This window comes from Ahaetulla prasina, chromosome 2 (genome assembly GCF_028640845.1).
Source record: "Ahaetulla prasina isolate Xishuangbanna chromosome 2, ASM2864084v1, whole genome shotgun sequence".
Lineage (NCBI taxonomy): Eukaryota > Metazoa > Chordata > Lepidosauria > Squamata > Colubridae > Ahaetulla > Ahaetulla prasina.
Genome location: NC_080540.1, coordinates 27395201 through 27453451, shown reverse-complemented (window position 1 = coordinate 27453451; position 58251 = coordinate 27395201). Strand labels below are relative to the sequence as shown.

The window sequence follows — 58251 nt, the reverse complement described above, 5'->3', positions numbered from 1 at the left end:
AGAGATTCCCCAGGTTTTTTTCTCCAATGGACTCACCTGTCCTCTGAAGAGCTTCCTTCCCATAGGACAGGTATCTCTTCATCAAGACAATGCAGGTCTCCTCCAGGAAGTGTTTATTTTCCTGGCACCACCTTGGATCATCCTCCCACTTCTCTTTGATCTTCTGGGCCTGGGGCTGAGCTGTCACCCATCTGAGGGTCACCTTGTCGAAGCTGATGAAGTCCATCCCATCGTAGCCATAGTGGAAATAGCCTTCTTGGCTCCCGTCTTCCCTGAGTTCGCAGCCCAATACCGCCTGCCAGGTGTGAAGCCCTGAAGTAGAAACTCAATGAGATTGGAAAAGGTGGGGATGCCTCCCCCCCTTCCCCCATGCACTCCCTTCTCGCCCCCCTCCTCGCCAGGAGCTTAGATTTCTTTCTAGATGAAGCAGACACGAATTTCACTGTTAGGAGCTACAAAAATGTTTCACAAATAAATAGAGGCAGAAATGCCCTTTAAAGGAGGGGGGGGAGAAAAAGAATGGGTTTTTTTCTTTCTCTATTCCCCCCCTCCCCAAGAAGGGGGGGCTCTGGTGGCTCAGACTGCTAAGACAGTCTGTTATTAACACAGCTGCTTGCAATTACTGCAGGTTCAAGTCCCACCAGGCCCAAGGTTGACTCAGCCTTCCATCCTTTATACGGTAGGTAAAATGAGGACCCAGATTGTTGGGGGCAATAAGTTGACTTTGTATATAATATACAAATAGGATGAAGACTATTGCTAACATAGTGTAAGCCACCCTGAGTCTTTGGAGAAGGGCGGGATATAAATGCAAAAAAAAAAAAATCACATTGCTATCTCTGCATCCTCGCCGACCAAAAGAGACAAAGAATTCCTGGCATTTGGATTTGGTTCCTGCAATGCATGTGTGGTTGGTTTCATAGTTGCTTTGCCCAGTCTTTGTGAGGTGTGTGTGTGTGTGTGTGTGTGTTTGAGGGGTCATTCTGCTTCCATTCCACGATCTCTGAGAAATTGTTCCTTTGCTTGATAGTTGAAATGACAGGATGTGGAAGGCGAGAATTGAGAGTGAATTCGTGGCTGAAGGGAAGAATCTGCCTGCTCACCTTCATTTTGGGGGTGGAGCTTTTGCACACTCTCCAGGTCAAGCCTGAACACCCACTCAGGGTCCAGAAAGGTCTTCACTTCCACCCTCTTCATCCAGGGCACCAGAGGCTCTAACATCCTGGTGTGGTTGTCATAGCGAGCGATGGGCTCCTCATCCAGGTGAACCATGGAGAGACACTGGGGGAGCTCCTGGCTGGGCTTTGACACTTGCAGGTAGGAATAAGATAGGGAGTGTTTGGAAGAACCTGGAAAGAGGAAGAGTCTCTTGATGCGGGTGAAGGAGGAGAGTGCAAAAGTTGGCTTGAAACTCAACATTAAGAAAACTAAAATCATGGCATCCGGCCCTCTCAATTCCTGGCAGATAGATGGTGAAGAAATGGAAGTAGTGACAGATTTTATTTTCCTGGGCTCCAAGATCACCGCAGATGGGGACTGCAGCCAAGAAATTAAAAGACGCTTGCTCCTGGGGAGGAAAGCTATGGCAAATCTAGACAGCGTACTAAAAAGCAGAGACATCACCCTGCCAACAAAAGTGCGTATAGTCAAAGCTATGGTTTTCCCAGTTGCAATGTATGGCTGTGAAGGTTGGACCATAAGAAAGGCTGAGCGCCAAAGAATTGAGGCCTTTGAACTCTGGTGCTGGAGAAGACTCCTGCAGTCCTCCCTTGGACTGCAAGGCAAACAAACAGGTCAGTCCTAGAGGAGATCAACCCTGACTGCTCTTTAGAAGGCCAGATCCTGAAGATGAAACTCAAATACTTTGGCCACCTAATGAGAAGGAAGGACTCATTGGAGAAGAGCCTAATGCTGGGAAAGATTGAGGGCAAAAGAAGAAGGGGACGACAGAGAACGGAGGTGGCTGGATGGAGTCACTGAAGCAGTATGCATGAATTTAAATGGACTCCAGAGGATGGTAGAGGACAGGAAGGCCTGGAGGAATGTTGTCCATGGGGTCGCGATGGGTCGGACAAGACTTTGCAACTAACAACAACAACAACAAAGGGTCAGAATTAGGAGTTCTACAATTGAGGACTTTCTCTGAATCTCACTGTCTTATATTCAAAAAGTTTTTATTAGTCAAAAAAAAGGTTTATACAAATACATATCAGGTATGGTAAATTTTCATTTTTCTTATCTAAAATAAGAATTTTACTCAAATTTTTTAACACATACAACAGCCATATGGCAAGCAGGTAACACGAAGTAGCTAAGTTTACAAATTTTAAATACGTAATAAAGAAGGGTCAAGAATAAACAGAATATCGTACTAAAGAGAATAAGGAAAACCAACACAATCCCAAATATCTTTATCACTTCCTAGTTTTAGACCTCAGAACTCTGGGTTCAGCCTGACCCAACTCCAGGGCCGCAACAGCGGCAGCCGCTTCCGCCCCATGATCTATAACCTCCCCTTCTTCAATTCCTGGGTCATCTGATTCCAGGAGGGCTTTGTGTTCCTCCACATAGGCCGTAGCCTCCGCAGTTGTACTGATTTTTTCGTAATGCCCTCCCGAAAATCATCAATCCTCTGGCATCAGCCATCTGAAGCCCACTCCTTCTGGTACAATTTGCTTGACAAAAATAATATTTCCTTCTTTTTTCACGTACCTGTCTGGGAATCTGCCTCAGAATGGCTATCTCCCTGCCCCTGTAAATCAGTGCCCCACTCCTATGTTTTCTAAGAATTTCATCTCTCGTCTCTCTTCTCACAAATTTGACATGAACCTCTCTGGGAACTGCATGCGTGCGTGCATATTGCGAATTAACTCTATAAACTCGATCCACATCCCAATTCATGAAATCAACACCTCTCCCAAGAAATTCTCCCAACAATTTAGTCACAACATCTCTCAAGTCTTCTTGGTCCACTTCTTCCAAATTTTGAAACCTAAGGAAATAAGACATTTTATCCATCTGTAGTCTCTGAATCTCACTGTCATCACTAATCCCTCTTTTCGATTTATGGTATCAATAAAGGAGAATGTCATGGTTCCAAGTAATGAACTGTGGGAACAGAGGTGGGTTTCAGCAGGTTCTGACCAGTTCTGGAGAACCGGTAGTGGAAATTTTGAGTAGTTCAGAGAACCGGTAGTAAAAATTCTGACTGGCCCTGCCCCCATCTATTCTCTGGCTCCCGAGTCCCAGCTGAACGGGAGGAAATGGGGATTTTGCAGTATCCTTCCCCTGGATTGGGGTGGGAATGGAGATTTTACAGTATCCTTCCCCTGCCACACCCACCAAGCCGCGCCCACCAAGCCATGCCATGCCGACCAAGCCACACCCACAGAACCGGTAGTAAAAAAAATTTGAAACCCACCACTGACCCCCTTGGGTTTCCAAGGGCGCCCGACTTCTGGGAAATGCAACTTCTCGCAAGAGATGAACGAAGATTTATCTCTAGCAAAGATCAAAGCGGGACAACGAGAAAAAGTGAAAGTGGGGAAAACCCAGATAACTCGTTCGGTGCCCAACGGCAGGAAAGCCAAAATTCCACACGTGCAACAATGAAAGTCAAAATTCCACACGTGCAACAACGAAAGCCAAGATTCTACGCGTGCAAAATGAACCTTAAGGCAGAGGGAGCTCCGGGGCTGGAACATGTTGGACGATCGAAGCTCCGGGAAGGAAGGACTACTGGATAGACGGCTGAAAAAGAGGGCGCTTAATAGAATAGAATAGAATAGATTTTTTTTTTAAAAGAGGGCGCTTAACTGAGAAGGCGGAAAACGGCAGAGCAAGAGGACAAATAACGGCGCTCCGAGTGCTTTTTCTCCCACTCAGAAGCCCCCCCCCACATCTTAACAGGTCCGCGCAGTCCTTCTGGGCATCGGCGGAGCTCCAGAAAAGGATCCCTAGCGGGTAAAGAACCGGGAAAGGTAGATAAGGCAGCTGCAGCCCGCGTTTCGTCCCTTCCCCGAGATACTCACCGCAGCAGCCCCGCAGAAGGATAACCTCCAAAGTCACCCCCAGGAGCCAAAGGGGTGCAAAATGGAACAGCATCCATGCAGCCCGGGGTCGATTTGCGCGCAAATTCGGCTCCAGCGCCGGATGTTGCCTTTGCCCGCCCCTTTATCACCAATCTCTTTCCACTTATGACTGTATGACTGTGACTTTTTGTTGCTATCATTAAGGGTTAAATTGCAACCTATGACCATCATTTGTGTTGTAAATGTTGTACCTTTGATGTATTTTTTTTCCTTTTTCTTTTATGTACACTGAGAGCATATGCACCAAAACAAATTCCTTGTGTGTCCAATCACACTTGGCCAATAAAATTCTATTCTATTCTATTCTATTCTATTCTATTCTATTCTATTCTATTCTATTCTATTCTTAGAATTCTTGATGAAGATATCTTTTCTTTTATGTACACTGAGAGCATATGCACCAAGACAAATTCCTTGTGTGTCCAATCATACTTGGCCAATAAAATTCTATTCTATTCTATTCTATTCTATTCTATTCTATTCTATTCTATTCTATTCTATTCTTAGAATTCTTGATGAAGGTATCTTTTCTTTTATGTACACTGAGAGCATATGCACCAAAACAAATTCCTTGTGTGTCCAATCACACTTGGCCAATAAAGAATTCTATTCTATTCTATTCTATTCTATTCTATTCTATTCTATTCTATTCTATTCTATTCTATTCTATTCTTTATTATGCCTATTTCCGCGGGAAAACCATTTAAGATAGCTACGATCCGGCATGGGGGTGGGGGACTCTAAATAACATGCGGGAAATCTAATCCAACGTTTCTTTTTCTTTTCCTGCAGAAGTAAAGAATGTGCATCCAAGTGTTTTTAAGATAGGGAGCACGCTCACTGCCTGTCATATTATTCATTAATTTGTATCCTACTTTTTTAAAATTCTTTTATTTATTTTGTCGAGTACATATTAAATAATATATATAAGTATAAGCATCAATTGAAAACATAAAATGAATACAATTAAAGGGAACATTAGGACAGGGACGGTAGGCACGCGGGTGCACTTATGCACGCCCCTTACAGACCTCTTAGGAATGGGGTGAGGTCAATAGTCTGTGGTTAAAGCTTTGGGGATTTTGGGAAGAGACCACAGAGTCTGGTAGTGCATTCCAGGCATTAACAACTCTGTTACTGAAGTCATATTTTCTGCAATCAAGATTGGAGCGGATCACTTTAAGTTTGTCTCTATTGTATGTGGTTGAAGCTGAAGTAGTCATTGAGAGGAAGGACATTGTAGCAGATGATTTTATGAGCTATGCTCATGAGTCATATCGAAGGCGGCATAGTTCTAAATTTTCTAAACCCAGAATTACAAGTCTGGTGGCATAGGGCATTTTGTTGCGAACAGAGGAGTGGAGGACTCTTCTTGTGAAATAGTTCTGGATGCGCTCAATTGTATTAATGTCTGATATGAAGTGCGGGTTCCGGACTGATGAGCTGTATTGGAGGCTTTTTTTTTAGCCTCTGAAACCTCCCTTTGAGAGGCTGGACGGGGCTACATTCAGCATATACAACGCACCCAGATTTTCATCTTATACTTCGGAAGTCATATTTTCTGCAATCAAGTTTGGAGAGGTTAACATTAAGCTTAAATCTATTATGTGCTCATGTATTGTTGTAATTGAAGCTGAAGTAGTCTTTGACAGGAAGGACATTGTAATATGTTGCAATATTAAGCCATATGAACTCCTTTGAGAAATTACTTATGTGCAAAAAATCAGCATAAATAACTTTGGCTAATTTTATCATGTACAAAAGAAATAAGCAGAAACTTGTTTTGTGTCAGTCACGTCAAGGCTGCAAAGATGTTTGCTTCTAACGATGGTGTCAACACTTTTGTGATTAGCCACAGGACATTCCTTTTCTGATAAGGTTTCCCTTCACAAAGCTTCTTAGAAGTTTCTGCTACATACAATTATATGAGATTTGTTAACGTGCAGAGTCAGGATGTTTCAAGATGTATTTCTGTTTGCTACATGTAGCATGAATAGTGTAACTGTAGAACGCCTTAGACACGTGTGGGTGTGATGTCCTTGTAGCCCGTGTAGGTTGCTATGCAGCTGTACCACGTAGGCAAAAAGCAGAGAACAAAGAGCAGCCACCTCATGCCGGAGAACAAAGAGCCACCTCATGGCAAAACTCCTCCCAAAGAATCACGAGCTTTCTTCCAAAATCGTAGGCTTGTGGATGTGCTTGTAGTCACGTGTTCACATGTTGAATATATGCTAATATGTAACCTCCCCTGCTTACCTTCTGTAACCACCTATTTTTACCTATACACAATAAAAGGGGGCTCTGGAATTTGCTCTGGGCCTTCTCATCCCAGACTTTCTCTAGGCTCTCACCCCAAGAAGTCCATGAGTCTGTCGTTCGTTAGCAGCCTTCATGAGAAGCCCACCAGATGCTTCGACAGTAATAGATGATTCTATGAGTTAAACTCAGGTCATGTCGAAGGCGGCAGAGTTCAAAGTTTTCTAAACCCAGGATTTCAAGTCTGGTGGCATAAGGTATTTTGTTGTATTCAGAGGAGCGGAGAACTCTTCTTGTAAAATCTTGTAAAATATGTAAAATATTTCCTGTGAGAGTCCACAAAATATTCATCAATTTGTTAACCAGACTTATAGTCTGCAATTGTAGGACTCTCAATGACATGCAGAACAAGAATATATATATATATATAAAATATGCATTGTTTTAAATGTTTATGCCACCTGACTCCCAACAACTCTGAATGTTTTACAAATGGTTAAAATGCTTTACAAATGGTTAAAAATATTAAAACAAAAGAACACAGAACAAAAACAAGGGGGAAAAAAGAGATAAACATCGAGGAGGAGGAGGGGGAGAAGGAGAAGGAGGGGGAGGAAGACAAAGGGGAGGAGAGGAGGGGGGAAGAGGAGGGACAGGAGGGAGGGAAGCACTAGCAGCTATCACACTTGCCAAAAGCCTGAGTGAAAAACCAGGTCTTCAGTGTCCTTCAAAGCAGGGTCTCCAAACTTGACAACTTTACGACTTGTGGACTTCAACTCCCAGAATCCCTCAGCCAGCATGCGCATGCGCCGGCTGAGGAATTCTGGGAGTTGAAGTCCACAAGCCTTCAAGTTGCCAAGGTTGGAGACCCCTGTGATAGACGACAGGGTTGTTTAATTGAGGGGAGCCCGGAGTGCCCCAAACCTGCCAGTCGGATCAAATCAATTGAATACCTATGGAACAGGGGTCTCCAACCTTGGTCCCTTTAAGACTTGTGGACTTTTGTAGAATTCTATTCTATTCTATTCTATTCTATTCTATTCTATTCTATTCTATTCTATTCTATTCTATTCTTTATTATGCCTATTTTACATCGTTTTACAGCTGCTGAAACCCACCTCTGCTTCTAACCATTGCAACATCCCCATGGTCAAGGGGTCAAAATTTGGATGCCTGGCAACGGGTTCATATTTATAACGGTTATAGTGTCCCGGGCTCATGTGATCCCCTTGTGCGACCTTGTGACAAGCAAAGTCAACAGGGAAGGCAGATTCAACAACTGTGCTACTAACATAGCAACTGCAGTGATCCACTGAACATTCTGGGCAAGAAAAGTTGTAAAAGTGGGGAAAACTCATTCATTCATTTATTTATTTATTTAATGTATAGGCCACCCATCTTATCTCAAGGTAACTCCAGGCAACTGTCTTCCTTAGCAACGGAAATGTTGGGCTCAGTTGCGGTTGTAAGTTGAGGATTGCCTGGACGTACAGATAATAGAACTGATCTCTCTTCTCCATTTCTAAAACCCCTTTTGCAGCTTATTAATTTTTAGTAAAAAAGATACTTTAGTAAAAGAGATACTCCAAGAAAGAGTAGTCTTCTAGTCCAGCTTCCTGCTCAAGTAGGACACACCCGGTGGTGAGATTCAGCTGGTTCGCAACACTTCAGGAGAACCGGTTGTTACCTTGCTGAGCAGTGTCGTGTCCCACTCCCCCTCCAACGGCCGGGTCTGGGAAGTCTGTATCAAGTGTGGCCATGAAGCCTCTGCAGCTTTGCCAAATTCCTTTCAGATTTCTCAGGCAGACAGGAATCCAAGGTCTGACTTCAGCAAACTGGATGAGACTTTGCATGACTCAAATTGCTTGACTCAAGCTGGTCTTTTATATAGGCCATGGGGTGTGGCTCCATGACTCAGCACTTATCCAGGCCTGCCCCTCCCTTCCTTTTGCTGACGTCACCTCTCACCTCTTGCATTTTTTACCTGCTTTCAAACTGCTAGGTTGGCAGAAGCTGGGACAAGTCACTGGAGATCTGCGTTAAGCTATACTAGGGATTTGAACCACTGAACTGCTGACCTGTCGATTGACAAGCTCAGCGTCTTAGCCACTGAGTCACCACATCCTTTTGGATCTCTACACATGACCATTAGGAAAACCCAGGGTTGATCTAAGCCAGAATCTCCAAACGACTAGCTGAGGAATTCTGGGAGTTGAAGTCCACAAATCTTCAAGTTGTCAAATTTGAAGATCTTGGTCTAGGCTAGGGCAGTTCCTGCAACTTTGACATCTCTGGATGTCAGCTCCCTGAATTCCCCGCTCCACACATCTTAAAGGTGCTGTCTAGTGATACTGAGAGTTGACATCTACAAACCCGAAAGTTTTCAAAGTTAAGAATCACTGATCTAGGGGAGAAATAGTTTTTCCATTAATAATAATAATAATAATAATAAAAAATTTATTTGCATTTATATCCCGCCCTTCTCCGGAGACTCAGGGCGGCTTACACTATGTCAAGCAATAGTCTTCATCCATTTGTATATTATATACAAAGTCAACTTATTGCCCCCAACAATCTGGGTCCTCATTTTACTTACCTTATAAAGGATGGAAGGCTGAGTCAACCTTGGGCCTGGTGGGACTTGAACCTGCAGTAATTGCAAGCAGCTGCTGTTAATAACAGAGTGCATTAGCAGTCTGAGCCACAGAGGCCCCAATAATAATAATAATAATAATAATAATAATAATAATAATAATAATAATAATAATAATAATAATAATTGTTTGACTAGTCATCTGTGATACAAAATCCAGCATAGTTATCTCGTTTGCTGTGTATACTGTCATTTTGTGTAAATAAAATAATAATGATAATAATTTGTGAACACAGCAAATGTCTGGAGATTTTCAATCATCCAGATCATGGTTGTTCCAAAAGTGCTTTTTTCCAAAAGCAACTAGATTTTCTTCCTTTTTTTTTTCTTTGAAAATGTTTTGCTTCTCATCCAAGAAGCATCTTCAGTTCTAACTGACTGGTGGGGGAATGGAAGGATTTGGTGGTCTGAAGAAACGTCTTGAATAAGAAATGAAATAATAGAATAGAATAGAATTTTTTATTGGCCAAGTGTGATTGGACACTCAAGGAATTTGTCTTGGTGCATATGCTCTCAGTGTACATAAAAGAAAAGATACCTTCATCAAGGTACAACATTTACAACACAAATGATGGTCAATATATCAATATAAATCATAAGGATTGCCAGCAATCCTTATAATAATAACAGAACAGACTAACAGAATAACAGAGTTGGAAGGGACCTTGGAGGTTTTCTAGTCCAACCTCCTGCCCAGGCAAGAAATCTTATACCATTTCAGACAAATGGTTTCCAGTTTCTTGAAACACTTCCAGTGTTGGAGCACTCACAACTTTTGGAGGCAAGTTGTTCCAGCGGTTGTTTTAACTATTAGGAAGTTTTTCCTTAGTTCCAAGTTGCTTCTCTCCTTGAGTAGTTTCCATCCATTGTTTCTTGTTCTGGCTTCAGGTGCTTTGGAAAATAAATTGACCCCCCTCTTCTTTGTGGCAGCCTCTCAAATACTGGAAGACTGCTATCATGTCCCCCCCAGTTTTCATTAAACTTACACACAACCAATTCCAGCAATCTTTCTTCATATGTTTTATGCTCCAGTCCCCTAATCATCTTCGTTGCTCTTCTCTGCATTCTTTCTAGAGTCTCAACATTTTTTATACTGTGGCGACCAGTCCAGTTGCCTTTTGGAAAAAAGTTTGTGTGTGTGTGTGTGTGTACCTGCAACAAAACTAACTTCCTGCTTCTTCTTGGAACCACATGGAATCCTTTATCCTTCAAACTCAGCAAAATATCTCTTGGAGTTGCGTTTCAAAGGATTCATTTGTAGCTCTCCCTGTGTCATCCAAATGAAGAGACCTACACATTCAATAAATAAAAAAAAAACACACCAAATAAAAAAAATGTAAGGTAGGAATCGGTGGGTTTCAAAAAATTTTACTACCAGTTTTGTGCGTGTGGCTTGGTGGGCGTGGCAGGGGAAGGATACTGCAAAATCCCCATTTCCCCCCCCCCATCAGCTGGGACTTGGGAGGCAGAGAATAGATGGGGGCTGGGCCAGTCAGAATTTTTACTACCGGTTCTCCGAACTACTCAGAATTTTTGCTACCGGTTCTCCAGAACTGGTCAGAACCTGCTGAAACCCACCTCTGGTAGGAATCCTTCTGATGGGAAAGGTCTCAATCAGTAACAGTAACAGAGTTGGAAGGGACCTTGGAGGTCATCTACTATAGTCCAACCTGCTCACGCAGGAGACCTTTAGTAAGGCTTCGAACCCCCGAAATGCTGACTGTTCTGATAGACAAGCTTTTAGCCACTGAGCCACCTATTCAGGGTCAGTCAAAGTGCTTCACAAACAGTATTGGCCAATTGGGGGTGGGTGGGTCTGTTTCATGCTGTCCTGTGTCAGCTCCTCCCTCTTAAAGGCTGCTTGTTCAGCATTGGTCAAGCTTCCTCTCAGTCTTTCTTTACTGTTTCCAACGTGTGAGTCTATCAACATTAGAGGGAGGCGGGCTCAGTTTGCTCCTTTGAAGGCTGATTCACCCTTCCCTGGATACGAAGGGTCAGCTATGCTGACCGGCAGCTGTGCAACCTAACATCATCAGCCAGAGGATGAAGGTTAATCAGCTAGTCGTTGCAGACTCTAGGGGGCGCTGCTCATCTCTGTTTCAAAGCCGAAGAGCCAGCGCTGTCCGAAGACGTCTCCGTGGTCATGTGGCCGGCATGACTCAACACAGAACGCTGCTATTTTCACACCAAAGGTGGTCCCTATTTTTTTTACTTGCATTTTTATGTGCTTTCGAAACTGCTGGCTCGAACTGCTCAGCTGCCGACCTTTCGAACGACATCCTAGCCCCCGAGCCACCGGGTCTTCTAGCCAGAGGATAGCACAACTTAAAGAAGTATACAAGATCGGAAGATGCGGAGAGACCTGGTCCATAAATCACCTGTGTGCCTTATGGGGTGATGATGATGTTATCCATCATCATTAGCCTATAAGACAAGGGGTCCCCAAACTTGGCAGCTTTAAGACTTATGGACTTCAGTTCCTAGAATTCTCCAGCCATGTTCAGTTGGGAGCAAGGAAAGCGTCAGCTAGAGCAAGGGCCTCCAACCTTGGTCCCTTTAAGACTTGTGGACTTCAACTCCCAGAGTCCCTCAGCCAGCAAAGCCCCTCCCCACCGGGGAGCTGAGCCCAGTCAGCTTCTGAGTGGAGTGGAGGCGGGCAGGTGGAGATTTTGCCCCTCCCTCTTTTTTTGGGGGGGAGGGTGGGCTAGGCAAATGTTTGATTTCCCTACAGTATAAACACTGCACTGTCTGGCATCTGTGACTCTGGGCACACGGAGCCTGATGGGCTTCAGGAGAGTGGGTACCTTGTTCATCCTGCTGGGGTACTGTGGGGTACTCTGACTGAGATGGTATAGGGTTTCCTGCCTGGGCAGGGGGTTGGACTAGAAGGCCTCCAAGGTCCCTTTCAACTCTGTTGTTATATTATATTAACTTTAAGGTTTGTGGACTTCAACTCCCGGAGTTCATCAGCCACCAAAGCAGGCAGATTGAGTTGCTCACTGAGGAGATGGATTTTAGGCAGGCAGATTCAGATGCTAGCTGATGCAATTGATTACAGTAGCTGAGTAATTAGGTAAGTGGGGAGGGGGATTGGGTGGGCAGGGGCAGGGGCTGTTGTAAGAGGTTGTTAAAAATGATTTTAAAAGCCTGTGATGATCAGGCAACTCAGCTGGGATTGCCAGAGGGGAAAAAGATTTTAAAAGGCTCCTCTGATGATCCCAGCTGAAGTTGCCTCATCGCAGCCCAGAACCTCTTAAAAGGAGGTTTTCTACAAGATCTTCGGCTGAAGAGCTTGTAGAAAACATGTTTTTTAAAGGTTCTGGTGATCAGGCAACTCAGCTGGGATCGCCAGAGGAGCCTTTTAAAACCTTTTTATTTACAACCACTTCGGCCGAAGAGGTTGTTAAAAAAAAGAGTTTAAAGTTTCTGATGATCCCAGCCAAGCTGTGGGATCATCAAAGGCTTTTTTTTTTAACTTTTAAAGGCATGTTTTCGGCTGAAGAAAAAATACTTTTAAAAGTTTAAAAAAACCCTCTGATGATGCGGCTCAGCAGGGACAGGGGGTGAGGCCAGAGATTTTTGCTACCAGTTCTCCGAACCACCAGCTGCCATTGCTACTGGATCGGGCGAGCCGGTCCAAACCCGGAGCATTTCACCCCTGTTTGGCTCCCTCTCCCCACCCTGCCCTGGCAATATCATCATAGAGAAAGGTGGCAGGATGGAACCAGGGATGGTACAGCCCTGCCTCTCTAAACCAGGCATCCATCTTAATCCATCTTAATCCTACAAAACTAGGATCAACCTATTCTCCAAGGCACCAGAAGGCAGGACAAGAAACAACGGATGGAAACTCATCAAGGAGAGAAGCAGCCTGGAATTGAGGGGAAACATCCCAGCAGTGAGGACAATGAATCAGTGGAACCATTTGACTTCAGAAGTTGTGGGTGCTCCATCACTGGAGGTTTTGAAGAAGAGACTGGACAGCCACTTGTCTGAAATGGTATAGGTGTGTCCAGTGGTGGGATTCAAGTAATTTAACAACTGGTTTTCTGCCCTAACGATTTCTTCCAACAACCAGTTTTGTGCCTCGCCCGCCCTCCTCTCCTCAGCTGGGCCCCTCCCATCTCCTGCTATTCGATTCAGAGTCTGATAATGAAGAGGAATGGCCTGGCTTGCCTCCAGCCCCCAGCCCTGGCACCAAGCCTGGACAGAATGTCAGGAATGAACAAACAAACCTCATTCCCACAGCGTGTGAGCACGAAGCCAGCCACGTGCTGGAATTGCCAGCAGCAGATCAGGACGAAGGGAGTTCACAGTGGACGGATCCCCGCTTCCAGAGAATTGAGAGGTGACGTCAGCAAAAGGAAGGGAGGGGCAGGCCTGGATAAGTGCTGAGTCATGGAGCCACACCCCATGGCCTATATAAAAGACCAGCTTGAGTCAAGCAATTTGAGTCATGCAAAGTCTCATCCAGTTTGCTGAAGTCAGACCTTGGATTCCTGTCTGCCTGAGAAATCTGAAAGGAATTTGGCAAAGCTGCAGAGGCTTCATGGCCACACTTGATACAGACTTCCCAGACCCGGCCGTTGGAGGGGGAGTGGGACACGACACTGCTCAGCAAGGTAACAACCGGTTCTCCTGAAGTGTTGCGAACCAGCTGAATCTCACCACCGGGTGTGTCCTACTTGAGCAGGAAGCTGGACTAGAAGACTACTCTTTCTTGGAGTATCTCTTTACTAAAGTATCTTTTTTACTAAAAATTAATAAGCTGCAAAAGGGGTTTTAGAAATGGAGAAGAGAGATCAGTTCTATTATCTGTACGTCCAGGCAATCCTCAACTTACAACCGCAACTGAGCCCAACATTTCCGTTGCTAAGGAAGACAGTTGCCTGGAGTTACCTTGAGATAAGATGGGTGGCCTATACATTAAATAAATAAATAAATGAATGAATGAGTTTTCCCCACTTTTACAACTTTTCTTGCCCAGAATGTTCAGTGGATCACTGCAGTTGCTATGTTAGTAGCACAGTTGTTGAATCTGCCTTCCCTGTTGACTTTGCTTGTCACAAGATCGCACAAGGGGATCACATGAGCCCGGGACACTATAACCGTTATAAATATGAACCCGTTGCCAGGCATCCAAATTTTGACCCCTTGACCATGGGGATGTTGCAATGGTTAGAAGCAGAGGTGGGTTTCAGCAGGTGTAAAACGATGTAAAATAGATGCTGAGACTCTAGAAAGAGTGCAAAGAAGAGCAACAAAGATGATTAGGGGACTGGAGGCTAAAACATATGAAGAACGAACTCCCCCCTGATTTACGTCAAATTCCTGACCTTCGGACTTTTCGCCGCGAACTGAAAACATATTTGTTTGTTCGTGCGGGGCTTTCTTAAATTGTTTAATTTTAAATTTTAAATTTTTTCTCTGGTTTTAATTGGGGTTTTTAGATTCTTAATTCTTAATTATTTCGGCCATACTGTATAATAAGTTTTTTAATTGTATTTTAACTGTATATTGTTCTTTTTATCCTGGCTGTACACCGCCCTGAGTCCTTCGGGAGAAGGGCGGTTTATAAATCCAATAAATAATAATAATAATAATAATATGCCTAGTTTAATGAAAAGAAGGACTAGGGGAGACATGATAGCAGTGTTCCAATATCTCAGGGGTTGCCACAAAGAAGAGGGAGTCAAACTATTCTCCAAAACACCTGAGGGTAGAACAAGAAGCAATGGGTGGAAACTGATCAAGAAGAGAAGCAACCTAGAACTAAGGAGAAATTTCCTGACAGTTAGAACAATTAACCAGTGGAACTGCTTGCCTGCAGAAGTTGTGAATGCTCCAACACTGGAAATTTTTAAGAAAATGTTGGATAGCCATTTGTCTGAAATGGTGTAGGGTTTCCTGCCTGGGCAGGGGGTTGGACTAGAAGACCTCCAAGGTCCCTTCCAACTCTGATATTATTATTATATAGGTTCTGACCAGTTCTGGAGAACCGGTAGCGGAAATTTTGAGTAGTTCAGAGAACCGGTAGTAAAAATTCTGACTGGCCCCACCCACATCTATTCTCTGCCTCCCGAGTCCCAGCTGATCGGGAAGAAATGGGGATTTTGCAGTAACCTTCCCCTGGAGTGGGGAGCGAGCAGGGGTGGGATCCTATTTTTTTTACTACCAGTTCTGTGGGCGTGGCTTGTTTGGTGGGCGTGGCTTGGTGGTCATGTGACTGGGTGGGTCTAGCTTGGTGGTCATGTGATCGTGTGGGCGTGGCTTGGTGGTCATGACTGTGGGCGTGGCTTGGTGGTCATGTGACTGGGTGGGCTTGGCCAACGACGTCACTCACTTCAGGGTCTAGGGTTAGGGTGCCTGGCCTCTCCTCATCTCAAAGGCCTCAATGAGATACAATTTCCCCGTCTATTTATTTACTACTACTGAACATCCAAAATATACTATTTAATCCTATGTATATATGCCATATGTGTACATACCTATTACATAGAATAGTGTGTATATAGGCACACAAAAAGATACATTATCTACTATATATACTGTATACACACATTCACTGCTCTTTTAAAACTACAGTATACACATTCAACCTCACTCACTACATTTGGAAAAACACACCTAGAGTCCACTTTCTGCCACACGTTTAACAATAACCTCTGTACATTTAGAACACTACAAACACCTTCAGATGTTCTTCCCTAACTTGCACATGACTGTCAGAGCCAGGAGAGGTCATGGATTGAGTAAAATGTGGTGAAACTCACTTAGCAACGCTCTTGCTTAGCAACCAAAATTTTGGGCTCAATTCTGGTCATAAATCAAGGACTATCTCTGACTTCCTCTACATGGCAGCCTTGTCCTACTAAACTCCTTTTCCTTTCTGGCAATTTTCCTCTCCGTTAGAGGCACCAAAACAATCCAGACGATAGAAGGTTATAAGTTATAAGTCCAACCCCCCCCTTCCAGCCCTAGATTGCTGTTCTGTTTCAAAGCGTCTTCTGAAGCCACGTCTAATGCCAGGGTTTGTGGTCCTTCCTTCCTGTTCTTTCTGTCTCTCTCCCCCTTCCTTCCTTACTTCCTTCCTTCTTCCTTCCTTCCTTCCTTCCTTCCTTCCTTCCTTTCTTTCCTTTTTCTCTCTCTCTTTTTTCTCTCTCCCTCTCTCCCTCCCTTCCCTCCCTCCTGAAATGCCAGCAAACCCCAGCACTTTCCTCCTAAAGTGGTCTAGGGCACAGGTTTACAATCTTGGCAACTTTTAGACTTGTGGACTTCGACTCCCAGAGTTCCCCAGCCAGCAAAGCAAAGCTGGCTGAGGAACTCTGGGAGTTGGAAGTCCACAAATCTTAAAGTTGCCAAGGTTGGAGACCCCTGCCCTAGGGAAACAATCCACATTGCTGAAAGAAACAAACAACCCATGTTGCATCTGTGGTAGGGGAGGAGCTTCAATTCATCGCCCAGTTAAAGACTTAAATGAAATGCTCCAGGCTGACAGCATTGTTTCTAATGCTCCAGATCAGATCGGGCTTTTTTTTTTTTTTGCATGAAGGAGGAACATGGAGCAAATGAAAATAAAAGAGCCTCCAGTCTCTGACAGATGCTGAAGTGGCCATCTCCGGTGCTGGATGCTGGGTATGACTCTTATTTTCATCGGACTGCTACCTCTTTGGGGCAAAGGTTGCTTTTTACAAGGCAAGGCGAGGAACAACAAACAGCGCTCGTTGCCTTGGCGGCGGCTGCTGCTGCCCTTACCCTGCAGAGGACCAGCAAAGGCTTGCTCCGCTGAAATGCCAAGTTCGCTCAGGGATGCTTTCTCTTTCCCATCCTCAGGCCTGTGGAGGAAAAGGCTTCCATGCTGCAAAGCCCTCGAGGCAGAGGCAGGAGGGGGAAAAGGAGGGGGGGGAAATGGCTCGGCCTCTGAAGCCTCCAAGGGAGACGTCCTTTTAGAATAGAATAGAATAGAATAGAATAGAATAGAATAGAATAGAATAGAATAGAATAGAATAGAATAGAATTTTTATTGGCCAAGTGCGATTGGACACACAAGGAATTTGTCTTGGTGCATATGTTCTCAGTGTACATAAAAGAAAAGATACCTTCATCAAGGTACAACATTTACAACACAATTGATGGTCAATATATCAATATAAATCATAAGGATTGCCAGCAACAAAGTTACAGTCATACAGTCATAAGTGGAAAGAGATTGGTGATGGGAACGATGAGAAGATTAATAGTAGTGCAGATTTAGTAAATAGTTTGACAGTGTTGAGGGAATTATTTGTTTAGCAGAGTGATGGCCTTCGGGAAAAAACTGTTCTTGTGTCTAGTTGTTCTGGTGTGCAGTGCTCTATAGCGTTGTTTTGAGGGTAGGAGTTGAAACAGTTTATGTCCTGGATGTGAGGGATCTGTCATGTCCCCCTCCCCCTCCGACGACCGGGTCTAGGAAGTCCGTATCAATCGTGGCCACAAGGCCTCTGCATCTTTACCAAATTTCTTTCAGATTTCTCAGGGCAGGCAGGAATCTAAGTTGTGACTTCAGCAAACTAGATGAGACTTTGCTTGACTCAAGGTTGGAATGCCAAAAGCAGGTCCTTTATATAGGCTGTGGGGTATGGCTCCATGACTCAGCATTTATCCAGGCCTGCCCCTCCCTTCCTTCTGCTGGCATCGCCTCTCACATCTCCGGAAGTGAGGATCCTCCCACTTTGAATTGTCTTCTGCTGTTTGGAAAAGGGAGGGGTCAGAAGGAGTAGGCCCGAGTAATTCCAATCCGTGGCTGACTTCCTCTGATGGCTGAGCCAAAGGAACACACGCTGTATGAGTGAGGTTTGTTTGTTCATTCCTGACATCCTGTCCGGGCATGGGGCCAGGGCCGGGGGCTGGAGGCATGACAGGCCGTTCATCTTCATTATCAGACTCAGAGTCTGATAGCAGACCCGGGACGAGACGGGAGGGGCCCGGCTGAGGAGAGGAAGGAGGACGAGGCACAACAGGATCTGTAAATATTTTCACGGCCCTCTTCTTGATTCGTGCAGTATACAGGTCCTCAATGGAAGGCAGGTTGGTAGCAATTATTTTTTCTGCAGTTCTAATTATCCTCTGAAGTCTGTGTCTTTCTTGTTGGGTTACAGAACCGAACCAGACAGTTATAGAGATGCAAATGCCAGACTCAATCATTCCTCTGTAGAACTGAATCATCAGCTCCTTGGGCGGTTTGAGCTTACTGATTTTTGTTTTGTTTGTGTCTGTGTCTGTGTGTGTGTGTCCAACAGCTCCAGGTGTTGGCAGGCGGGGATGGGGGTGGGGCGGCCCTCGGCAGCCTGGGAAAGTGCAGGCTTTCGGGATGGGACTTAAAGGAGTCTGACTAAAGACTTTCTCTCCCAGGGCCAGAAGCAGCAGCTGCTAACCTGGAGATCACATGACGGAGCCCTCCAAGTGTTCTCCGGAAATCTGTTTTCTCTCCCCTGCTCTCTTGCTGGGGGAGAGAGAGAGAGTTTTTTGCAGCACTGTGCTTTAGGGACCTGTTGTGCCTCGTCCTCCCTCCTCTCCTCAGCCGGGCCCCTCCTGTCTCCTCCAGGGCCTGCTATCAGATTCGGAGTCTGATAATGAAGATGAACGGCCTGTCATGCCTTCAGCCCCCGGCCCAGGCCCCATGCCCGGAGAGGATGTCAGAAATGAACAAACAAACCTCGCTGATGCGGCGTGTGTTCCTTTGGCTCAGCCATCAGAGGAAGACAGCCACGATTGGAATTACTCAAGCCTACACCTTCTGACCCCTCCCTTTCTCAAACAGCAGAAAACAATTCAAAGTGGGAGGCTCCTCGCTTCTGGAGATCTGAGAGGAGACATCAGCAGAAGGAAGGGAGGGGCAGGCCTGGATAAGTGCTGAGTCATGGAGCCACACCCCACAGCCTATATAAAGGACCTGCTTGAGTCAAGCAACTTTGAGTCAAGCAAAGTCTCATCTAGTTTGCTGAAGTCACAACTTGGATTCCTGCCTGCCCTGAGAAATCTGAAAGAAATTTGGTAAAGATGCAGAGGCTTCGTGGCCACGATTGATACGGACTTCCTAGACCCGGTCGTCGGAGTGGGAGTGGGACATGACAGGACCCATCCGGAAAGCCTGGCACAGAGCAACAGCCAGGTTGAAAGCCGATATTTTCAGCGCCCACGAGGAACTGCTCCTTGGCCCCAGCCATGTGTTTTCGAGCTCAGGCTGCTTGGAATGAAACGCTATTGCATGAAAACACATGGCTGGGGCTGAGGAGCGCTTCCTCATAGGCACTGACTTGCCTTCCCTTCCTTTAACCACAAGTCATGGGAAGAAAAAGATAAGGTCGTGAGCCCAGCAGGGATTGGGGGGGCGTGGCAGGCTAGGCCACAGTCAGCACAGCCTGGAATGGAGCCAGGCTGGGCCGTGGCAGCTTAGCCAGCCATGCGAGTCCAGTGGGGATGGTGGGGGGAGCTGGGGTAACCAACGAGGATGGGGGTGGGGGCTAGCATGACTTGCTTGCTTACCTGTAGGTAGGAGGAGGCAGCTCAGGTGGGGCACAGGGCAGGCACCGCATGGGAAAGCAGCTTAGGCGGGGAAGCTGCAGAGCAGACTTTGTGCACGCACAAGTGCCACACAGTGTGCTCTGCCACCCAGGAGGTGAGGAGTGACTGGGTGAGGCTAGCGGGATGAGCAAGCGGCGACTGGGTCACTGGTTCGGGGGCGTGGCCAGCCAGCCAGCTTTACCGATTTGGCGACCGATGGCAAATTATCGCTATCGGATCGGGCGAACCTGTGTGAACTGGCAGAAACCCACTACTGGTGGGGAAGGAACGGAGATTTTACAGTATCCTTCCCCTGGATTGGGGAGGGAATGGGGATTTTACAGTATTCTTCTCCTGCTCTGCCCACCAAGCCACACCCACAGAACCAGTAATTAAAAATTTTGATACCCACCATTGGTTATAAGGGTGAAAAATGGCCATAAGACATACTTTTTCAATGCTGTTGTAACTTCGAACTTTATTAAATGAGTGGATGTGAGTTGGGCACTACCTGTACTGCTACTCCAGAGCTTCAAACTTAGATGTAAGGATCGCCTTTCATCAGCTTGACTCACTAGCCAACTGCAAAAATCCTTGTTTTGTTGCCTTCTTACAAAGAGTGGCTGTTCAGTGGATAAAGCGAGTCAATTTCCAAAATTCTCCTTAAATCCAGAGAATTATTTTGCTTAGAAAGGTTTCTCTCTGAGACCCAAATCAGTTGTAGAGTGTCAAGGAATTACACAGCAGCTGTTCAGATGAAGTTGGAGACATTAACACAAACTTGTAGCGTTTTTATTATATATATATATGAGGACCCAGATTGTTGAGGAAAATTGAGAAAAAGGAAAGTTGAGAAAAAGGGCCTCTGGTGGCTCAGACTGCTAAGACAGTCTGTTATTAACAGCAGCTGTTTGCAATTACTGCAGGTTCAAGTCCCACCAGGCCCAAGGTTGACTCAGCCTTCCATCCTTTATAAGGTAGGTAAAATGAGGACCCAGATTGTTGGGGGGCAATAAGTTGACTTTGTATATAATATACAAATGGATGAAGACTATTGCTTAACATAGTGTAAGCTGCCCTGAGTCTTCGGAGAAGGGCGGGATATAAATGCAAATAAAAAAAAATATGCTGACTCTGTAAACTGCTTAGAGAGGGCTGTAAAAGCACTGTGAAGCGGTATATAAATCTAAGTGCTATTGATATCTATCATCTATCTGTGGTTGCGCAGTGGTTAGAATGCAGTACTGCAGGCTAATTCTGCCGAGTTCCAGAGTTTGATCCTGACCGAAGTTAGTAAAATGTGAATCTAGGTCGCTGAGGGCAATATGCTGTCACTGTAAACCCCTTAAAAGGTAAAGGTTCCCCTCACACATATGTGGTAGTTGTTCCTGACTCTAGGGGGCGGTGCTCATTTCTGTTTCGAAGCCGAAGAGCCAGCACTGTCCAAAGACATCTTCATGGTCATATGGCCAGCATGACTCAACGTCAAAGGCGCACGGAGTGCTGTTACCTTCCCACCAAAGGTGGCCCCTATTTTTCTACTTGCATTTTTTACGTGCTTTCGAACTGCTAGGTTGGCAGAAGCTGGGACAAGTAATGAGAGCTCACCCTGTTACACGGCACTAGGGATTTGAACTGCTGAACTGCTGACCTTCTGATTGACAAACTCAATGTCTTAGCCACTGAGCCACTGCGTCCTGTAAACCCCTTAGAGAGGGCTATTTTCAAAGCTTTCAAGTTGCCAGCCATAAAGCACTATGAAGCAGTATATAAATCTAAGTGCTATTGCTATCTATCTATCATCTATCAGTGGTTGCACAATGGTTAGAATGAAGTATTGCAGGCTAATTCTGCCGACTGCAGGAGTTCGACCCTGATCGGCTCAAGGTTGACTCTGCCTTCCATCCTTCCAAGGTTGGTAAAATGAAGACCCCAATTGTGGGTCAATATGTTGACTCTGTAAACCACTTAAAAGGTAAAGGTTCCCCTCGCACATACGTGCTAGTCGTTGCTGACTCTAGGGGGCAGTGCTCATCTCCGTTTCAAAGTTGAAGAGCCAGTGCTGTCCGAAGACGTCTCCGTGGTCATGTGGCCGGCATGACTCAACGCCAAAGGCGCACGGAACGCTGTTACCTTCCCACCAAAGGTGTTCCCTATTTTTCTACTTGCATTTTTTACGTGCTTTCGAACTGCTAGGTTGACAGAAGCTGGGACAATAATGGGAGCTCACCCTGTTACACGGCACTAGGGTTTCGAACTGCTGAATTGCTGACCTTCTGATCGACAAACTCTGTGTCTTAGCCACTGAGCCACTGCGTCCTGTAAACCCCTTAGAGAGGGCTATTTTCAAAGCTTTCAAGTTGCCAGCCATAAAGCACTATGAAGCAGTATATAAATCTAAGTGCTATTGCTATCATCTATCTGTGGTTGCACAATGGTTAGAATGAAGTATTGCAGGCTAATTCTGCCGACTGCAAGAGTTCGACCCTGATCGGCTCAAGGTTGACTCTGCCTTCCATCCTTCCAAGGTTGGTAAAATGCAGACCCCAATTGTGGGTCAATATGTTGACTCTGTAAACCACTTAAAAGGTAAAGGTTCCCCTCGCACATACGTGCTAGTTGTTGCCGACTCTAGGGGGCAGTGCTCATCTCTGTTTCAAAGCTGAAGAGTGGAGCGCTGTCCGAAGATGTCTCCGTGGCCATGTGGCTGGCATGACTCAACACCAAAGGTGCACGGAACGCTGTTACCTTCCCACCAAAGGTGATCCCTATTTTTTCTACTTGCATTTTTACACGCTTTCGAAACTGCTAGGTTGGCAGAAGCTGGGACAAGGAACAGGAGCTCACCCCGTTGCACGGCAGCACTAGGGATTCGAACCGCCGAGCTGCCGACCTTTTGATCGACAAGTTCAACGTCCTAGCCCCTGAGCCACTTAGAGAGGGCTGTAAAGCTCTGTGAAGCGGTATATATACATGCTATTGCTATATAAATATATTTAACATCTACAGCAGTCTTTGTCATCATCCAGAAAGGAAAAAAAAGAAACAAACCACAAGATAGTCAGGAACACAGGAACATCATGAAATAAATTAAAGTGTATACAAAACACACAGAAGAAAAAAGGCGGGGGGAAAAGGGAAACTCCCCCTTTAGACTTACATCAACCAATCATAGCCTCATGCATGAGTCAGCACTTTCTAACTAATCAGATACAGCTGTGTGTGAAGGCCTATTGTACACTTTGCTGTTCCAGCTACTAAATTCAATAGCTCAACATAGAGTCAATTCACAATTTACCCCCACCACTGGAAGTCTCCCACCCAATAGGAACAGTTTGAAGGGCTTCTCTTGGGGGTTTTCTGTGTGATGATGCAATGAAGATGGGCTGGATCTGCACACCTCTAATTAAACCCTTCTCTCTTTTTCCTTCCCAGGCTCCCTTGCAGTAGGAATATCCTGTGGTATTCCTACCTGCAAGTGTCGAAGCCCAACCAGGGGCTGCCCCGATTCTTCTCCAAGGCCTACCTGGATGACCAACCCATCGCTCGCTATGACAGCCACACCAGGAAGGTGGAGCCTCTGGTGTCCTGGATGGAGAAGGTGGAGAAGGAGGATCCCAATCACGGGAAAGAAGGGAATGAGATGTTGCTGGCCACCGGGCAGGTCTTCCAAGATGAATTGAGGAGCGTGTGGCAAAATGGAGGTTTCTTTGTCTTTGTTTCTTCCTCCAGTTGACTCTTATTATTTTATTTATTTAGTTTGTTGATCACGTACAAGATCAGGGGTCTCCAACCTTGGCAACTTTTAAGACTTGTGGACTTCAACTCCCAGAATTCCTCAGCCGGCAAAGCTAAAAAAAAGCTGGCTGAGGAATTCTGGGAGTTGAAGTCCACAAGTCTTAAAGTTGCCAATGTTGGGGACCCCTGTACTAGATAACAGGTATAAGTATAAACATGGACATGAACGAGGAATGGGTAAAAATAAATGGGGACAGTAGGACAGGGATGGTAGGTACGCTGGTGTGCTTATGCACGCCCCCTTTATGGACCTCTTAGGAAAGGGGTGAGGTCGACAGTCAACAGTTTAAGGTTGAAGCTAAGGTGGCATACTAAAACTATTCAGACCACCGGTACACATAGCAGGCCTCAAGCCCTGGGAAAAGAAACTTTGGTCCACTTTGGCCGGTTTAGCTCTGCCTGGTAAGGCCTGTTATTAAGAACACAAAGCCTGCAATTACTGCAGGTTCGAGCCCGGCCCAAGGTTGACTCAGCCTTCCATCCTTTATAAGGTAGGTAAAATGAGGACCCAGATTGTTGGGGGGGCAATAAGTTGACTTTGTAAATATATACAAATAGAATGAGACTATTGCCCTATACATTGTAAGCCGCCCTGAGTCTTCGGAGAAGGGCGGGGTATAAATGTAAACAACAACAAAAAAAAAATGTATAAGGAAATGCCTTGTCAGCTATATTAAAGGAACTGCTTTCTCAGCTTGATGGACGACCACAGCCTTGCCAATATATACCCATAAATAAATATGCTGAGCTTATATAACTGTGTCTTCCTGTCATGCACCACTGGAACTCTGGTATCAGCACAAACATATTATACTACCTCCCCACATGTGTGGTATCAGTTCCTTATATTCATTTCTTGGAATTATGACCATATATGGATTGTAACATGCTGAGCAATGTAAACGCTATTAACACGTAACGGAAAAGTATATATATCTCTGCTGGAAAGTCCCTTTTTCTGTTCAGACCAACAGCTTTGTTCTGTACTTGAACCTGCGCATATATAATAAACCCTTCCTTCCCAGAGGAGCTGGCTTGTGTCTCTTCATTCTACAACAGCTTCGCTGGCACCCCAGATGGGACACTAAGCGAGACGACATCTCGTTGAGGGTGGCTTGACCCCTCGGACCCTCCCAGGGGCCACCCCTGAACATTCTCCAGGCGCCACGGGGGTACGTCCTCCGGGAGACGGGTGTGACACCTCGGCGGGGGCGACAGTGCTGATAGCCAGTCCAAGAACTCTTGCGGGAAGGAACGGCGGTCTGAACCGAATCCTGGCCAGGACGTGTGTGTGAAGATGCCGCAGGCGAGTATCTGTAAACTGTTTGTGTACCTATCTCGCTTGAAGATAGAAGAGGGGGCCTGATCATCCCCCTGGACTCGGGACGGCTGTCCTAACGAAGTCCGGTTAGGCTGTGTGGGAGGTTAGGCCATCGCAGTTCCCGTTTAGCGACCGTTGGAACGTCCGGCGCTACGGGTCGTTGGCAGTGTGGTTAGGATGGGTGGAGGTAGCAGCACGCCAAGCACCCCTCTGGCTTGCATGCTGAAAGGATTTGAGAACTATTTCAACAAAACACAGTACAAGGCTCCCTACCCCCCAGTAACCAGAGAACGCCTGAAGTACCTATGTCAACAACAATGGCCACACCTGGGAACGGGGTGGCCACCAGAGGGCTCTTTTAAGTGCCAGACCATCAGTGACCTTTGGGACCTTATAGCTGCAAGTGAGGAAAAATACCCGAACCAGTTCCCATACATAGACCAATGGTCTAATGCAGTAGACGAACAGGCCGATGATTTGTTGCAATGTCAGGCTGAGATGGTCCGTTTATGTGTAGCCCGCCCGAGGGGAAAGGGGAAAGGGAAAAGGTTGGATGTAGTCACTAAACGAGTGAAGGATGTGAAAGTATCTGAGACCTTGGGTGCTAGAATGAGGGCCTTGGGTGCTAGAATTAAAGTAACTAGGCCGAAACAGCTTAAAACACACAATGCCTTGTGCCCCCCGGCACCTACGGTATGTAGCGCTTACCCTTAGGCCATAGATATAGCGGGGCAGGTTTGAGGATGTAACAACAGAGTCAGGTAGAGCATTCCAGGCATTGACCACTCTGTTGCTGAAGTCGTATTTTCTGCAATCGAGTTTGGAGCAGTTTAGTTTGAATTTGTATCTATTGTTTGCCCATGTATTGTTGAGGTTGAAGCTGAAGTAGTCATTGACAGGTAGGACGTTGTAGCAGACAATTTTGTGTACTATGCTTAGGTCAGACCATAGGCAGCATAGTTCCACGTCCAAGCCCAAAATTTTGAGTCTGGTGGCATAATGGATTCTATTGTGAGCAGTGGAGTGGAGTACTATTCTCATGAAATATCTCTGGACACACTCAATTGTATTAATGTCCGATATACAGTGTGGATTCCAGGCAGATGAGCTGTATTCAAGAATTGGTCTGGCAAAGGTTTTGTATGCTCTGGTTAGCAGTACAATGTTACCGGAGAAGAAGCTTTGCAAGATTAACTTAACAACTCTTAATGCCTTTTTGGCAATGCTGTTACAGTGAGCTCTGGGGCTTAGATCATTTGAGATGAGTACTACTAGGTCCTTGACAAAGTGAGGGTCGTCTGCGAGGTCGTCTCCACCCAGCTTGTATTTGGTGTTCTGATTTTTGTTGCCAGTGTGTAGGACAGAGCATTTGTTAGTTGAGATTTGGAGTTGCCAATTGCACGACCATTCTTACACATAGTCGAGATCGCTTTGTAGGGTAGCAGCATTGTCAGTGGTTGTTCTGTCTCCTTCCCCACTTAGGATCAACGAGCTGGCCTTCAGCCAGTGGATTCATGGCTCTTATCAGTCCTGGCAGAGAAATCGCAGCTGCCTGCCAAAGTTCAAACAAGTGACTCATGGAGCAAGACTTTTCAGCTCTTTTTGAAAAGGTTCAGCTAGCTTTTGCTTCCCGTGAAGTGAGAGCAGTCCCAAAGCTCCTTATATATCCTGTGGGGTGGGGTTCCTGCCCCACCCTTTCTTTTGATGATGCCGCCTCTCTAATCTTCTGAAGCACGGGTCAATCCATGCTTGATTATTATTATCAGCTGGGTCTGAAGGCGTAGCCTGGGGAAGGGAGGAATCAGGGGATGATGGCCTCATTACGTCCTCCGACTGGTCTGGTTCTGGCTCCTGGAGCCTGGCCAAAGGAATCGGTGCTCCCGAGATAAGCCTTACTGGCCCTTCCCCCTCATTCTCGGAGTCACTTTCGGGCATGGGGCCAGGTTCAGGGGCTGGAGTCACAACAGTGGTGTTAAATACTTTTATTCCAAGGGAGAAATGAATGTAGTGGGGAGGGAGGGAGATAAATACCCCCATCTCACAAGGAAGGAAGAAGTGACCATATAGCCCAACTACAGGCTGCAAAATGCTGTATTTTTGTTTTTTTCCTTTTTGGCTTCCAGCGCTGAAAGGAGATGGTGGTGAGGTGGTTTTCCTCTGAAGGAAAGAAAAACTCCAGATTATTTTCCTTCATCCAAAATACTGACTATTGCACGATATGTGAAAAGTTTGGTGTAGGCCCAGGGTGCTATTCAGCAGGTTCTGACAGGTTCTGGAGAACTGGAAGCGGAAATTTTGAGTAGTTTGGAGAACCAGCAAATATCACCTCTGATTGGCCCCAGAGTGAGGTGGGAACGGAGATTTTGCAATGTCCTTCCCCCAGGAGTGGGGAGGGAATGGGGATTTTGCAGTATCCTTCCCCTGCCACGCCCACCAAGCCACACCATGCCCACCAAGCCATGCCCACAGAACTGGTAGTAAAAAAAAAATGAATTCCACCAGTGGTGTAGGCAACCTTCACTTTTCTCCCTGTTGTAGAGCCTATCTTCTGGAGTGTTGGCTATTCCTGCCAGCTTGGTGTCATCTGCAGATTTGATGAGTTCCCCATCTATCCTCTTGTCCAAGTCATTGATGAAGATGTTGAAGAGTACTGGGCCTAAAACAGAGCCTTGGGGTACTCCACTGCATACTTCCCTCCATGTGGATGTAGTTCCGTTGAGGACTACACGTTGAATGCGGTTGGTCAGCCAGTTACGAATCCACCTAGTGGTGGTGCTGTCTAACCCACATTTTTTTACTCTATCTAGTAGTAGGTTACGGTCTACTTTATCAAATGCTTTACTGAAGTCCAAGTAAATTATATCGACAGCATTCCTCTGGTCCACTAATTCTGTCACTTTATCCAAGAATACAATGAGATTAGTCTGGCATGACCTGTTTTTGACAAACCCATGTTGGCTTTTGGTTATTACTTTGTTTGCTTCTGGAGCTTCACGGAGCTTCATGGAGGCCAAGAGTTTAAGGTTCCTTCTGCAGAAGGGTTGGAGTGTGGAGAGGGAAAGAATCAGACTGAGACTCTATAATGAGCCCTTTTTTGGGGGTGGGGTGGGTGAAGTTTGGGGAGCAAGTCTGGTCCTTCTAATCTCTCTTTCAGGGCTTCACACCTGGCAGGCGATTTTGTGCTGTGAGCTCAGGGAAGACGAAAGCAAAGGAGGGGTTTTGCACTATGGCTACGATGGGATGGACTTCATCAGCTTCGAGAAGGAGACCCTCAGATGGGTGACAGCTCAGCCCCAGGCCCAGAAGGTGAAGGAGAAATGGGAGGAGGATCCAGGATGGTCCCGGAGAAACAAAATCTACTTGGAGACCTGTAGTAAGCAGTTGCAGAGCTATTTGTCCTACAGTAAGGAAGCTCTGCAAAGAATAGGTAAGTGCAAAGGAATAGAGCTACATAATTCTCTTGGCTGGACATTTGAATGCTGCCAGTGGGATGGGAGGAGGTCTGTAATTCCCCTTGAGGGGAAAAAAATCATTCTTGAATGGAAAGAAACTGAAGGTACTTATTGATTTATTTTATTTAGCGTATGGCATCTACCAATGGTGGGATTCAAACGTTTTTAGTACTGGTTCTGTGGGTGTGGCTTGGTGGACGTGGCATGGATTGGTGGGTGTGGCTTGGTGGGCGCGGCAGGGGAAGGATACTGCAAAATCTCCATTCCCACCCTACTCCAGGGAAAGGATACTGCAAAATCCCCATTCCTTCCCGATCAGCTGGGACTCGGGAGGCAGAGAAGAGATGGGGGCGGGGCCAGTCAGAAGTGGTATTTATTGGTTCTCCAGAACGGGTCAGAACCTGCTGAATACCACCTCTGGCATCTATCAAGATCATGCAATCACTGATATGCAACACTAATAGAATCAAGATCACGTGAAGTGTTAGTGCCACTTTATAATGCCTTGGTAAGGCCACACTTGGAATACTGCATTCAGTTTTGGTCGCTGCGATGTAAAAAAGATGCGGAGACTCTAGAAAGAGTGCAGAGAAGAGCAACAAAGATGATTAGGGGACTGGAGGCTAAAACATATGAACAGTTGCAGGAACTGGATATGTCTAGTTTAATGAAAAGAAGGACTAGGGGAGACATGATAGCAGTGTTCCAATATCTCAGGGGCTGCCACAAAGAAGAGGGAGTCAAACTATTCTCCAAAGCACCTGAGGGTAGAACAAGAAGCAATGGGTGGAAACTGATCAAGGAAAGAAGCAACTTAGAACTAAGGAGAAATTTCCTGATAGTTAGAACAATTAATAAGTGGAACGACTTGCCTGCAGAAGTTGTGAATGCTCCAACACTGGAAATTTTTAAGAAAATGTTGGATAACCATTTTTCTGAGATGGTGTAGGGTTTCCTGCCTGGGCAGGGGGTTGGACTAGAAGGCCTCCAAGGTCCCTTCCAACTCTGTTGTTGTTGTTATTATTAATAGGGTAGCAGGTAAGGAAGGTATCATTTGACATATGGATGATCCTTGGACTACAAAAAGTGAAACATACCTAGGGGTGGGCTGCTGGAGGTTCACAGGGGTTTGGGAGAACCTCTAGCTAAGATTCTGTGCAGTTCAGAGAACCCCCAAATCCCACTCCTGGCTGGCCCCGCCTACCCACCCCACCCCTTCTAGGAACCCCCACACAGCCTGTTTTAAGTGCAGGTAAGTGGAGGATGCACAAGGAGGCTCGGGGAGGGCAAAAAATGGGCCTACCGGAAGTTTGGGAAGGCTGGAAACAGCCCGTTTCTGGCCACCAGAGGACCTCCAAAGCCTGGGGAGGCCATTCGGGAGAAGGGCGGTATAAAAAACGAATAAATAATAATAATAATTTTCATCCTCCTGGAGGCTCAAGGAAAGCTTCTGGAGCCCGGAGAGGACAAAAATGCCCACCCCTCACCGTGGTGCAAGAGGCTGACTAGGCCACGCCCACCCAGCAAACCGGGCAGAGAACCCCTTGCTAAAATTTTTGAAGCCCACCCCTGAACGTACCTCAAGCCTACAACAGACGGATTATACTTTGAAGGAACTCAGACATAAGACTGAAAAAGGCGCACAATGCATCAGATTCTGCTATTATAGCCAATGTCAGGAAAAGTAGCTTTAGCCTTTCTGTGTCGTTGATTTCCTGGCCTGCTCTACCTAGTAGGACTGTGACTTATGGAACATCAAGGTCCACCTCTTTTTTTTTTTTTTATAAAAAAGTTTTATTTTTACAATCATATCAAATAATTCATCCAATGTACAGTTATATACAATTAGTCGGGCCTGCCCAGTCACCACCCCCCTTTTTAACACTCTTCCCTCTTCTACCTTCTTTTACTTTCCAAACCTTCCTCTCCTTCTCTTATCTACCTCCTCTCCTCCCTCCACCCTCCACTCCTTCTCCCTCTTCTACCCCTCTTCCTTCCTCTTATCAAGGTCCACCTCTTGAGGATCGCACAGATTCAAGACAGAAGGTGTTGCGGGGATGCAATTCCGTGAACTTCTTCCAGATTTTTATTTATTTATTTATTTATTTATTTATTTAATCGCATTTTTATACCGCCCTATCTCCCAAGGGACTCAGGGCGGTTTACAGCCTAATAAAAACATACATATAAGTACAAAATAAAACACCAATTTAAAAAACTTATTAAATAAGGCCGAATATTAAAACTACAATAAGATAATAAAAACCCGTTAAAACCAAATTTAAAATTTAAAATTCTAGTCCAGTCCTGCGCAGATAAATAGATGTGTCTTAAGCTCGCAGCGAAAGGTTCGAAGGTCAGGAAGTTGGCGAAGTCCTGGGGGAAGTTCGTTCCAGAGGGTGGGAGCCCCCACAGAAAAGGCCCTTCCCCTGGGTGTCGCCAGCCGGCACTGCCTGGCTGACGGCACCCTGAGGAGTCCCTCCCTGTGAGAGCGCACGGGTCGGTGGGAGGCAATCGGTGGCAGCAGACGGTACCGTAAGTAACCCGGCCCTATGCCATGGAGCGCAAGATGTTGCATTATCTTGGTATTTGTGGAGAGATCCTGTGAGGTGCGCTGTTGCTGTTTTTGCAGAGCCCCCGGTGGGGAAAGTGATGCACAAGACTGCCAGTGACAAGGTGAAGGTCCTCATCTGCCAGGCCTTTGGCTTCTACCCCAAGGAGATCCAGGCCATCTGGAGGAGGGGCGAAGAGGAATGCAAGTATGAGACCCTCCATAGGAATGTGGCCCCCAACCTGGATGGGACCTATTATGTCTGGCTCAGCATTGAGATTGATCCCAAGGAGAGGGACCTCTTCAGCTGCCACATCAAACATGACAGCCTACAGGAGCCCCTGGTCTTGTCCTGGAAGGAGGATCCTGATGAGAAACTGCAAAACTGGGGTAGGTAAAGAAGACTTTTCACTCATGGTGGAAAGAACAAAATAATAATAATAATCTGATGGACCATCCCAGGTCTTGGCATGCAGTGTAGGAAACGTCCCTGTCTCACATGGAACATTCTAGGCTTGTGACATCCTTGGTCTTGGCTTGGATGAAGGAACCTAGTGAAGGATTGAGGGATTGGGCAACTAGAAAGGGAACTTCACCCTTGGTGCAAAAACAGAACAATTAGCTCACCAGGTATAGTTCTCCCCACCCTCAACCTCAACCCATTTGTGTCTGATGGTGTATTGAACCACAAACTAAGCAATCACATGTCGTCTTAGCCATAGACCTGTACCCCTGTAGCAGGGGTGAAATCTAATTTTTTTTGCTACCGGTTCTGTGGGCGTGGCTTGGTGGGCATGGGGGTCATGTGACGGGGTGGGCGTGGCTATGTAACCATGTGACTAGGGGATCAAAAGACAGAAACTCTAACAATGTCCTGCTGGAGCAGGGGTGGACTAGATGACCTCCAGGTCCCTTCCAGCCCTGGATTATCCTCTAAAGCTGCGTCTAGTGCCAGGTTTGTACTCCTTCCTTCCTTCCTTCCTTCCTTCCTTCCTTCCTTCCTTCCTTCCTTCCTTCCTTCCTTCCTTCCTTCCTTCCCTCCCTCCCTCCTTTCTTTCTCTCTCTTTCTTTGGCAGAAGTAAAGCTACTAGGGAGGAATTCATGACCGTTGCTTAGCACTGAGTACCTTCTGGGTGTGCCAGGTACCGAAACTGGTGCACGGTCTCTGTCCTTGAGCTGAGGATCTTGGTAGCAACAATTGCCTTGAAGACTTTGTTTTACTTTTAGCCAACAGGAGGCTCCATGTAGGACTCATCTTGGCTGTGGCTGTTTTCATTCTACTGGCATCTGGGATCATCTGGATGAGTAAGTAACAAGGAAATGGCTTTGAAATATCTTGTTCCTCCCGCTTCCCTCAGTTCCCACTGGGAGGGTATTGGGGAGATGGATCTGCTTTGGTCCCACCCTTTCTGAACAATTTTTTTAAAATTTGAATTTATATCCCTCCCTTCTCCGAAGACTCAGGGCGGCTTACACTATGTTAAGCAATAATCTTCATCCATTTGTATATTATATACAAAGTCAACTTTTATTGCCCCCCCAAGAATCTGGGTCCTCATTTTACCTACCTTATAAAGGATGGAAGGCTGAGTCAACCTTGGGCCTGGTGGGACTTGAACTTGCAGTAATTGCAAGCAGCTGTGTTAATAACAGACTGCATTAGTCTGTTGAGCCACCAGAGGCCCTTCCAAACAAGCTGATCTGAAGTCTTGCCCCACGGTTCTACTCAGCCTCTACTTCCATTTGCATGTGAACCCGCACGAGTTTTCTGCTCATGTTATGGTGCTTCCACCCTCAACCCTGAGATGCGAACTCTCTGCCTTTATGATACAGTTCAAATATTTGGAACGAGTTTTGGGTGTGCTCATAAAAATGGCTGCTAGAGAGGGCTTGTAAGATTGTTAAGTACCTGCCCATGGGGCTAGCATAGCCAGCTATAAAACTAGAATTTATTTGCTTATTTTTTCATATATGTATACATGTATGTATCAGTGGTAAGATTCAATTTTTTTACTACCGGTTCTATGAACGTGGCTTGGTGGGCATGGCTTAGTGAGTGCATTTCCTTGACTTATGACCAGAATTGAGCCCAAAATTTTGACTTGCTAAGCAAGAGCGTTTTTAAGTGAGTTTCACCACATTTTACTCAATCCATGACCTCTCCTGGCTCTAACAGTCATGTGCAAATTAGGGAAGAACATCTGAAGGTGTGTGTAATGTTCTAAATGTACAGAGGTTATTGTTAAACATGTGGCAGAAAGTGGATTCTGGGTGTGTTTTTCCAAAAGTAGTAAGTGAGGTTGAATGTGTATAGTTTTAGAAGAGGGGTGTGTGTGTGTGTGTGTATGTACATACAGTATATATAGTAGATAATGTAACTTTTTGTGTGCCTATATTCATACTATACTATGTAATATGTATGTACACATATGGCATATATACAAAGGATTAAATAGTATATTTTGGATGTTCAGTAGTAGTAAATAAATAGACAGGAAAATTGTATTTCGTTGAGGCCTTTGAGATGAGGAGAGGCCAGGCACCCAAACCTAGCCCTTGATGTGAGTGATGTCAAGTTGGCCACGCCCACACAGTCACATGACCACCAAGCCACGGCCACTCAGTCACATGACCACCAAGCTAGACCCACCCCGTCATGTGACCACCAAGTCACCCCATCACGTGACCACCCAGCCACGCCCACCAAACAAGCCACGCCCACAGTAAAAAAATTGGAACCCACCCCCGCTCCCCAATCCAGGGGAAAGTTAGTGCAAAATCCCCATTTCCTCCCAATCAGCTGGGACTCCGGAGGCAGAGAATAGATGGGGTGTGGCCCGTCGAAAGGTGGTATTTACCGGTTCTCCGAACTACTCAAAATTTCCACTACCAGTTTTCCAGAACTGATCAGAACCTGGTGAATACCACCTCTGGTATGTATGTATGTATGTATGTATTTGTTTATTTATGTCCTATTTACAAACCATCCACTTCCCCAATAGATAGACTCAGGGAGGTGGTGCACAAATAGACATAAATCCATAAACACTATATTTAAATATTGTGTAGTGTGATGCACAAAGCAGGTTCTTTGTGTGGCAGCCGGCTAACTCATTCTTGTTTAAGTTTGAAATATTAAAATTAAGAATGCAGGGTCGAACCGAGGGGCCAATTCACGGAAGGTTCTGAGGATATGTGACCATCACCCTGGTTTTACACAAGGTGGGTATATAAAGTCTCATACAATTTTATTTATTTCCTCAATTTATGTGTGTTCTCCCAATTTCAGTAACCAAAACCACATTCATAAGACTTTCTAGGGTCACATCATGTAGCCCCAAAGAATCCGAGGGATAAATCCAGCACAAATCCCATATGAATTCCATCCATACTCCAACTTTCTATGTTTGGGGAATAGAAGCGTCGTGATTCAGTGGCTTAATAACACTGGAGATGGTCTTTGTTTGAGTCCTAGAATAGAATAGAATAGAATTTTATTGGCCAAGTGTGATTGGACACACAAGGAATTTGTCTTGGTGCATATGCTCTCAGTGTACATAAAAGAAAAGATACGTTCATCAAGGTACAACATTTACCACACAATTGATGGTCAATATATCAATATAAATCATAAGGATTGCCAGCAACAAAGTTACAGTCATACAGTCATAAGTGGAAAGAGATTGGTGATGGGAACTATGAGAAGATTAATAGTACTGCAGATTTAGTAAATAGTTTGACAGTGTTGAGGGAATTATTTGTTTAGCAGAGTGATGGCCTTCGGGAAAAAGCTGTTCTTGTGTCTAGTTGTTTTGTTGTGCAGTGCTCTATAGCGTCGTTTTGAGAGTAGGAGTTGAAACAGTTTATGTCCTGGATGTGAGGGATCTGTAAATATTTTCACGGCCCTCTTCTTGATTCATGCAGTATACAGGTCCTCAATGGAAAGCAGGTTGGTAGCAATTATTTTTTCTGCAGTTCTAATTATCCTCTGAAGTCTGTGTTTTTCTTGTTGGGTTGCAGAACCGAACCAGACAGTTATAGAGGTGCAAATGACAGACTCAATAATTCCTCTGTAGAACTAAATCAGCAGCTCCTTGGGCAGTTTGAGCTTACTGAGTTGGCGCAGAAAGAACATTCTTTGCTGTCCTTTTTTGATGATGTTTTGATGTTAGCTGTCCATTTTAGATCTTGCGATATGATAGAACCTAGAAATTTAAAGGTTTCCACTGTTGATACTGTGTTGTCTACTATTGTGAGAGGTGGAAGTATGGAAGGGTTTCTCCTAAAGTCTACCACCATTTCTACGGTTTTTAGTGTGTTCAGTTCCAGATTGTTTTGGTTGCACCACAAGGCTAGCACTGCATAGCAGGGCAAACTCCCGTTACTCACCTTAAGCTTCTGCCCACCTAGCAATTTGAAAGCATGTTCTATGCGAGTAGATAAATAGGTACCACTTCAGTGGGGAGTTGAGTCAGTGCTTCATGGGTATAGTTAAAAATCCCCCCTGGCCCTGAACCTTCCCAGTTGCGATTCCCATTTGTAAGGCAGTTTTGGTGAAAGGAGAGGGCTGGATACTGCAAGAAAGCTGCTCATCTTCCTTTCTGGTGTGGAGTTAGCTCGCCCTCCTGTGGCGCACTTGGGAAGTACCCGAGTGTGAATCAAACAGAGCTAGCAAACAGGCTATCAAAACTACTTCTCTGTATCAGCAGTGCAGTCTCCTGGCTAATATAACATCGCCATATGCTAAATAAATAAATAACCTGTTTGGGGAAAGGATTAAATTCTCAGACAAACCCTAGGAGAGAAAAATTCTCTGAATCCTTGAACTTGCTGTTCAGTTGAGTGCCTGAGGATTTCCAGCAATAGCACTTGTAAAGGTAAAGGTAAAGGTTCCCCTTACACAAACATGCTAGTCATTCCCAACTCTAGGGGGCAGTGCTCATTTCCGTTTCAAAGCCGAAGAGCCAGCGCTGTCCGAAGACGTCTCCGTGGTCATGTGGCCGGCATGACTCAATGCCAAAGGCGCACGGAATGCTGCTACCTTTCCACCAAAAGCGGTCCCTATTTTTTTTACTTGCATTTTTTACATGCTTTCGAACTGCTAGGTTGGCAGAAGCTGGGACAAGTAACGGGAGCTCACCCCGTTACGCGGCAGCACTAGGGATTCGAACCTCTGAACTTCTGACCCTTTGATCGACAAGCTTCGTCTTAGCCATTGAGCCACCTTAGTAGCACTTGTACTCCAAGCCTATTTTCATTTAAAAAAATTGAAATTGCCTTCCCTGATACAAACGGGTGGTATCTGGAGGTGTCTTCCAGCACTGATCCCCCATCCCATTCTATCCCTGCAGGACATCAAAGAAAGAAGAGTGAGAAGAACTAAAGAGCATCGACAGTCTTGGCTGCTTTGGGACTTCTTTTCAAATTGTTTGGAGAATGAATCTTAAGAGCTTCTTTCAGCCACAGACCCAGGACCGGCACTTTGTAACCTAATATTTGCAATGGGACGGTTGAATTTTTTTTCCTAGTCTTTTCTATGACGTGGTGATTAATGTTAGTGGCCCTGCTTGTCATATTAATTTAACTTCAAGGTTTAATTTATGTTTGTCAGTTATTGATGTACTTATATCCCCTTTATTTCCTGCTGTACCTCCATCAAATGTATTTATTTATTTATAATGCAACATTATAATGCAACAGAACTCCGCCTCCTTCAGCATGACCTGAGTATAACTCATAAAATCATCTGCTACAATGTCCTTCCTTCAATCCTTCAATTCATCCAGCTTCAATCGCAACAATACACAAGCACACAATATATTTAATGTGACCGCTCCAATCTTGATTGTAGAAAATATGACTTCAGTAACAGAGTTTTTAATGCCTGGAATGCACTACTTGACTCTGTGGTCTCTTCCCAAAATCCCCAAAGCTTTAACCAAAAACTATCTACTATTGACTTCACCCCATTCCTAAGAGGTCTGTAAGGGGCGTGCATAAGAGCACCAGCGTGCCTACCGTTCCTGTCCTAATGTTCCCTTTGATTGTATCCAATTCGTATGGTTATTTCATGCTTATACTTATATATACTGTTGTGTTTGACACATAAATAAAAAAATAAAAAAATAAACAGTGGTTCTGTGGGCGTGGCTTGGTGGCCATGGCAGGGGAAGAATACTGCAAAATCTCCATTCCCTCCCTACTCCTGGGGGAAAGATACTGCAAAATCCCCATTAGCAGGACTAGCTTGAACATAGTTTTAAATCTGGGTTTTGAATTAGGGGTTTTAAATGGGGTTTTAATTGTATTTAAAAAAATTTAGGCCATTAATCGAATCAGTTTTTTATATTGTTTTTAATTTGTATTATATGTATTTTGTTTTTACTGGCTGTGAACTGCCCTGAGTCCTTCGGGAGAAGGGCGGTATACAAATATAATAAATAAATAAAAATTCCCACCCCATTCTGGGGCCAGACAGAGGTGGTATTTGCCGGTTCTCCAAACTACTCAAAACTTTCGCTGCTGGTTCTCCAAACTGCTCAAAATTTCCACTACCGGTTCTCCAGAACCTGTGACCCCTGATGCAATAAAACAATAGAGTTGGGAAGGACCTTGAAGGTCTTCTAGTCCACCCTCCTGCTCACACAGGAGACGCTCTACCATTTCAGACAAATGGTTATCCAACCTCTTCTTAAAAATCTCCAACGTTGGAGCAGCCACAGGTTCTAGAGGCAAGTCGTCCCACTGATTAATTAAAAGTTAATTCATGTGTCCACCCATTTGACAAGAGGTGACTCTGGGTGGCATACAGCAATCAAATCCAGTTTTGGTTGCCAAGATGTAAAAAAGATCTGGAGACTCTAGAAAGAGTGCAGAGAAGAGCAACAAAGATGATTAGGGGACTGGAGGCTAAAACATATAAAGAATGGTTGCAGGAACTGGGTATGTCTAGTTTAATGAAAAGAAGGACTAGGGGAGACGTGATAGCAGTGTTCCAATATCTCAGGGGCTGCCACAAAGAAGAGGGAGTCAAGCTATTCTCCAAAGCACCTGAGGGTCGAACAAGAAGCAATGGGTGGAAACTGATCAAGGAAAGAAGCAACTTAGAACTAAGGAGAAATTTCCTGACAGTTAGAACAATCAATAAGTGGAACGACTTGCCTGCAGAAGTTGTGAATGCTCCAACACTGGAAATTTTTAAGAAAATGTTGGATAACCATCTGACTGAGATGGTGTAGGGTTTCCTGCCTGGGCAGGGGGTTGGACTAGAAGGCCTCCAAGGTCCCTTCCAACTCTGTTGTTATATTAAATAAGACAAGTATAGACAACAATTATTATATTGAAAGCAATCCCAAAAGGTGCTTTTTCCAAAAGGAAACGGGACTTTTTTGGGGGTTTTTTTCCTTTGAAAACGTTTCACTTCTCATCCAAGAAGCTTCTTTGGTTCTTCAGTTATAACACAGCCCTTTCAGCAATCCAAAGAAGGTTCTACACCCATATATACTCTAATTCAGGTGACACTGAGGATACAGATAAACCTCAAGTGGCCTCAACTACTCTTGGAGAGCTAATGATTGACCCTCAGAGTGCTAACGACCGTATGACTGAGATCACTCTTTGGTGTTCGCTTAACTTGGTTGTTTTCCTGTGATGGTTTGTTACTCAAACTAGGTAACATCATCATAGTAAGTACCGTGTTTCTCAGAAAATAAGACCCAGTCTTATTTTCTTTTAGATTTGAAAATAAGCACTTGGGCTTATTTCTGAGGCAATCTTACTTTATTTGAGGTGCAGCAGGCCAGACTCGGTGAGTTGGACGCGCCGTGGATGCACCGTCGCCTCCATTCCGAACCTTCAGCGTTTGGATTGGAGGCTTTTTGGCTCACGGGAGGAAAATGGGGAGGAGGATTTTCCTGCCTACGATCAGTCTGTTCTTGAGCTTGAGGAATGGACGACAGGCAGGAAAATGCCTTCCTCATTTTCCTCCCGTTTGCCAAAAAGCCTCCCGCGAGCCTCCCAAAAAGAGGGAAAAAGCAAAGCAGCTGGCCACAGAGCTGTTTTTTATTAATATTTAATAATAATAATAATAATAATAATAATAATAATAATAATAATAATAATAATAATAATAATAATAATAATAATAATAATAATAATAATAATAAAAATTTGTATACCGCCCTTCTCCCAAAGGACTCAGGGCGGTTCACAGCCAAATAAAATCAACAGTAAATAGGTACAATACAGGTAAAAACAATAATAAAAAACTTATTAAATTTGGCCCCTAAATTAAAATACATAAAACCATAAAACCCCATTTAAAATACAAATAATAAAACTAATTCTATGCCAGTCCTGTGCGGAAGAATAAATACGTCTTCAGCTCGTGGCAGAAGGTCCGGAGATCAGGAAGTTGACGAAGTCCTGGGGGAAGTTCGTTCCAGAAGGTAGGAGCCCCCACAGAGAAGGCCCTCCCCCTGGGGGCCGCCAACCGACATTGCTTGGCTGACGGCACCCTAAGGAGTCCCTCTCTGTGAGAGCGCACGGGTCGGTGGGAGGCAAACGGTGGCAGAAGGCGGTCCTGTAAATACCCCGGTCCTAAGCCATGGAGTGCTTTAAAGGTGGTAACCAGCACCTTGAAGTGCACCTGGAAGACCACAGGCAGCCAGTGCAGCCTGCGCAGGATAGGTGTTATATGGGAGCCATGCGTGGCTCCCTCTGTCACCCGCGCAGCTGCATTCTGGACCAACTGAAGCCTCCGGGTGCTCTTCAAGGGGAGCCCCATGTAGAGAGCATTGCAGTAGTCCAGTAGTCCATATATATTAATGATGAGAATTATGGGACGTTCCCAAGCCATTAATTCATTTGGAATAAGTAATTTGGATGGCTTAAAGTACTCAATTAATGAACTTTTGATTTCACAATGGGTTGCAATAAAAATAGTATTCCAACCCATTGTGAAATCAAAATTTCTTCAACAAGGCAATGGCTAAGAGTTCAAAAGAATATTAACATCCGCCTATGTCCTTATTATAAGACGCCACGGAAAGATGCGAAGCCCACCTTTTAATTGATTAATTGATTAATTATCTTAACTTTCTAACATTGCATCTTCAAGCCATACAACCTGGGTTGGTCCTTAGGAATAGAATAAACTAATAAAGAAGAAGATGTTTGTGGTGTCCAGTGAAGAAGGAGAAGAGATTTGCCTCAGAAAAGAAAGTAATATAATATAATATAACAACAGAGTTGGAAGGGACCTTGGAGGCCTTCTAGTCCAACCCCCTGCCCAAGCAGGAAACCCTACACCATCTCAGTCAGATAGTTATCCAACTTTTTCTTAAAAATTTCCAGTGTTGGAGCATTCACAACTTCTGCAGGCAAGTCGTTCCACTTATTAATTGTTCTAACTGTCAGAAAATTTCTCCTTAGTTCTAAGTTGCTTCTTTCCTTGATCAGTTTCCACCTATTGCTTCTTGTTCTAAAGTAAGTGGGAGCTCGGCTGTAGGACTCCAACAGACTAGTTAGTGGTAGGTGCAACATCAAATTAAGCTGGTTTTGATAATGTCATTTGAAGCCCTACATTCTTTATGCACCGACATTAACACTTTGTACACTGATATCATCACAAATATCAAACTATTGCCATTGCAACCCCATGCCATACCAATAAGCCTGCCATAAATTGGAAGTAGGGTTGGGCCTAACCAGAAGGGAGTTGTCCCAAAAATGGGTCAGACTGGTGTAGAAGCCAATCAGAGACAGACACAATGATGGACTTTTACAAAACTTTTATTGAATCACTTCAGCAAAAAGGGTCCCAGCCAATTAAAGGAGCTGAGACCCCGAACAGCAGCAAAGCACGATTTTTTATACAATTGATTTCAAGAAATAGGAAAGTAAAATTTCACAATTTCACAGAGCTGCCTCTGGTGGCTCAGACTGCTAAGACACTCTGTTATTAACAAAGCTGCTTGCAATTACTGCAGGTTCAAGTCCCACCAGGCCCAAGGTTGACTCAGCCTTCCATCCTTTATAAGGTAGGTAAAATGAGGACCCAGATTGTTGGGGGAAATACAAGTTGACTTTGTATATAATATACAAATGGATGAAGACTATTGCTTAACACAGTGTAAGCCACCTTGAGTCTTCGGAGAAGGGTGGGATATAAATGCAAATAAAAAACCAACAACAACAACAACAACAACAACAACAAAGCTATTACCTTTTTTGGAGTTCTACCTTGCTTTTAGTCCATTTGCCCCTATTTGTGCTTTCTGCTGCTTATCTTTTGGTTGCCAAATCTTATAACTTCCTATCTAATTTCAAGAACGTGTTGTTACATTTCCTCCATTTCAAACTTACACGTTATACAGTTAAGTTTCTCTAAGTTATCACTCGCTCCCAAAATGGGGATATATTATTTCATAGTAGGTGATCCATCAGAGTTGGCAAACAGAACAGAGCAGAACAGAACAGAACAGAACAAAACAAAACAGAACAGAACAGAACAGAACAGAACAGAACAGAACAAAACAGAACAAAACAAAACAAAACAAAACAAAACAAAACAAAACAAAACAAAAGCTTGATAATCCTACTTTGTCCTGTGGCTGCTACTTATGCTGTATGAAGGTGGATATGTACAAGGAATTACTCTAGTAATAAAAAAGAGAATATCCTAGACAAGAACAGTTTTATTTGAGAACAAAATGGACACACTTTCTATAACAAAAGTTTTTAGAACAAAGAATGGGTATGGTGATGGCATTTGAGAAAAAAATATCTAAGAATCAATTGTTGGCCTATGCTTTAACAATTAGCTGTGCCTTTGTATTCATATCTGATCTTAATAAGATAATATAGCATTTGGGGATGAAAATGCAGCCCAGCAGGCCAGCACTGGAGGCCAAGATGGAGAAGATCTGCACAGCCACCATGTACTTCCCTTTGGTGCTCAAATAGGTTGGTACAAAGGATATCCAGACGCTGCAGAAGACCATCATGCTGAAGGTGATCAGCTTGGCTTCATTGAAGGCCCCAGGCAGATTCCGGGCCAGAAATGCTACCATGAAGCAGATGGCAGCCAGGAAACCCATGTAGCCAAGAGCAACATAAAACGTGGCAAGAAATCCTTCATTACATTGAAGTACAATCTCTCCTGGTTGGGAGTGCATGTCAGAATCAGGAAATGGAGGGGAGACCACCAGCCAGATGCTGCAGATGACTACTTGGACAGTGGAAGAGCAAAGAATGATATAGTTGGCCAACCGCTTCCCCAGCCATCTCCTCACCCTGTTTCCTGGCTTTGTGGCCAGGAAAGCTAGGACAACCGTGATAGTTTTGGCCAAGACAGAAGAGATGGCAACTGAGAAGATGATACTAAAGGCTGTTTGTCGGAGAAGGCAGGTGGCTCTCCTTGGCTGGCCAATGAAAAGGAAGGAAGTCAGATAGGAAAGCAGAAGGGAGAACAAGATGATGTAGGAAAGGTCCCGGTTGTTAGCTTTGACGATGGCAGTTTCTCTGTATTTAACAAAGATGGCTAAAACAAGAAGAGTAGTTAAGGTCAACAAGAGTGCAAGAGAAGCCAAGATGGTCCCCAGATTGTCATGATAGGCCAGGTAGGTTGTCCTTTTAGGGAGGCATTCATCTTGCACTTTATTTGGATGTTGATCTTCTGGACATTTGGTGCAATAATCTGCATCTGCAGAAAAGAAAAAAAATAGCACTTATCATCTTCAGCCAAGACTGTTTTATTTTCCATGAGAATAGTTAAGATACTTTCTGGGTAAGAAATGGAAAAATGAAAGGAAAGGAAAGGGACACCTGTGAATGGGGCATCTTTCTGCAGTAAAACAGCACTAGGTGACTGAAGTTAGCGCTCATGATTATGCTCAGTTCAGCCAGTTCACCCAGTAGTGGGATTCAAGTTTTTTTATTACTGGTTCTGTGGGCGTGGCTTGGTGGGCGTGGCAGGGGAAGGATACTGTAAAATCTCTATTCCCTCCCCACTCCAGGGGAAGGGTACTGCAAAATCCCCATTCCCTCCCCACTCCAGGGGAAGGATACTGCAAAATCCCCATTTCTTCCCAATCAGCTGGGACTCAGGAGGCAGAGAATAGGATGGGGCGAGGCCAGTCAGAGGAAGCCAAAAAACTATTGGGAGAAAATAAAGGGTTGGTTAGAAGAAATGACCCAACAACATATTGATATCAAAACCGGAGCTGTTCTTATTGGGGATTCTACCAGAGAAAATCAGTAAAGAAAATATTTATTTGATTATACATGTAATTACAACAGTAAGAATTGTTTTTGCGCAAAATTGGAAAGCAGAGAAAATACCTCTGGAAAGAGAAATTATTAGAAAAAATTTAGACTGTGCAGAAATGAACAGATTAACTTTGAGGATTAAAGAAAGAGAGGATTCAGAATATTTTAAGACATGGGATAAATTTTATCATTGGTTAGAAGAAAGGTATAGATGAGCAATGGATAATTATGTAAGAAAATGATAATAATGTATCTGTGGAAAAATGGTAATAGTTTAAATTGAAGTGAAGAAAGAAGAAACAACAAAAGATGGAGCCAGGAAGAAAACACTGAGACGTCACACGGAAGGAATTACTGATGTTTTAAATGTATGTTTGTTTATAAAATAAAACACTTTAAAAAAAAAGTGGTATTTTCCGGTTCTCCGAACTACTCAACATTTTGGCTACCGGTTCTCCAGAACTGGTCAGAACCTGCTGACTACCTCCTCTGAGTTCACCACCTCTGATCTTTCCTCCTAATGCATTCCTTTTTGTTTTTTTTATTTTTTTTTTATTACTTTTTTTACAACAAACAAACAAAAAAATACATTATTACACCCTTGTGCTATACATAAAAGGAAGATTTGGGTCTTCGGATATATCCTCATAATTGCCAAAATCCACGTTCTTGAGGTACAGGTACTGAAGCGTCCAATGTTCCAAGCGCAAAGTCCACAAATGGTTTCCAAGTCTTCCAGAAAATATCTTCTTTATACACACCACTTCTAATTTTAATATCACATGTCATTTTATCATTTAAAGCTAATTTCCACATTTCAGAATTCCACTCTTCTATTCTAAAAATCACATCTAGTTTCCAATATCTAGCTATTATAATTCTACCTATTATAATCATAATTCTAATCAATTCTTTTTCATATTTTGTTAATTCTATTTCCTTAATTACCAACAATAATATAGTTTCCACTCTCAATGTTATTACTTTCCCCATCATTTCAAATATCATTTTCTCCAATTGTTGCCAAAACTTTTTAACCTTATCACAATTATACCACATATGTTCATAAGTCCCCAATTCCATCTCACATCTCCAACATTTTTTACTAGTTTTTTTATCCATTTGTGACAATCTTACTGGAGTCAAATACCATTTCCAAACAACTTTATAATTGTGCTCTTTAATCCTTATAGATAAAGTTCTCATAATTCTACTCTTCCAATTCACATTCCAATCTGATTCTGGTATTTCAATATTAAGATCTTTTTCCCAATTTGTCCTCATCACTCTTTGTAATTTTTCATCAGAATTTATAATCTTATAAACCCTACTAACGAGTCCCTTTAGCCCAATTTCATCTTTCATAATCCGAGATACTAAATATTCAAATTCAGTTTCACATCTATTTATTGAATAATTTTCCTTTAGTTTTTTTGTCCATTTTTCTATCTGTAATTTTCAAACCAACTTAACCCTAATTTTTCAATAATTTCTTTATTCCTCCTTTCATTTCCCATAACTTTTATCCAATCTCTAATAATTTCTATATTTTCCTCTTTAATCACTTCATTACGTTTTATATTATTTTTAATTGGCCAAATTCCAGTTGTCTCCCCCAAAAAGATTATATCCGGAATTAAAATTTTAACAAATTTGTTCCACATTTTACTTAATCCCTTTAACCAATAACTTCTACTTACACATTTTAAATTTGCTTTATCTAAAAACCACCTTGATCCAAATTTCTATATCCCTTAACTCTAAATCTCTCCAATATTTATCTTCACCTTTAAGTATTTTTACCACTATCCGGATACCATACGCACAGTAATAATTAAGTAATTTGGGGATTCCTAATCCACCTTCCTTTTGATTTTGATACCACATTTTCTTCACTAATCTGGGTCTTTTGCCACCATTGCAAAATTTATCCAGTTTTTTCTGATATCCTTCAATATCTTTCTCTGTCAAATTTAGTGGTAGCATCTCGAATAAAAAGTTGAACTTGGGCAGCAACATCATCTTACACATTGCAATTCTACCAAACCAAGACAACTTTAAAATTTTATATTTATCTATCTTCTTCTCAATTTCGTTAATCACCACATCATAATTAAGTTTTTCAATTCTTTAACCTTAAGTGAAAGCACTATACCCAAATATTTCAATGTGTTTTAATCCTTATCCCAAATTGCTCTTGCATATTCTCAGACTCATTACCATTACTATCCATCAATAATTCTGACTTTGACCAATTTACTTTCAATCCTGTCATTTCTTCAAATTCTATCAAATGCTTATATATCTTTTCAAATCTTTCTCTACATTTTTCAAAATAATTAAAGTATCATCCATACAAATTTATCTTATACCCTTATATCCTTCTAATTCTTCATCTTTTCTATCATTTTGTCAATATTTCCATAGCCAATAAAAATAATGTTGGGGACAGGGACATCCTTGTCTCGTACCAGCTTCTAATTTTATCTCTTCAGTTAATATTCCATTCACCTTCACTCTTGCACTGCTCTTTTGGTACAATTTTGAAATAACATGTATAAACTTATTACCAAAGCCTAAAGCCTCCACAATTACTTTAATTGTTTCCCATTGTACAGAATCAAAAGCTTTAAAAATATCCAATGATACTATACCAATTTTATCACCATTATATTCAGCTACATCTATAATATTTAATACTCTTCTAACAATATCACTCATGTATCTACCCTTCACAAAGCCTACTTGATTATAACTTATATATCTATCTATAAATCTATTTAATCTATTACTTATAATAGCAGTAAATATCTTTGCATCCTGATTAATTAAAGAAATGGGGCGAAAGGACTCAATCCTTTCTAAATCTTTTATCTGGTTTAGGAATTAGGGATATCACCGTTCTATTCCATGACGAAGGTACTTCCCACCATGTAATATTCCATTAAATAATTTTGCAATCTTGGTATTATTAATTCTTTAAATTCTTTATAAAACTCAACAGGTAATCCATCCTCACCTGGAGCTTTCCCTAATTTTAATTTTTGTATTATTCCATTAATCTCATCTTGTGTTATATCTTCTTCCATCAATTCCTTATATGTTTGATCAATTTTCACCACATACTTTTCTAAATAGCTTTGCAATTTTCCCCGATTAATTGGTTTCTTTGAATATAGATTCTGAAAAGTTTCTAACCACTTCACATTTCTCTAATTTTTTATAACATCTTATACCTCTATCATCTATCAAAACTCCAATTTCTCTCTTCTCTCTTTTATCTTTCGCCATCTTTGCCAATAATTTAGAATTTCTATTACTAAATTCAAAAATTCCTATTTAAAAAATCTCAAATTTCTTTTACTAACTCTGTATCTTCTTCTATCATTTTATTTCTTAACATATTAAGCTCCTGAAGAATTTTTTTCTTTAGTAAGCAAAATTGATTTTCCAATTCTTTAATCTGATTTTATCTCTTTCCATTTTAATTTTATAATTTTTATATTTCCTACTTGATAATTTAATACTCTCCCCTCTAAACACCGCTTTCATCGCATCCCAAACAATTTCAAATTTAACCTCCCCGTTATCATTTAATCTCCAACTTTCCTCCAGTTTTTTAAGTATCCATTTTTTATCCTTTTCATTTTTATACAATTTCTCGTCATATCTCCAATAGCTTTTTTTCTCAAAATTAAAATCTAAGTCCACCATAACTTCTGCATGATCAGAATCTTTAAAATTCCCACATCTACCTTATCCACATTATTCAACAAATCTTTAGAAAGAAAAATATAATCAATTCTAGAATATGTATTATATATCTTAGAAAAAAAAGTGTATACTCTCTCAATTCCTTTAACCTCTCTCCACACATCAACCACGCCATTTCGAAGCATCCACATATTTAAAATCCCCATTTTATTTGCTCCTCCACAGCGGGTGGGATTAGTACTATCTATTTTATCTCTGATTAAATTAAAATCCCCAGCCACAATTACTTTCCTACACTTTCATTCTCCAAAATTTTTGTTATTTTTCAAGAAATTCTCTTTGTTTTCATTCGTAAATATAAATTAACAAGTGTCACTTTTTCCTCATTAAGATTTCCAACAATTATTACATATCTTCCATCTTCATCCAAAATTACCTTATGTTTTCAAAGTACACCCTATCTGATATCAGTGTTGCAACTCCTCTAGCTTTTGAAGTTCCAAATGCTTTTCATATATTTGCATACCTTTTATATACATTCTATTTGAATCTTCAGATTTCTGATGGGTTTCTTGTAAAAATAAAATGTCTGTAAATCTCTTTTAATCTTAAACTCCAATCTTCTTCTTTTAATCTGGTTCCCTGTACCCTTCACATTCCATGACATTATTTTTATAACTCCCATTTAAAATATAATTTTTTTAATCCTATCCCCGCATCTTCCTTTCTGTGTCCACCACCCGACATTAAACTACCATATTTAACATATAAACAACAATAAGAAAACAAAAAACAAACAAAAAAACAAACAAACAATAAAGTACAAACAATCTTCTTCCCCACATCCTCATCGATTTCGCCTCTATAAAGAGAATGGGGAGAGGGACGTGCCAATGCCCGGCCACTTCTTTCGGGCTGTCTATTTAAATTCATCACTCAAAAAAAGATAACGATGACCCGCATTCAGCTTCAGTATTTTCCAAGACTCTTATCTGCTTCTTCTCTACTGTATCCTCACGACTCTTCTTCTGTTCAACCAACACAGGTGATATTTCTTTCCTCTTTAACCCTTTGGAGTCTTGCCTCCAATAGCCCCTTTTTCTTCTTCTGGGATTGATGTTTCACGTATGTTCCACCCATCTGAAGCATTTGATCTTTTATCTCCATTAAATCCTCCATCTCAATCAGTCCAAGCTCCCGTAAATATAATAATGCATCTATATCTGGGGTGATTGTACGCATCCTTCCTTTATAAAAAAATTTCAATTGTTGTGGTGGCCTCAATTGTATTTAATTCCATTATCCTCAAAACTTTTGTGATTGGTTTTAAAAAAAATCTCCATGCCCTTTCTTCTCTTGATATATTCGGGAAGACTTGAATAGTCTTCCCTTCGAACTTCAAAGCATCTCCCAACTCTCTCACCTTGGCCATAACTTCCAACTTATCACCAAGATTTGCAAACCTGACAAGCACGTTCCTGTTAGAACCATTTTGCCTTCTATATCCAATTCTAAAAACACTTGCCAGGTCTGCTATTGTGAACGTAAGTTGCGTATCCAAATCATTAATCCAATAAAAAATCAGTTTCTCTTCTCTTCAATTAAATTCTTCTTGGCTGAACTTCCGGAAGGCTCAAAAAAAAAAAATCTTCTCATTATCAAATTCAGTCCTTCACTTAGCCTCAGCAATAGAAAAAAATTTTTTTAACACAGAACAAGATAGTTAATTTTGGAAAAACAAAACACAGCAATTTATTCCAACTTATCTTGTCTGCCGCGTCAACCACGCTGTAGAAACTCCTTAATTCAAGCCGTTTCAGATGACCTACCAGTTTTAAATTCAATCTGCTGGGCTGTTAACACTTTCAGTTCATGATTTATTACTCCACAAAGAAACACAAAACTTCACAGCTAACATTAATCAGCGCCATTTTTCCTCCACGACAGCAAAGCAGATAAATTCTTCTTGGCTGAACTTCCGGAAGGCTCAAAAAAAAAAAAATCTTCTCATTATCAAATTCAGTCCTTCACTTAGCCTCAGCAGTAGAATAAAATTTTTTTAACACAGAACAAGATAGTTAATTTTGAAAAAACAGAACACAGTAATTTATTCCAACTTATCCTGTCTGCCGGCTCGGTCAACCCACGCTGTAGAAACTCCTTAATTCAAGCCGTTTCAAATGACCTACCAGTTTTAAATTCAATCTGCTGGGCTGTTAACACTTTCAGTTCATGATTTATTAACTTTCGTCCATAACAGTGCATTCCAAACGGCATAAATTCTCATAAATCTTCATTAATAAGCCCTGTGAAGTGAAGGAAAGGTCCTTACCCCACCACGGTCATGGCCACGCCCCCTAATGCATTCCTTTTTAAGGTTCATGGTTTATTTTAGATGTACGATTTCTTTTAAAGTGGCCAGATTTCAGCGATGGCAAAGTGGGACACCATTGATGGGGGGGTGGGCTGCGCATGCACGCTGAGTCTCGCCACCTGGTTGAAGGAGGAGGAGCGGCTGCTACTTCTCGGCTCTTCCAGGCAGGCTCGGCTCTCCTCGGTTCTCCTCTAGGCTCTTCCAGGCAGGCTTGGCTCTCCTCGGTTCTCCTCTCAGCTCTTCCAGGCAGCGGACGATCTCGCGCCCCCTTCTCCGCCACTCCCCCTTCTCCGCCTCCTCCTCCTCCTCTTGCATTGCCGCCTCCCATTTTCAGAATGGGAGTGGAAAAAAAAATCGGGACTTTTTTGAAATGCTGCGGGACGCGGGACAAATTATTCAAAAGCGGGACTGTCCCGCCAAAAGCGGGACATCTGGTCACTATAATTTCTTTCGCAAACGGACTAAGAAACTATTCGTCTTTTTGATGACAGGTTGCTTTGCTCTGTACTCACCCACCTTCCTGAGACGAGATGGTCCCTTCTGCACAGGGAACACAATCATAGCAGCAAACGGGTTTCCCTTCCTGACCCACTTTGAAAAATCCAGGCACGCAACTTTCCACACACCTGGAGGGAGGCAGACTCTATGCAGAAAAATGGGGAACATAAGGGACTGTATCATCATCATAATCACCATTTTAGCCATTGAATAATAATAATAATAATAATAATAATAATAATAATAATAATAATAATAATAATAATAATAATAATAATAATAATAATAATAATAATAATAATAATAATAATAATAATAATAATTTAATTTTTATACCGCCCTTCTCCCGAAGGACTCAGGGCGGTGCACAGCCAGATAAAATCAACAATCCATGGATATAGTACAAATAAAAACAATGCTAAAAAACTTATTAAATTTGGCCCCTAAATTAAAATACATAAACCATAAAACCCCATTTAAAATTACAAATACAAATACTAATTCTATGCCAATCCTGCGCGGAAGAATAAATACGTCTTCAGCTTGCAGCGAAAGGTCTGAAGATCAGGAAGTTGATGAAGTCCTGGGGGAAGCTCGTTCCAGAGGGTAAGGGCTCCCACAGAGAAGGCCCTCCCCCTGGGGGTCGCCAGCCGACATTGTCTGGCTGATGGCACCCTGAGGAGGCCCTCCCTATGGGAGCGCACGGGTAGGTGGGAGGCAAACGGTGGCAGAAAGCGATCCCATAGATAACCCGGTCCTAGGCCATGGAGCGCTTTAAAGGTGGTAACCAGCACCTTGAAGTGCACCCAGAAGACCACAGGCAGCCAGTGCAGCTTGCGCAGGATAGGAGTTATATGGGAGTCACGAGTGGCTCCCTCAATCACCCGCGCACCAACTGAAGCCTCCAGGTGCTCTTCAAGGGGAGCCCCATGTAGAGAGCATTGTAGTAGTCCAGGCGAGAAAATGGATTATATTGTCAGGGTTCTGCTCTCTTTGGATCTTCAGGGCTGCCACATATATTAGGAAGGAAGGAAGGAAGGAAGGAAGGAAGGAAGGAAGGAAGGAAGGAAGGAAGGAAGGAAGGAAGGAAGGAAGAAAAAGAAAGAAAAAGAAAAGCGAGAAAGCGAGAAAGAGAGAAAGAAAGAAAGAAAGAAAGAAAGAAAGAAAGAAAGAAAGAGAGAGAGAGAGAGAGAGAGAGAAATGTTAAGGAAGAGTTGGCAAGGTCCTTAATGAGCAGTTTAGATCCAGGGCAAACCTTATTTAATTTAACCCAGGCTATTTAACCAAAGGAGGCGAATATCCTGAGAATATGCTTTTGGTGAGATCAAAGAGATGGAGTCTAGGAGATTTTCTTATTTTTTTTACTTATAGATTTTTGGAATGGTTTTCAATGGGAGATTATCTTTGACTTGACTCTGTTGGCCTTTGAGAGAAATGGTAAAATGGAGCTTTCGCTGGCAGCCTTTTAAATGGGCAGCGCAACATTTCAGGAATTGGTTATTGTCTTGCACCTGCTTTATTTTTTGACAAGCACACAATATGTGCTGATGGTGGCCCAAAATCAAATACACAAGCAGAGCAACAACAACAACAAAAAAATCAAAACATAAAATACATATTAGATGGACATGACCTTATAGATGACCCTCACTCTATCAAGGACCTTGAAGATACTCATTTCTAAAGATCTAAGTGTCAGAGCCCAGTGTAACAACATGGCAAAAAAGGCACTAAGAGTTGTTAATCTAAACTTGCGTAGCTTCTTCTCTGGTAATATTGTACTACTAACTAGAGCACACAAAACATTTGCTAGACCAATTCTTGAATACAGCTCATCTGTCTGGAACCCGCACTGCATATCGGACAAAAATACAATCAAGAGAGTCCAGAGATATTTCAGAAGAAGAGCCCTCCACTCTTCTGCTCGCAATAAAATACCTTATGCCACCAGACTCCAAATTTTGGGCTTAGACAATTTAGAACTACTTATTTATTTATTTATTTATTTATTTATTTATTTATTTATTTATTTATTTATTTATTTATTTATTTATTTATAATTTAATTTATATACCACCCCTTTCCAGACTTCAGTCTGACCTAAGCATAGCACATAAAAACATCTGCTACAATGGCCTACCTGTCAATGACTACTTCAACTTCAACCACAACAATACACGAGCAAATAATAGATACAAACTCAAGGTAAACCGCTCCAAACTTGATTGCAGAAAATATGACTTCAGTAGCAGAGTGGTCAATGCCTGGAATGCACTACCTGACTCTGCAGTTTCTTCCTCAAACCCCCAAACCTTTAAGCTTAAGCTTACTGTTGACCTCACCCCATGTCGTGTCCCACTCCTGTGCTGACGGCCGGGTCAGGGAAATCCGAATTAGGCGTGCCTCTGCAGCTCTGCCAAAGTCCTAGCAAAGTTCTCAAGGCCGGCAGGAGACCAGAAAGTGACTTCAGCAAGATAAGGTAGACTTTGCCTGACTCAGAGAATGCCAGAAAGCAGGTCCTTTATATAGGCCATGGGGTGTGGCTCCATGACTCAGCACTTATCCAGGCCTGCCCCTCCCTTCTTTCTGTTGCCGCCGCCTATCAATTCTCCTGAAGCGAGGGTCACTCCAGTCTGCAGCTGTTGGTAATTGACCTTCCTCAGGCTCACATGCTGTGGGGGAGGGGGAGGGGTCTAGTTGCTCCGTTTGCCTGGGCATGGAGCCAGAGCTGGGGGCTGGAGGCACTTCTTCCTCCTCAGCCTGTCTGGGCATGGAGCCAGAGCTGGGGCCGGAAGGCATGCTAGGACATTCCTCAGCATTCGGAAGCAGATAAGACGGGCCCGGCTGCGGAGAAAGCGGATGAGGCACAACACCCCATTCCTAAGAGGTCTGTAAGGGGTGTGCATAAGTGCACCTGCTTGCCTACTGTCCCTGTCCTTATATTCCTTTTTTACTTACTCTTTTCATGTATCCAAATTATGTTTATACTTTTACCCAGTGGTGAAATCCAAATTTTTTTACTACCAGTTCTGTGGGCGTGGCTTGGTGGGCATGGTGTGACTTGCTGGGTGAGATTTGGTGTGCATGGCAGCAAAAGGCTACTGCAAAATCTCCATTCCCACCTCAATCCAGGGGAAGGATACTGCAAAATCCCCATTCCCACCCCACTCCTGGAGCTAGCCAGAGATGATATTTGCTGGTTCTCCAAACTACTTAAAATTTCTGCTACCAGTTCTCCGAACTACACAAAATTTCCACTACCGGTTCTCTGAACTCCTCAAAATTTCTGCTACCGGTTCTCCAGAACCTGTCAGAACCTGCTGGATTTCACCCCTGTTTTTACCTGTTATCTTTTTTTTTTTTTATTCAAAAAGTTTTACAAATTTTTTTTCCCCCTTTCCCCCCCTCCTCTCCCCTCCCTTCACAAACCCCCTCCCCCCCCCGACTTCCCGGAACGGGCACAAGGTATAGTCAAAAATAAAACAAACATATGCTAAAAAAATTTCATCCCAACTTAATTATACCCCTACAATCATCAATTCCTAACTTCCCCCAAAAGCAATCAAGAATAATACATCATAATCATTCAAAAACAGTCTGATAACTCTTAATCTGATATCTACGTTGAATATAGTCAATCCATTTTTTCCATTCCTTTAAGTATCTTTCTTGTATTGTCTTTCAAAAAGGCTGATATCTTCGCCACCTCAGCCAAATTGGCAACCTTCAATATCCATTCTTCTATTGTAGGTACTTCTTTTTTCTTCCAGTATTGTCCTATTAATAATCTTGCTGCTGTTATTAGATTTAAAATCAATTTAGTCTCAATTACTGTACAATCCGTAATAATTCCCAACAAGAAAAATTGCGGCAGGAACTTTATCTTCTTTTCAAAACATTTTGTAAAATCCACCAAATTTTTATCCAAAAGGCCTTTATGTCCTTACAAGTCCACCAAATGTGAAAATATGTAGCGTCATCACAATTACATCTCCAACATTTTGCTTGCATATCTGGATACATACACGATAATTTTTAGGATCTAGATGCCATCTATAAAACATTTTATAAAAATTTTCCTCAGATTCTGTGCCTGCGTGAATTTAACATTTCTAACCCAAATTTTTCCCAAGTTTCCAATAATATTGGCTCCTGAAAATTTTGTGCCCACTTTATCATACAGTCCTTTACCAAGTCCCTTTCAGAATCTATTTCAAGTAACACATTATACAATCTCTTTATATGCTCCTGAGACTGATTTCTAATTTGCTTTACCAAATTTCCTCGCTCTGCTCTATACCAATTTTCTGATCTCCTTCCATCTAGCACGTAGTTGCTCATATTGAAACCAAGTATAATTTTTCCTTCCTCTCTTAATATTTGCAGAGATTTTAACTGCAAATTACCTCTTTCAGTATACAAAAGATCTTTATATGTAATCATTTCCTGATTCTGTTCTATGTTTATATTTTCTATTGTATGTCTAGGACTTGCCCATATAGGAACCTTATAATTTAGTTTATAAGAGTATTTTTTCCAAACACGCAGAAGGGCATTTCTTAGCACATGATTTTTAAAGGCCTTATCCACTTTTTTGTCATAAATTAAATATGCATGCCATCCATATAGCAAATCATAACCTTCTATATTCAAAATTCTGTCCTCTGTTAAATTAAACCAATCACTTATTGCAGAGAGAGCAGCTGCTTCATAATATAATTTAAAATTAGGCATTTTTAAACCTCCCCTTTCCCGAGAATCTTGAATTATTTTCATTTTAACCCTAGCTTTTTTACCTTCCCATATAAATTTGTTAATTCCCTTCTGCCATTCCTCAAGATTCTTATCTTTCTTAATTATTGGTATCATCTGAAAGAGGAATAAAAATCTAGGTAAAACATTCATTTTAATAGCAGCAATTCTCCCCAGCAAAGATAATTGCAATTTTTTCCAAACAATCAACTCCTTCTGAACTTTTTGCCATAAAACCTCATAGTTATTCTTATACAATTTCACATTTGACGATGTAATATAAACCCCTAAGTACTTAACCTTCTTTACAATTTCAAATCCTGTTACTTCCTCTAGTTTTTCTTTCTGTTGTCTGGCCATATTTTTTATTATCACTTTTGTCTTTTTCTGATTTACCTTAAACCCTGAGACATTCCCATATTGATCAATTATTTCCAACAAAGATTTACTAGAATTTATAGGGTTTGTTAAAGTAATCACCAAATCATCTGCAAAAGCTCTTAACTTATATTCATATTGTCTAACTCTAATTCCCTCTATCTCCTTTACTTCTCGTATTTTATCCAATAATGGTTCTAGAGTTAAAATAAACAATAATGGTGATAAAGGACATCCCTGTCTTGTTCCTTTCGCAATCTTAAAAGGTTCTGTTAAGCTACCATTGATTATAATCTGTGCTGTTTGCTCTCCATAAATTGCCCTAATTATTCTTAAAAAACCATCTCCAAATTGCATCTTTTCTATTAATTTAAATAAAAAATCCCAATGCAATCGATCAAAAGCTTTCTCTGCATCGAGAAAATAAATGCTGCTGGAATAAAATTTTTCTTTTCTAAGTACTCCAGTAAATTAACAATCTGCCTAACATTATTCCTCATCTGTCTCCCAGATTGATCATTATGAATTCTTCGCTGCAGAATCAACATTAATCTATTAGCTATTATTTTAACAAAAATCTTATAATCATTATTTAAAAGTGAGATTGGCCTATAGTTCCCAGGTTTAGAACAATCCTGTTCCTCTTTTGGTATCAATGAAATAAAAGAGGTTCTCCATGAGGGGGGAATTCCCCCTCCTAGTTGTATCTGATTAAATAATTCCTTAAGTGGACCTAACATCTCATCCTGTAAATTCCTATAATAACTAACTGTGAGCCCATCCGTACCAGGAGATTTCCCCATTTTTAATTGTTTAATTACCAAAATAATTTCTTCAGAGGTTATAGGCCGATTCAGTTCATCTGTTTGTTCTAAAGTTAAATTTTTAACCTTATATTCCTTCAAATAATTATCAATATCCCTATTCAATATATTATCTTTAAGATATAAATTTGTATAATATTCTAAAAAAGCTTTTTTAATTTTATCCTGTTGATATCTCTCTTTGCCTTTGTATTCTATTTTTTCTATAGTACGTTGTTTTTGTCTTTTCCTTAAGGTGTATGCTAACCACCTACCAGGTCTATTTATGCTTACAAAAGTATTATGTTTGGCATATTGTATATTTGTTGCCACCTGATCAGCCATTATCATATTAAATTGATTCTGTAGTAACTTTATTGCATCTTTAAGTTTTTGATCATGTGGATTATGTATTAATAATTGTTGTTTCTTATAAATTTCCTCTTCTAGATACCTACGCTGTCTTTGTTGCTTATTTCTCTGTCTATTATTAAGATATATTAATACACCTCTCATAAAAGCTTTACTGCAGTCCCAAACCATTTCTATCGATGTTTCATTATTCAAATTATAATCAAAAAATTCTTTCATCTGCTTTTTACATTGATTTACATTATCCTGATATCTAAACAAATTTTCATTTAATCTCCAAGTTCTTCTACCCTCTTTTCCATATTGCAATTCCATCCAAACAGGACTATGATCAGACAAACATCTTGGAAATATCTTAGTTTTCTTCACCCTAAAAAGCAAATCATTAGAAATTAAAATAAAATCAATACGTGAGAAGGATTGATGCCTATCAGAGAAAAAAGTATAGTCTCTTTCCTCCAAATTCCGCAGTCTCCATACATCTCTTAACTCGAAATCTTCTATCATATCAAAAAAGGATTTAGGCAGCTTTGCATGTGCAGGTATCTTCTTGGAAGAAATTCTCTTGTCCTTTCGTGTATCTATTACTCCATTCCAATCTCCCAATATAATGCACGATTTATAATCCCATAGAATCAACTTATCATCTAACATTCTATAAAATTTTTCTTGTTGCTGATTGGGTGCATATATACCAAACAAGAGAGTCCTTTTTGTTTCTATTGTAAGTTTATTATTGTAAGTTTCTATTGTAAGGGCCGGTTTAGCTCACGCTGGTAAAAGCCTGTTATTAAGAACACAGTAGCCTGCAATTACTGCAGGTTCGAGCCCGGCCCAAGGTTGACTCAGCCTTCCATCCTTTATAAGGTAGGTAAAATGAGGACCCAGATTGTTGGGGGGGCAATAAGTTGACTTTGTAAAAATATACAAATAGAATGAGACTATTGCCTTATACACTGTAAGCCGCCCTGAGTCTTCAGAGAAGGGCGGGGTATAAATGTAAACAAAAAAATATATATATCTTCCGTGAATATCTGCCTCTATTAACTTGGCTGGTATATCTTTTCTCAAATAAACCACTATACCATGTTTTTTCTCCAAAGCTGAAGCAACAAAATGTTTACCTAACTTTGAGTTTATTAAGTACTTTTGATCTGATAATTTAATATGCGTTTCTTGTAAGCAAATAACATCATTTTTAAATTGTTTCAAATAATGAAATATTTTTCTTCTCTTCTGAGCTGAATTCAAACCATTGACATTCCAAGTCAAGATTTTATTTGCCATTACTGGGCTGCTGAAGCTTTTGAGCAATCAACTGAAGATCGTCCTCCCGTATCTTTGGCCGTGCTCCTCCCACCGCTTCTGTAGCAGAATCCTGAACTTTACTTTGAGTTTGTTGCTCCTTTTCTTTACGCTTAAGGGCTCCCCTCGTCAGTCTTTGTTCTTGTGGTTGTTCCTCAGATGGTAACATCACTGGAATCACCTCAGCTTCCACACCCATTTGAGTCTCTTGAATTCTTTTTTCTATTATTTCTATTTCAAGTTTCAGCACGGTGGAAAGAAAATCTTTGGCCTTAAGCACTGTGTCAATACGATATCTCCTTCCTTGATAATACACTGTCAAACCAACTGGAACCTCCCATCTAAATTGAATCTGGTATTTCTTAAGTTCTTGTGTAAAAAATGTAAAGTCTTTTCTATCCCTTAACATCTTGGGAGGAATCTCTTTCAAAACCTTCAGCTCCTGTTCTCCTATTTTCAAGTTTTTCTGAAAAGCAACTTGCAAAATTTGATTCCTCACTGTTCTTTTCAAAAAATAAACCACAATGTCTCTAGGAAGTTTCTTTTGCCTAGCAATCCAAGAATTAACTCTATAAATTTTGTCAATTTGATAAGCAACCTCTTGTGGATCAAGTTCAATAAGTTCAGCCAGAGCTTCTGATAAAAAAAAATTTAAATCTTCCCCTTTCTCCTCATTCAAGCCCCTAATTCTCAGAGCTCCTTCCATCATTCTATACTGCATCACCACCACTTGATCTTCATTTTTATCCAATTTGATTTGCATTCCCCCCATTCTATTTTCTATTTGATGATTTGACTGAACAATTTCTTGCACCTCCTCCTCCACCACCTCCAGTCTTTTTGCCAAACCTTGAAAAGCCATCAAGATATCTTCTCTTATTTTTTTATTATTCTCTTTTATTTCTTCTCTTATTTTCTCATTATTATCCATAATCTCCTTAAACCTTTCTTCAGACACTTTCCCTTGCTCTTTAATCAGATCTTCTAAAGCTGGTTCAGAACCCCTTCTACCCCCAGTCTTAGGTGGTTTAGTAGCCATTTCAGTTTTTAAAATTCACAAAATATAAGTCTAGAAACTTCTCTTTTCCCCTTTAAGTATAGGAGAGCTCACGTCACTTCAT

General features: G+C 42.4%; 1 protein-coding gene across 1 annotated transcript; it reads left to right on the top strand.

Annotated features, from left to right (window-relative positions):
* Positions 1 to 19106: 19106 nt before the first annotated feature.
* On the top strand, positions 19107 to 31062 carry LOC131190448 (major histocompatibility complex class I-related gene protein-like). Its single transcript, XM_058167771.1, has 5 exons — positions 19107 to 19207; positions 22978 to 23230; positions 24478 to 24532; positions 27816 to 28088; positions 30746 to 31062. The coding sequence occupies exons 1-5, from the start codon at positions 19107 to 19109 to the stop codon at positions 31060 to 31062; spliced, it is 999 nt and encodes a 332-aa protein (XP_058023754.1).
* The last annotated feature ends 27189 nt before the right edge of the window (positions 31063 to 58251 follow it).

Coding starts and splice junctions, on each gene's coding strand:
- LOC131190448 (XM_058167771.1), top strand. CDS start 19,107: ATGACAGGACCCATCCGGAAAGCCTGGCACAGAGCAACAGCCAGGTTG. Junction 23,231..24,477: donor TCCAAGATGAATTGAGGAGC/GTGTGGCAAAAT, acceptor GGACCCTCCCAG/GGGCCACCCCTGAACATTCT. Junction 24,533..27,815: donor GTACGTCCTCCGGGAGACGG/GTGTGACACCTC, acceptor TCTCTCTTTCAG/GGCTTCACACCTGGCAGGCG.